The sequence below is a fragment of the Atractosteus spatula genome, chromosome 4 (assembly GCF_055471065.1).
Source record: "Atractosteus spatula isolate fAtrSpa1 chromosome 4, fAtrSpa1.hap1, whole genome shotgun sequence".
NCBI lineage: Eukaryota > Metazoa > Chordata > Actinopteri > Semionotiformes > Lepisosteidae > Atractosteus > Atractosteus spatula.
The window spans coordinates 13,360,786-13,432,874 of record NC_142709.1 but is presented as its reverse complement, the minus strand read 5'-3'; the positions used below and the strand labels follow the sequence as shown (position 1 = coordinate 13,432,874).

At 36.5% G+C, this 72,089-nt stretch overlaps 3 protein-coding genes across 3 annotated transcripts; all 3 read left to right on the top strand.

Moving 5' to 3' along the window:
- The first annotated feature begins 32,038 nt into the window (after positions 1-32,038).
- LOC148835860 (lanC-like protein 3) lies at positions 32,039-39,946 on the top strand. Its single transcript, XM_088914651.1, has 5 exons — positions 32,039-32,793; positions 34,054-34,177; positions 37,351-37,548; positions 37,964-38,171; positions 38,268-39,946. Exons 1-5 carry the CDS (start codon positions 32,251-32,253, stop codon positions 38,425-38,427), a joined length of 1,233 nt encoding a protein of 410 aa, XP_088770777.1. The 5' UTR covers positions 32,039-32,250; the 3' UTR covers positions 38,428-39,946.
- On the top strand, positions 39,590-55,377 carry xk (X-linked Kx blood group antigen, Kell and VPS13A binding protein). The gene is made up of 4 exons (XM_088914650.1): positions 39,590-39,630; positions 43,012-43,456; positions 47,423-47,685; positions 50,867-55,377. Exons 2-4 carry the CDS (start codon positions 43,212-43,214, stop codon positions 51,691-51,693), a joined length of 1,335 nt encoding a protein of 444 aa, XP_088770776.1. The 5' UTR covers positions 39,590-39,630; positions 43,012-43,211; the 3' UTR covers positions 51,694-55,377.
- Positions 55,378-58,748: 3,371 nt separating this feature from the next.
- On the top strand, positions 58,749-71,087 carry cybb (cytochrome b-245 beta chain). The gene is made up of 13 exons (XM_088912632.1): positions 58,749-58,820; positions 58,918-59,010; positions 59,681-59,791; positions 61,415-61,499; positions 61,997-62,142; positions 62,883-63,064; positions 63,512-63,644; positions 64,057-64,149; positions 64,791-65,044; positions 66,145-66,307; positions 66,605-66,751; positions 68,161-68,285; positions 68,703-71,087. Exons 1-13 carry the CDS (start codon positions 58,776-58,778, stop codon positions 68,827-68,829), a joined length of 1,704 nt encoding a protein of 567 aa, XP_088768758.1. The 5' UTR covers positions 58,749-58,775; the 3' UTR covers positions 68,830-71,087.
- Positions 71,088-72,089: the final 1,002 nt, after the last annotated feature.

The following is a 72,089-nucleotide window of genomic DNA, read 5'->3' as shown; positions in this document are numbered from 1 at the left end:
GAATTTACAGTATAATATATATTCTTATGACATTTAATGTAGAGTATGTTTACACTGAGGTGTGAGGGGCTTAGTTTGTTGTACTATTCTGTCGGTTCAGTCCATTCAAGCAACTGATCACAACATTGCTACTGTATTGTTATATATTGAACTGCTGAGCACTAAGAGCACCTCTGGAGACTGGGGAGATTTGGTCCTCACAAACACTCACAAATTTCTACAGATGCACAGTAGAAAGTAGTCTCACTGGATGCATTACAGTTTGGTATGGCAATTGCTCAGCTCATGACCGTAAAAAATTACAGAAGATGGTGGAGACAGCTGAGACCATCACTGGGAGAGAACTCCTTTCTGTTCAGACCATCTTCACCACATGCTGCCTCAGAATGGCGAATAATATAATCAAAGACCAAAATCACCTTGGGGATGCACTTTTTTCTATCCTTTCTTCTGGCAGAACATTTAGTAGTATACAGTAAAAGCCTGGACTTCTAGATTCAAAGAAAGCTTCTACCCCTTAGCCAAAGACTCCTAAACTCCAGGATACACTGGAATGCGTCATGTTGTGTTATCTATTGACTCAAAATGTGTTAATACCAAAGTAAAGATTATAAGATCTGATAGCAGCAAAGGACATTTAAAAATTAATATTACAGTAGTACAATTGATAAAGATAAAGCCAGAAACCTTGTTCCGTCAGCTACAGCAATTAAGTTAGACATACTGTAGATAATTAAGATTATTTAACACATTTTTATTACATGGAAAAATATTATGGATTTCAATTAGATTTCCAGATGTGCAAAGCATTCCATCAATAATTGTTTCTGTGCTGTGGGGAAAATCATATTGCTAATGCTATTAAAATCATTTTGTACAACTCAAATACTTTTGATTTGATTGGACCCAAATTAAGTTTCTTTTTAGAATTCTTAATTAAAACTGCAGTTTGCTAGATTTCATTATCATTTTTTCTGAAAGGACCGTATCACCCACTAATATACTTAATATCAGGAACAAATACAAAAGGTTTAGAGAAACCTAAAACATGCCAAAAATACATGCAGCCATTTTCTAACCGTTTTATTCAATACAGCATCACAGTGGAGGCCAGAGCCTGTCCCAGCAAACGCAAGAAATATTCTTCATGTTCTTTTTAAAATAACCATTAAAAAAGAGAGGAAAAAAATCCATAATTATGTCAATAGCAGAGAATATCGTAAGAGTGGTATTTGTCAACGTTGACTAGATGTTCATATTAGAATCTGCTAGTGGTTAGCCACACAATATTTCAAAATGTAATGTAATATTAACAAAATATGATCTAAAAGTAGTCTGTGAGCATAAACTAGGTAAAGAGGGATTCATGTGTTTTGAAAGCACTTAGTCATCCTTGAAAACTCTTCATAACTCGATCTACTACTTGGGTGGTTAGGCTTGGTGAAATATATTCAGATACCCGGTCTCTGGAATTGGAAAGGCCATGGCTACCCTGAAGATTGTATATGAAGAGCTTGCATATAAATTCCCACATATACTGTGCAACAAAAGAAATTAATTAGACGATTTATAGCTTGTGCAACAGTCAAAGATACTTGAGTGTATCATGGTGACTCGTGAATGATCAATTCATCAAAATGACGTAAAACCCAATTAAACAATATTCAGAATCTACTGCATTTTTCTAAATGTGGGGTTTTTTTCTTATAGCTCAGTAAGTAAAAGACAAATGTGACTTTACAGAATGATTAAAAAAACTGAACTTGCAATCTCTTCTATTTCTTCATGTGCATGTTAGTTCAGTTTTTCCTCATATATCTCACTATCAACACAACAACAGTAATCAAAAATTAGATGTTTTCTGGCTGTGATGACTTACTTTTTGCATAGCAGTGCTTTGTTTGAGAATTATTTAAAAATAATAAAGCAACTTATTTTTGGTTAGAAACAGATTATTCTATACATCTGTTATCAGAGAGTAATTTATTCCTAGAAAGATTCACAGCAATCCCAGATCTTATCCATGCAAGCCTTGGGATTTAGGCACTGTGCACTGTTATCCGCAGGTAGCAAAAAATAAAAATGGTAACTTTAAAACAAAAAGAACACTGAACTCAGTAGCTATTTATGAAAAACAAACAAGTTTTTACTGTATATTGACACATTTTTTTTCTAGTGGGTAGCTGCCTTAGCACAAAGGAACAAGTAAAGGTTTATTCCATGCTGAAAAGAGAAGAAAAGAAACAATGTTTCAGCTGTGGAGCCTTCTTCGGTTTCGGGTGTCCTTCTTGTTCACACCCGAAGAAGGCTCCACAGGCTTTCTTTTCTTCTCTTTTCAGCACGGAATAAACCTTTACTTATTCCTTTGTATTTTTATTTCTAGACAAAGCAGGGGCGCAAATAAAAAAGGCTAGCAGCATGTTAAAATACATTTAAAAAGTTGTAATAATAATGAGGTATTAAATTTGTACGATGCAGTTGTAAGACTTCATTTAGAATATAGTGTTCAATTTTGGTTGCTCCGATACCAAAAAAGATACTGCTGCTCTGAAATGAGTCCAGAGAAGAGCTACCAGATATATTTCCAGATTCAAATGAATATCCAACCCTGATAGGGAAAGCTACCTGAACCTTTGTAGTCTTGAACAGAGAACACTTTTAGAGAAACCAATTCAAATAATTTAAATCCACAAAGACAACTTGACTAATTTAAATCTACGAACTTCTTTAATATCAGCAGTGAAACATGAACCAGAGGCCACAAATAGGAACTAAGGGGAAGTGCCATTGGATCTGAGAAAAGAACACACTTCGTCACACAAAAGGTTAACAAGCTTATCTGCCTTAAGATAGTCTGGCTTCTTTCAAGAAGTGGCTGGATTAAATCCCCGGATCAACACGTTGTTAAAACCAAACAAGCTAGAAGGGCCAAGAGGCCACCTCTCATCTCCAAACTCTTATAGACTTTCTGTGCATCTGAAATATAATCATTAAAAATTGGAATGTCTACTAATAAACATTAAAAGCCCCAGGCTATTCAGAAATGTTCAGAAATAAAACTTCTGATCCACAAATATATTTCTAAACACATTGTTTCTAGTGTTCAAATCCCTTGATTACCTTGCATTCTCTTAAAATCTCCAAATTATTTTAAAGGGAATAAGAAAACCTTATGTGTGAAAGGATCTTCCTTCCACCAAGGGCTACTAAATGAATGATCCAATCTCAGGATTTGAAAAATTGTGCCTGTAAGCCAATCAGTAAAAAAGCAAAGAGCAAAAAAGCTGTTTTTATCTTTTTTTACTTCTAGTAGAGGGAGGTCAAATGCTGTTCTACAGTCAATTTGTTTATAGAAGTTAGCAAAGGCTCTCTGTATTTACTGTAAAGCTATTGCATAACTTGATGTATCACAGATACAGATAAATGTGTGATATTGTGTATATGTTCTTGTTTCCTGGTTAAAAAATGTACTTTACAGTGACACAGTGTTATGAATAAAAAAAAGCTGTTGCTTTCTGTAGCCTTTCACTGCTTATGAGGCATGGAAAGAATGTCATAATTTCTAAATCAAAATGACAGTGCAAGGTCAAACAGAATGACGTGTGGCAGCATTCAAAAGGCTTTCTATGAAAAATATTTAGTTCATTTCTGTAGTTTCATTATTTATTATTTATTATTATTCAAGTTTAAACATTTAATCTACTGTAGAAGTGGAACACCATACATAGTCCTTTTTGTGGTTCTCACTTTATACGCACAAGTTTCATCTTTAAAAAACAAAAAAAGGAAACGTGATCAATTCATCCATCCATTTTCTAACTACGTTATCCAACACGGTCATGGGGCAGCCAGAACGTACTGTATCTCAGCAAGCAACAGGCACTAGCCTGGATAAACCCTGGATGGTTCAGCATATTTTGGACTGTGGGAGGAAACCAGAGAAAACCCACAGGAACACAGGGAGAACATACAAACTCCACGCAGATGGTACCCCCGGGTCTGCCATTGAACCCAGGGCCCCAGAGCAGCAAGGCAACAATGCTAACAACTGCACCACCATGATAGCCTGTGATGAATAAAGTAGTGCAAGTAGTTACTGTAGCTGTGTCAGCATGCGTTGGCTTCATAGGAACAAGTAAAGGTTTATTCCCTGCTGAAAAGAGAAGAAACGAAGCACAACATTTCCACAGCTGGAGAAGGCTTCACTGCTGAAACATTGTGTTTCTTCTTTTTTCAGCATGGAATAAACCTTTACTTGTTCTTGTGATAAATACACACATAAATCCCTTATCACAGCAGAACAGAACCTGAACTTGTCATACTGTATCTTTAGAAATATTCTTTCTAGTGATATTGACCGAATTCAAAGTGAATTCCCTCTGTAAATGATATCAGAATGCAAAAAGTTAATTTGACAAAGGTGTTATCCTCACAGCGCAATTACCTGTTAGGAATTCTGTTTTTAACCATCATAATTAGAATATAATAATATTATATTATATGAGTCATTATGTTTCCTGTCTATGTAAACACTCCTGATTAACATGCCAACTTATACCATTTCCAGTGTTATTCTGGAACTATTAAATCCCATTTAGCTTTTATTGTCTATGCTAGGGGCAGTCAGCCTTAAATTCCATTTTCAAGTCTTTGCTCCAGCTAATGCTTAATTATAAAGTGGCCTTTGGAAGCTGTGTTAATTAAGAAATTATGCATCAGTTCAGTAATGAATTTGTTAATGAATGTGTTCAAAGTCTTGTAATTGCATGGAATGAAAGTGACATGATTGACCATTTCTGTTCTGTGCTGAAACTTGTATATAATGGAAGCTTAAAGAGATCGATCTCTCAATCATATTTTTAACAACTATCTTCACTAAGATTAAATCATAATAAGGCCAATGATTCCCATTTCTGTCATGCAGTCTTTTTCCAGTGTCACTCTGAAATATTAAGGGTGAAATATTTCAGAAACAGATGAACTATCTCTGATTTTCACCTTGTATGTTGTTCATACAGTTTAACTCCTTAGTCCAACACATGGTTTTGAGGCAAAAACAGTTCATTGAACATCAATCCCATGCATCCAACCAATGTCTAATAGTAATTCAAAATAAGAAAAAGTCTTTTAGGCAAGGCAACTGCTCAACTAGGATAACTATAAAAAAAGTGGGAGAAAAAGAGCTGAGAAGCACTCTGTTCCTATTTGTTTATGAATTTCAATAGGAAATGAATACCTTTTAACACCTTGTAGTTAACAAGTATACAGAGGGAGCAACACTGACCACCCCCGGTAAATTCAGAATCTAAAATAGGCTGGGGGGCCACTGGAGAACATGACCCTTTACCTGGAAAAGAGCAGTTCAAAAAGAGTTATTGGGTTTGATTTTAGATTTTTACCTCCACCAGATAGACATGACTGATGATCAATCCAGGGAACAGGATTGTTCCCTAGTCTTACTTCTTACACATACAGTACTTGCTGACAGTAAGCTCTGGTGAGAAATGAGAATGTGGAAAAGAGCTGATTGGCCCTGTATTCCCTCGGGAGAGGTTGTAGAGTTGATGCTTCACACAAACAAATAGCCTGGTGCTGAAGTCAGCATAAGAGCTCAGTCCTTCAACCGTGGGGACAATGATATCTCACTGTTTGGTGGCTATCCTTCTAACCGAGGGAGCCTGAACATTTACTATTACAAACAGAATTCCTTCCCCACCATTAGTGAACTCCATAACAATGCTAAGAAAGAAATCCACAGATTTAAAGTGTAATTAGTTCTTTCCTATTTAATTAGGACCCTCATGTTTAAAACACTGATAAAAACAAATGCATACAGTACCTTGAAAAGGCACTATTTCTCTGAGAAAAGAACATTGAAAGTCCAGGAAAGAAACTAATTAATCTTTCCTGTGGTAATTCATTAAAGCATGTTTTTTTTTGGACCCACCACCTCATCATCTCTTCCGACCCCCTCATGTTTCTTGTCTTGTCCTCAATCCCCAAGTTCCATGTTTGGCTTGGTCTTAGGATATAGACATTAAACTAAGGTAAGCCTTGAACAAATATCAAATCAACACAATTCACTGATTTTTTTTGGAATGTGCTAACATTTACAGCCTAATTAAATTTGTTGTTAAAAAATGGATATAATAATTGCTTGCTAGTATTTAAAATACTCAACTATTTTATTGTCCAGTGGTATCGTGGTTGTCATGGAAAACTCAATGAGTTTGACTTTAATTTGTCCTTCAAGCACTGATTTAAACCACACGCAATTGCATGGCATCAAAGTCATACATCACCAGGATAAAAGGGCTGTTGATTCTTCCGCATCCTTTTGTAAAACAATTAAATAAAGGCTCAATCTTTTGAGTATATTGATTGTACTTCCCAGAAGTGATGGGGTAGGTAACTACTAAGATTTCTCCTTTGTGAGCTACAATACAAGCTTAGTGGGGACTTGAAAGCTGAATAAAAAGTAATTACTTTGAAGCATTTCTGTTCCTGCCGGTAAGGGGTCATAGTGCTGTGTTTAGCTCGATTATAATATTTGTATTAATACAGAGATGTTTGCCTTAGTCTTGTCCAATTCTCATCCAATCGTATGCAGAATTTGTTCTCAAGTTGACAAGTATTTTAAGAAAAACAAATATTATCCTAGCCATCAACCTCTGCACCTAGCAGTACTAATATTAGGGTGGCACAGTCATTGGATTTAATACATTTTCTGTCTGGATTATTCATACAATTTATTTTATATTCATTTTTGCTGAAGAAGAACAGACTGAGCCCGAGGGAAGGTTGGTGAGTAACTTGTGCTGAAACATAGCACACTACATATTCTGCAAAGTGTCCTTTGCAGTATCTACAAACTGCAGATCTACAAATTAGACAGACTATGTGTATTTCAAAGTTGATCAACTGAGTAATTCCCTTGTGGTATGATTTAGCAGATACTGTAGTTGGGCTACTCGTAAAGGCTGGAAAGCCAGAGCATTACAAGTTTAAATGGAAATCGACATAAGTTCAAGAGACATAACCCTGACCTAACCCCTCAGCCTTACCTCACAAAAGAAAAATATAGGTGACAAATATTAACTTCCCAATATTCAGGACATCAAAACAACTACAGAGTAATCGAGAAGGGACCATAAAGCCCATCATGCACTTTAGATTCACTGTCACATAATCAGTATTCCCACCCAATCCCACTTCTATAATCCCAAAGGAACAAGGAACAATTTAGAGCAGCTAATCAAAAGGAATCTGATGCCTTTGAGAGGTCTGGAGAAACAAGGCTGGAGAACAGAGCCTTCAGGGCCCATGGGGGTGTGAGCAACAGTGATAACTGACACAAATGTGCCACCTGTTTCATCGTTCACTCTACATATTCCTGTTGATGCTGCCTCCTATCTTCCAGTTTAGATGCCTTCCTTAATACCATCTTCCATTAAATCCCACTGATCAAATCTTTTCACACATGGAGAACTCACAGACAACATCAAATTGCCTGCCATCTTTGTTTTGGATCATCGCTGTCTGTTTGCAGCTTTCCTTCAGAATGCTGGATTGCCTTCTTTATTCATGCAGTGATGGGTTTTTCTTTTCATTTTCTAAAGTAAGTGAGTCTTGCTAGGGTTCTCATGTCTACTGGCAGCAATAGTTTTTGTTTCAATCTCCAGCATCACAACTTTAACCCACAGCAGTATTCTCTCATCTGTATCACTCTTCACCTCAGTTGTTGCATTCCCTCCACCTTCACCAGTTCACAGCCTAGTCCTTCCCCCTCCACGGCCATTACCTTCTTATCAATGGGCTCCCCCTGAAATGCCATGAAGGTTACTCAACAAATGTGGGAGCTACTTTGTCAATATCGTGTTTTTTGCATGTTTTAATGTATATAATGATGAAGACAGTGCCATGTTGAAGATATCACAATCAAAACTCGGGAGAAGTTATTTTTCTGACAGGTTCTTCAGACCAAAAATAATTTTAATTTCACACTACAGTATCAATATTTTAAATGAATACCTGCTACACTTTTATAATAACTTATATTCTCTTTAGCTCATATACCAAAGCCTTAAGACAATGACAGTGCTTTTACATAGCACTAAACAAACTACTTTTTCTCTTCATGCTAAAGGTTTCTTTCTACTTTTAGTAATAAAGACACAAAACACTATAGCAGAAAACAAACTCTTTCCAATTCACGTTGTATTTCAGGAACAATATTTTTTTTTTACATGAACACTGCTAAATATTACCAATTAACACAAAAACTAAGCATTGTACTTGCTGTTTAGAAATTCTATTTTATCATTTTTGAGTGAGAGGGGTTTGTAAATAAAAAGGGTAGTACACAATTAGTGATCTGTCTTTGCTTGTTTGAACAATATTCATCTGTTTGTTCTGTCTAAATGATGCCTTACTGTATGACACCAGCAGTCATTTTTTTTCTTGAGAAACAGACTTCTCAAGTATGTGATAACCAACTCTTTTGTCCTCAAAAAGCTTAATTAAGCACTACTTTTGTACCTTGTTTTCGGAAAGACCAGCCTAATGCTGTATATAATCCCTATGGGGTTTGCTTCATAGCAACACTGTTTATGAAATTAGTGCAAGACATTTACAAATCTGTGAAGAAGCAATTGTAACCTGTGTATCATCAAGACCAACAAAAAGGTTTTCATGTCTGCAACTCTTTGTCATCATGGCATTGATCAAGGGTGAAACCAGCTTTTTTCTTGCGGCTACAGAATTATTATTATTATTGCCCCAGCCTGCTCTTAAAGGAAATGTAATGAAGGTATTTTTCTCCAAAGAAATTTTAAATGGGTTGTACAGTATTTGCTGTTAAAAAACTGTGAAATATTTTGGCTTTCCTTTCTGGTCTGGAGAGTGCAAACAGGCCATCAGATACAGGGTAACAAAGGGTGCGCAATTATGAAACATAGCTCAATTATACAATTAATCAATTAATTACACCTGAAGAAGGCTTCACAGCCGAAACATTGTTTTCTCTCTTCTCTTTTCAGCATGGAATAAACCTATTACTCTTTCTTTTGCAGACTACGCATGCTGACGCAGCTACCCACCTGAACTAGCTCAATTATAAATATTTAATCTTCCAAATCTGCCAACAGCTGCTCATGTATCCTGAAGCTGTTGAGGTGACACTGAATTATGCAACACACTTCTTGTCAGATCCAGAATGAAGATTGAAAGTAAAAAATACTAGTTTGATAATAAACAGTTAGCATGAGAAACAGAAAGAAAACATGATTTTGATAAAATGTTTTACCAGTAGTATATATCCATACCATTGTTCTTGCTTATATTTGATACTAGCTAACTTTCACTTCTGCTAATTGTGTAATGTGAGATTGTCACAATGATACTGTAGTGTTCTGCCCCTGGTTATGGACTATTCTCTTTTGTTACTTTTAACACATGCTCATTCTGTCCTCACTCCCCAGCCTATATAAGAGGGAGAGGTTTCTTTTCTGTCGGTACCTCATGCACAGCTAGTGGATGTTATGCCCTCTCTCTCTACACTCTCATGTGACTAGCACATCCACCTGTAATCAGCAGGGCAATAAATCCTAGTGAGCCTGCTAGTCTGCTCTCCTGCCTGCTGCACTCTCACACACTGCTAGGGACAAAGGGAGAATCACTGCACTCCCTCTGATCCAGGACTCTCAGGAGTGCTCAGCTGTCTCACAGGCAGGCTGAGGGAATGGCAGTCTAGCCATAAGAGTGCTCAAACACCCCTCCATTCCTATTGTGAGGAATGAGCTAGGAACTTGTTGTAAGGGTGTAGATAGGTGGCGTGATAAGGGGTGTGAGAGAGGTGCACATACATACTGTAAGAGAGAGCAAGAGGGTGGGGTTTGGATCTAACATTTCCCTGAAGTTTTCTTATAAACTCCATAAGGAGGAAATTAATGAGGGCAGACTATGCAAGTCCACTTGACTGAAATTTAGCCAGGACACCAGGGTTAATACACCTACACTTTGGAACAGTTTTTAATGACTAAGTAGGCAAGTCCTTGGTTTAATGTCTCAAAGGATGAAAAGTAACTACATTATGCACAGTTGGTCTCTCTGATCTTCTATAATGCAATGCAGTTCAAAGTAAAAGGGTTTATATTAAGAGTCCAGAGTATGGCAGAAATGTAAAATGAATAAATTAAGGTGTAGGTGGCTTTCACTAAAACAACTGGCTGATGCAATAATTGGATAGATTTGAATGGATGTATGAAAAAAGTAATGTATAAACTGTGAACAGGTCAATACATATGTATATTCCAAGCATATTATGTGAACAATTTTTGCTATGAACTCTTGAGACTGAAAAAAATTAAAAATTAAAGCCGTGCTTTATAGAAACAGATAAATGGATGCATTTTTAAATAGACTGCAAATTGTTGAATTACATAGCACTTGAAAATTTTCTGGCAAAAAAATGGGTTCCAATTTCTAATACCTTTTCTTTTTGCTTTAAAAATCTACAGGGATATTTTTGTGTTTAATAAAAGATGTTTACTTTATTCAGAACCGTATTCTGGCAACCAGGTTATGAGAAGGTAAGCCCCTCCAGTTGCATTTATTTTCAATATATTATGGTTTTATTGTTTTGTACTATTTTCTAAGGTAATGATTTGGTGATCTAATTTAACATAGTACTGTAATGACATATTTCACTCTCGCTTTTCAGAGTTTTATCACAGTCATTTTTGAAGTGATGCTGACAGCATTTATGTATTTATATTTAATATATGGAGATTGCAGTGGGGTGCTGCATTCGTGTGCTTACCTCAAAGGGTAAGTTAATCCCATAAATTAACCGGTTAATTCCATGATGAAAAGTAGATATAAAGAAAAATAAACAATGGTTTGGCTTCAGAGATGTCTGCTTTAGAGAGAAAGGCAATAGGGAAACAAATTACTGGAGAACTGGGTACAGCAGGTGAGAATGATTGGGGGAGAGGATTGAAAATCTGAAATCTGTAAATGAATGGAGAATTTCTGATAGACATTAGTCTGTCATTGAGAGAAGGGGGTAATCTTAATCTTTTAGGGTAATCTTAGTTTCTGTCTCTCTCAAATAAAAGCCCTGAAATCCACGTAAGAGCATGCAGACAAAAAAGTTGATGAAATCATGGTGGCAACAGGCAGAACAGGAACTACTGGCTTGGAGAGATGTTTTGTTCTCACTGCTCTGACATGTTCCCTGAAATACATCTCGCTGTGTCACTGATGTGTGATAAATGGCAGAGCATCATCAAAAGAGATGCAGTAAATGAGATGCAGACAAGTAAATGCAGACAAACACAATCATCTGTGGTTTAATCATTTTTATTCATGTGGAAATTGAACAACTCAGACACAGCACAAAGTAGAACAACAGAGGTTCAGCACAAAGAAATGCACCTACTGTATTCTCGCTAACTCTAGTTATCAAGGTCTCAGTATGGGGAATCATGTGATCCATGATGACATCAGGAGGAAGTCAAGCTTAAAGGTCAAGGGTCATGTCATATCTTCACAGGCCATCTTTTGGACATAAGCTCATCTGACCAGTTTGCTACTGTTGAAGGATTTGGGAATTCCACCGATTCAGAAACACCCAACATAGGCTGTTGAAATTCAAGTAAATATATGCATTGTTATGATTAGGATTTTGATTAAGGAACACTGCTCCCTGAGATATGAAGTGAGATCCATATTTTTAGGGTGCTGCAGAATTTTTTACCTATTGAGGAAAGAACCATTAATTGTTTTTTTCAACATTCAGTTATGATGTCATTTTTTTCAGCAGCACAACAAAAAATATTTGTGATGAGTTAAAAAAGCCTTGCTCTTTAACCTTTTTGACCCAACTTTAATACCACATATCTGCTAGCAGTACTCATTATAAGGCAATTCACATTCACTTTTTGATTGCTGTGGTGAGATAAGACATGCATAACGTCCAACCTTGAATTTATGTATGAAGGAAAATATCAAGCCTCAAAACAGACTAAAGATGAAAATGGATCACATTCTTCCTCTGTGTATTTTTCAACTTTGCTCTGTCCACATCAGTATTCCTGCCCGTTGGCTTTATACTGTATATTGGACATTAACGATCTTGTTTTCGCAGCCAGTCTCCTGTGTGTCAGCCAAGTTGGTTTAGACTACAAACTACTCCAAATAATCTGATAAACAGTTGATTTTATCTGGATTGAGGTGATTCAAATAAAGATTTAGAAAAAAAACCCAACTATGTGCAATCTTCCTCTAACAGGAAAAAAAAAATCAGAAGCTTGACAGTGTTTGTATGTGTGTGTTTACTGCCAGGGGAAATGGATCATATGCATCACAGGTAATATTTTCACAAATATTGGGTTTATAAAAGCTTTATAGTAATGATGTGGCTTGAATAGTTTGCTCAAGGCAGTTAATACTGTTATTGCTATGTTAATAGAATCATTTGGCTGTTGGAAATTTGCATTGCTTTCAATGTCCTTTAATATTTACCATTTCAAAACCCATTAGTCAACTGTTTTTTACAACTTATTCCTGGTAAAGTGGCAGAATTTTAATGATTAACTGGAGTGTATTGATTACTTTATAGAGTGATATTTGTACTGAACAAAGTCAAACACATCTGAAAAAAAAACAGTAAAGCAACAGTCAACCTCCTTTTTGCACCCTTGATAGATCTATTAAAGATTTTCACTAAAGGATAATTACTCTTTTAGGCTTATTTTAGAACAGGAAAAATACTTTAATTACATTGCTTGTTAGTTGTGATTTGCTACAGATATCTAAATGGCTGTGAAAGTTAGTTTTTCCACATAAAAATGAGTTCAAACTGCAACTGGGCTCTGTGACTGCATTGAAAGTAAATAGCTTTGTTTCCACATCTACAGTAATCGGTAGTTCTGTTCATCCATCCTTTTTCTAGCTGCTTTATTCAATACAACGGAGCTGGAACCAGCACAAGCATTTTGCGTAATGCAGGCTACACCCTGGACAGGATGCCAGTCCATCACAGATACACACACTGTACTCACACCAGGGCCAATTTTCCAGAAGCCAATAATTTTGCCACTTTGTTTTTGGACTGTGTGAGAAAACCGGAATGCCCAGAGGAAACCCAGGCCAAGGGGGAGAGAATCCATACAAACTCCATGCAGAAAGCACCGCAAGCCTGGAATTGAACCCATATTTGAATAATGCCGAAACGAGCCTTTGATTTTCCTCTAGTTCATTTCAGTGTTTATTTTGAAGACGTCCACAGGGTTGATTTGGTCAGTGCCTCTGAGGTTTTGCAGAACTAGTTCAAGAGCAAAAATGTTCTGTTTTTTTTTCAGCTTGTCAGATAATTCCTGTTATTACTAATGCATTTGGTTGCTCTTCTGTGCTGGTTCCAGAATAGCAATATATTTTCTATACAACTTGCTGACCAAGACTAGACGCAACCTTCTAAAAAAAAAAGCCTGACTAGTGCTTTACACAGTTTATCACAACACCCATTTATTTAATTTCCATGCTTTTGACTATATTTCTTGATATTTCCTCCATTTGTTTTTCTGTCCCACATACTGTAAGATGCAAATGATCTGTCAACAGCTAGGTCATTTTCATACTGTAAGTAGCCTCTTCTACCATAGCCATTTCCTGTTTTGTATTTACAGTTTGTTTTGCGTTCTACATTTATCTATCAAAGATCCTACACATTTACTCACTCCTGTATCTTGCTTATGAAATTGTTAACTGCAAATATTGTGAAAAACTGGAAATTTTCCTTTTTCATTTTATCAACTGTGGTTTGTTGCAAACTGCACAATTACTGTACTGTAGGTCTTCACAGTGACAATAATGAGGAGATACAGGGTATCCTTGGGGTGGCAAGAATCAAAAATGACTACATGGAAACGGACTCAGTGAAAAGAACTGATCCCATTATTATTCATACATCATCTGCTAATTTCATTCAATATTTGCAGCACATGTTCCACTAAAACAGAAGTCATTGCAAAATCCTGACACCTGTCATTTTTGCTTAAAGCTTCTACTTCGTGTTCTGGTAAAAAAATAATAATGACAGGCATGACATGACTGAGTACCATTTTATGGAAAATTGCAGCTTGAGGCAATTTGATTGGTATTATTTCAAGATTAATTTCAATTATGATGCCATCTTTTATCACAATCCTAGCCCTCCGAAGAGAGAGAATCAAAGCTGAAAAGGTTTAATTAAAGATTAGCATGAAAAGTAAACCCCACAGAGTAGCATAAATGTGTATTTATTAATCCTGTGGGAACAAACTCCGTGATTTGATAGAACAAACTGCAGAGCGTCTTTGAGCTGCACAGAAATGCACAAAGTGTACAGTATTTGAATATTTTTTTTCACATTGTCAGAACACACTATATAATGTTTAGCTGCTTCTCGACACATTTGAGCATTATCTAGACTGGAATATAGCTGTAAAAATATTCACACTTGCACTACAGGTATACATAAAGGATAAAGCTCCTTAAAAAACACCTTACAGATACATAATGGAAATATTTTGATGTTTGGAAACACCCCCAGAAGAAACAAAAAAAACGCTGAAAATTCTTGAAGTAAAAATGAAGTAAATAGCTTATTAAGTTCATTTTCATACAGGTGTATCAGTCTGTATTGAATACCAATCAGTTGTGCATATCTGTGACAGGTGTACAATACCTTCCTGTTACTATTAACTATTAACTCTTTTACAGTACATAAGATTCCAAGCAATATATACCGTATATTTTAAAAAATAATTATTGTACCTGGGGTACTATAATCTTTAAATTCCTGATTTATATTCTTTTGTTTCCTCATGTTGATTGGCTGCTTCTTTCACCACTGTTAATTCAAAATAAATCCTAAAGGTGAAAGTAGTTCAACAAAATAGCGTGAAATGAGAAGCAAAATTTCTTTATAAGGGCAGTGCAAAGAAGTGTGCCCTTTCAGTTGTTATTAAAGTATCTTTTCAAGACCTTCGGAACTTTTCTAAAGCTGAACTGGAGGTCATTTCTGAGGAAATTATTTTAGGTGCCTTCATGACTGCTTTCCTACACTATGTTACAAACAGTATCAGTAATTACAGATTTGGATCTACTAAGCAATGGAAAGGTGTGATCTCTGCTGGGATAATGAATCAGCACTGTGAATCCAATCCTGGCTGGAACCACAACACAGAGCTGCACCTTAATAAGCAGAATTCATGTGGCAAGGCTAAACATGTACTGCCCATGTCAAGAATTCTTCCTTTCAGACAAAGTCATGTTGGTAACCTTTTATAGTGTCGTTGCGATAATGGTTTTCATTCCAATTTGTATTCCTATTCCAATTTCTGTTATTTTCTGCCTTCAGATTGAAAATGTGCATAAAGAGATTGTTAGCAGCAGTGTTTTCCAGTAGGTCACTTGAGAATTTTCATATCTACTTAGCGATAACGAGCTTTGGGAATTCTGAACTTAGCTGATTTATCTTCTTCTTTTGTAATCCATACAAACCTTTCTCAGGTTACTCTATATAGATTTACTGAAGCTTATTAGCACTACAGAGAAAAAAATGTTGCATTTATATAAGATACTGTAGTATTGGATTTTAGCAAGAAAATTATTGCGTTTATACAAGATAGTATTGCGATTATATGAGAAAACTACTGCGTTTAAAAGAGAAAATATTGCATTTAAATGCAATAATTCATTTGTGAATGATGTTGCCTACTATATTACATTACATATGCAATAACATTGTCTCATCCAATGTAGCATTGACTTTAACCACAGTAGAATATTGTCACACTCCTCTTACTCCTCAGTCTTGTAAATCTATTATATATATATTACATTTGAGAAAGCTTACAGTACATGTCGATTTTTGTTTAATGGAAGTGGCTTCAAAAATATTATACATTTTTATGTCAGTGACAGTTCAGAAAACCTCAGCAGAGACTTTATGAAATTTAATATTTTGCCTTGGGAAAGGTATCTATGCTGTTCATTGCATTAAAATTATTCAGCTGTATGGAAAAACACCACTGTTTTAATCAATAGTTCAACACTGCAAAACCTGAAAACAAAAAAAAAACACAGCAAAACAGAACAAAGTAAGAAATAAGTAATTAAATAGTACAATCAATCCCAAACTCTCATATAATTAAGATAACTAGTACCGAATACAATGGTTGCAAATAACATCAGCTACTGTATACTGTATGAGTATTTTTCACAAACTCAACATACAAAGCATACTGTATCAGCTTGACAGAAAAAGGAAGAATCTTTCTTGCTGTAATAAGCAGGGTATTGAGATGGAGGTTTGTCTCTTAGATTGCAAGCATTTAAGACTGTGAATTTGCAAATATTTAACAAAAAAATTGCATTATATTCAGATATAAATTCATGGAAGCACAGGACACAAGGTGAAACTGTTCCCTATACTCAAACCCAGTCCATCACATTACAGTTAGAAGAAATTCAGAGTTTCTGGATAGCTTATAAGAAGGTACTGTAAAGTCTATAACATGCAGTACACCTACACTGGGATTTACTTGAATAAGTGGATGAGTAGGTATTAGAAAAGCATTCATGAACACAGTTTATTCAGAAATGGTGCACTGGATTATAATGTAAATTAATATACTGTATATCTGAACATCTCTGGGCATCAGATATTGACCCAAAAGTTTGAGTGCAAAACGATTAAGACCACTGATTAAAGCTCTTGCACTTGAATGAGATTCAATATGGCTTGATGACAACTTTTGATCCGACTGATACAATTTTGGGATACAATTGCCACATTGTGCACCAGGGAGTTTCAGAACAAAGAAAATTTCAGATAGGAGCAAAAATCCACTCGTCCTAACTTGAATTGGGTCCCAAAATCCAGTGCTGTGCTTAAAAATTATCTAAGTAGTGTGTGTAAGCCAACCCTAACCCTACCTGGGGTGTCAAAATAGTTTTTCTGCGATCTACAGTAATAGAACCATTACCTTTATATGTCATTGATCTACTCTGATGTACAATAAATGTCTTTAAGGCTTACAATTAAAATAGCACCTTTAGAACATCAGATTATCTGCAAAGCAAATGATTTCTATTTAAAATGAATCACATGTGGCACCAATCAATTCTTTAAAAAAGTGCAATTAAAGAAGACAACCAGGTCTGCAATTGGGCTCCATGTACTGTACAGTACAGTATGTACTGTACCTGTGTTAATTTGTTTGCATTTACTGTAAATTTATGTGCATTTGTGACACAAAGGCTAGTCATTATAATGGGAATTAAAACAACTCCATTAAAGCATATATTATAAACCTCTTGGAAGCACAAATCTATGATTTTGGCTTTAATTGATTGTCTTGAATTTGTTATTTGAACAACCAGCTTTACTTATGTAATGGCCAAAATGCCCTTTTGTGAATGATCATTGGCAAATTCACAATGTAATGAGTAGGATACTACGTGTACATACTGTAGCAATGACATTTCATGTGTTGACCGTCATTTCAGATAAATAACATTTTTTTTATACCAGGGCAGTTTGAAATCAGTCCCAGGGTGCCAGTGTGTCAGCAGGTTTTCATTCCAACTAATTTCTTAATGATCTAAAGCTGCTTGTTACTGGCTTAAATAAACCAATTCATCAAATTCTCCCAGCTTTTCAGTTGTGCCTTGGGTTTTCTTGGTCTCTTTAAAGCAGAAACAAATATCCCCAAGGACCATATTTAGACAACCTTGTTTCATAATAATCAATACAACAAATGACATTTCTACCATGGTAAATCTAGCAGGCTGTGCTTTAAAATAATTATGAGTTAAAAGAAAAAGTTAATGTGAAAAACATCAATACTGCACAATAGATTGTTTGTATGACATGTCTTCTGGAAAAAAGCTGTATCAGCTGAGCCAATCTGTATAATTTCTTCACACATTTAAATATGTACGTATTAGTTTATGTAGGACACTGTGAGCTACAGTACAGCTCATGTATTTGTTACCTGGAAAATGACTAACTTGCATTTCACAACCGACAACATACCTGTTTGCTATATTAATTATCCTTCAGCTTCCACGGTATTGAAGAAATGTAGAGCAACCTGATATTAAACTTGGGATTTAAAGGAAAGTTGAAGAAAAATGGAAACGTTGTGTTTCACAAATGTTGTGTGCTCTTCAAAATTACCATATCAGTATTTCTGTCAAATTGTAAAAATTACAAAATGAGCTGACAAATGAAAAGGGATAGCAAACTAAATACTTTGGGGTTAACTCACCAGGCCAAGTTAAATGTCATGGCTGAACAAAGCACTGACACTATCCCAAAAAGGATCCCCAAAATACTGATGCAGATTTTGTAGAGTGTGGATGATGCAGTCTTCAGCTTTGTTTTATCAGCTAGATTCAGTTCAATGTTCAGAATCAAAGTTTCAGAGTAACACTGGTGGAGAATAAAGTGAAAGACAAGCACTATGATGCAGGCAATTTGAACGCAAGTTGGAAAACGGGCTGCAATTCAGCCACCAAATCCTACATATCTTGACATTGGAACTCTGTGGTGGGCAGATGATCACACTGCAGCGACCCAGAAGAGTAGAGATCAACTGTGCCAAATCAGAAGCAGGACAATTACTGGTAGTGACATTTTAGGTTTGCTAGAATTGAACAGATGTGGACAGATTCCTCAAAGAAAACATCAAAAGAAAGAAAAATATCAGCTATGTTGGCAGGTGAAAGCTTAGGGATGGGAAATTGTTGAGGGCCCACACTGCACCAGTTAGACACCAGTGGAGGGGGGGACAATGAAGTGGGGGAGTAAAGGATAGAAAACCTGTCACTATAGCACCATGTAGGGCCATGACTAGGGACACAACAGATGCCAAGGGCTGTAAAAACAAAGAGGGCTGGACCCATTGCAGATCCTCAGGTAGGAGTGGGGTTCAGTGACTGAGATGAGTCCTACAAGGACAGTGAAAAGGAAGATAGGGGAGAAACATATTAATTAATATTGCCTAGAGCAATAGGATCAGTGGGTTGGACATTTGACCAGAAAAAGAGAGAAAAATAGGGAGAGGGCAGAGTGAGCAGGATTAGAAGAGAGAAGAGGGAGGATGGAGACAAAATGGCTATGGTTGATCAGAGTTCAACGAAGGGCTGATGGCACAGGGAGAACTGAAAGAAAAAAAGAAGACAGCATGGCAAGTGCAGTGCCGAGTGCTTTCCATGGGGATTTTGAGGTAAAAGAGGTGATTGAGAACAAAAAGCAAATAAAAAGTGAAAAGAGAATTAGTCCTGGCTTGTAGGAGGCAAACACGAAAAAGGTAAGGTCTTTGTGAGAGCTGTTGGTCTCTGGTGAGGATGAAACTCCACATGTTAGAAAAGATGCATACAATCAGAAGTACAAGATTTTAATTTGAACTTCTGTTAAATAACACCATAAAGATTTTATCAATGGCCTAGCAGTGAAATTTAATCCCTCAGAGAACATGAAGTAAAATTCATTCTGAAAATGTTACAATGTTTGAAAAGCTGCATATACTGTACAAAGGCAGTAAATAGCTCTATGTGCCTCACTTAAAGAACCATGGCCAGCTCTTAACTGGAGATATATATAGTAATATTGTACATAAACAAAATATTTTCACTATGTGTTGAACTAAGTTACTTGACTTTTTCTTTACAGTACATTCTTCTCTCGTCCTTGAAACATATTATTCCTTTTATTGCATTCATAGTGAAAAAGACTTATTTTGAAATTGTCTGACCATAAAATGCGGTTGAAGTTTCAAAGGCTTGTATTTTTGCAGAACCCCAAGGACATTCATTTTGAAATTAATGTATTTTTTGTAAAATTTCAGAAAAATAAACTATACATATTTTGGATATTATATACTTTTTCTGGCATTATTTTGATTAACGTGATTGACTGTTTCATAAGCGGTACTCAACACAGTTAAATATCTGCCTGGCAAAAACCAAGACAGAAAAACACAGAAAGGAACCAATATTCCTCTCTAAATAAGAGAATGACACTTTCATGTCACTGCTTTATTGGAGTCTGAATTCAGCCGGATTCTTCACAGCCAGCAATAATAGGCCATAATAACAGCCCATCAATAATAGGCCACAATTTAGGAGACCACGAGACACGACTCCACACCAAACCTCCAAACCTGCTGAAACAAGGTAAGTACTTTCATTAGCATCAACATTCATTAGCAGTCATGCCTGCAATTATTGCAATTAATTGTTTGCATCACTGGTCAACCTAGTAAATTGAAGAATCTGACCAAGGCAGAAAACCCAGTCTTTTGGTTTAATGGAGCTCACAATTGTTTAGGAATGGTGCTTTGTATACTAAGGAAGAGGAAAGAGCAAAGCCACACTCTTAAGAAAGGCACTGGACCATATAAGCAATTAACCCAAATTGATGTCCAATTTCAAAGAAGATGGTAACCTCAACTGAATATTTGAAAACCTTTTAAAAATATTCTACCTGTGTACCAGTGCACCAGCCGAATTGAAACATATCAGATTTCATCAACAGGAAAGCCTTTGCAAGTTTACATCTGGGAAATTGCTAAAGTAATTTTGGGCTGCAATGGGTCACAAGAGCTTTGCCTAACTGCCAGTCTCTATTTTATTCTCAGAACTCAAAATACCTGCCTCTGTCTTGGGAACTATGCCATTTGAATTGAAGGTTTGCAGTTTTCATGAATAAGCAATGCTGTTTCGGATTTGTGTGTCACAAGTTGACACACTGTAATTTTCCTACACAATTATTTGGCAATATGCAGCCCCTTATGCAAAAAGTTCCTGTCCAAGAATAATAAACTCTAAACATGATACTGTATTGATCATTGCAGTAAAAATGACTTAGCATGTGGTTTACTACAGTTCCTGATTAAAATAAGACAGTTGCCTGATCATCTTTTTTTCTGACTGTTCATACTTGGGTATCACTGAAAAATTGAAAAAAGGTCTGATAAACACTCAAACCTGCCTTAGATTTCCCATTTCAACATTTTATCAATACTTTTTATGCCCACAACAGCTTCTACATGTAAAGATCATTCTAGAAAGGGACTAATCAACCTGCTGTCTTATTTATTTTTCTTTATTCACATCTATGAATAAAACTGTCTTTAGGTAAGTCTACACTCCATGCCACAGTAATATATAGTATTGTAGCATAACTTTCCAATTTATTTTTCCTTTAAGAGGTACCAGAGGCTGAATTAACCAAGGAGAGTCTGCTGCTTTACATACAGTACCTAAAAGGCATGAGTTGTACAGTGTGAGTATTTCATTGGAGTGTGCAGCTGTCACAATAAGTACAATGTTACTGGTCAAATTATTAAATATGTCAGTCTCCACCTGCTCCTTAGAGGAGTGCTGAAATGTACTTAATGTGTGATGCTGGCTGATTGATTATATACTGCTTCAGGCATGCTTTCTATTTAATGTCATCACAGAATTACTGTGAGAGAGAATGCCAGCATTCCTTTTGTCATATTTCAAATCGGCCACAATCAGGTGCGTAGTCAGAGTTAGTCATACTTCCATTTTATGTTCTTCTTGGGTCTTAGTAATGGGAGACAAGGTGACACAGTGGCTGGCACTGTTGTCTTGTAGTGTTGGGGCCCTGAATTTCATTCCGGATGTGGGGTGCCGTCTTCATTGAGTTAAAGGGTTTTAAAAGTGTCCCTGTTGTGTGCGTGTCTGTGTCTGAATGTGTCCTGCAATGGACTGGCATCCCATCCAGGGTATATCACCCATTGCTTGCTGGATAGGCTCCAGTTCCCCTGTGACCCTGCTATTGGATGAAGCAGCTAGAAAATGGATTGGTGGGTCTTATTAAATTAACTTAGTTTACTTTTTTTTAAATTAAAGAATGCTTAGTTGCCAACTGCCTTTTCTCACAACTTTAATTAACCCTCTTCAACCCTAATTTGTCAACAGATATAAAATAATGTTATTGCGTGTTTGGTTGAAAACATGGAGTTTCTAGTAGAAAACATCAACCAAAACACAAACGAATAATGCAGTTTTGGACAGTATCTGTTACACAGGAAAAAGTAAAGGTTTATTCCATGCTGAAAAGAGAAGAAAAGAAACATTGTTTTGGCTGTGGAGCCTTCTTCAGGTGGAGCCTTCTTTGGCTCCACAGCCAAATCGTTGTGTTTCTTTTCTTCTCTTTTCAGCTTGGAATAAACCTTTACTTGTTCCTTTGAAGCCTGTGCATGCTGATAATTGTATCTGTTGTTCTTTAAACTTTATTCAGTCATACGGTGGAGTGATTTAAATATACAAATTATTTCAAAGTAGTGAACAGAACACACACCCAAGGTTAATGGGGTGAGAACCAGAAGAATTACATTTAAAATAGTTAATAAAAATGTAAGCAGCACAGTCCTTGATTCATTTACTTTTCGATTATTAAAGCAACTTGCCTTTATTAGGGTACAGAAACTTGTGCCAAGATAGTCTTTTATCAGAGGGTGACAATTAATTATACATGTACTGATGTGAATTTTCCTGTGAATGTTCCATTTTAATGTGTTGAGCACAAGTACAATTTAATTAGTTGTCTACAGGTGATAAAAGACCTTCATTACCTTCATTACAAATTGTTGAAGTAGTAAACTAATACAGTATTTAACTCAATTATTTAATAAACACATGCACACCAGACTGCCACTAATTTGATTCAAAAAGCTTATGATACAACATAAGTTCTAAAGAAGTGACAGCATATGACTTTTCATCTCAAGATCTGACGTATCATTGCTAAAACTGCTTACAAGAAGTTTATTTTTAATGGAATAAAGAATCAAGAAAATCTATATAAAGAAAGAATACATACAATGTCACCACACTTCTCTTCACAGTGTGGATGAGCTGAATGCCTGTTTACCTTTTTTTCTTGAATTGACTTATTTGATATCCCATCTCACTCAGCTAGACACTTTTTTCTGACATAGCAGGTTTTGTGCCTTGTCAAAGTTTTTTGTTGCAGATCTACGTTCACTTTCAAAACTATTTGTCACAGATGGTGATCTGTCATGAAATCTGGAAAATAAATTACAGCTAGGTTTTGATAAGCAATTTGCAGTACGTTGATTTTGCTTTTGTCAGCAGGAACACGCAATGATGTGCTGAGGTAAAACTAGATGGCAAACTATCTAGAAAGTTATATATAACTAAAGGAAATGAATATGATTAAATACAAAAAATGTTATTTTGATCCTCTGGTTGGTTGACTGACTGACTGATTGATTGATTGATTGATTGACTGATCGACCGGTTGATTGATCAATCAAGTGATTGATTGGTCCACAGAATTAAAATAATTTGTACATAATGTTGCCAAAACAGTAAACACGTAACCCAAATTATTCAGTTTTAACACACAATTAGGAAAGTGAAAGTATAGAATTACCACATGCTGTACAATACTTTGAAGTAAATAGTTTACAGTTTCCACAGATAAATCTGGTTCACCTGTCAGTTAAGTTTGGAAATATTAATATAAACAGCTCTATACCAGAAATATTGTTTCTTTACAATACTTGAAGTATTATTTACAGACCAAATAACCAAAAAAAGTTAAACTCATTTTCACAAAGTTTGGTCTTGTAGCACAGGGGCATTTTACAATGTTGGTAACGGAGATTCTTAATATAACATAGGAATGTAAGAATAAAGACCAGTATCACTCCTTTTCATCCCCTGTCTGGAATTATATGTACTGTATTTCTATCTGACGTGCAATGATATACTGTAGGTATCAGTTGCCTCCACTGTAAGTAAAAAAAACACAATTGTTCTCAAGCTACTTGTTAGACAATGCTTCGATGTAGATTGTAAAGTTCAATTGTCACTTATGAAATTATTCCAGAACATGCATCCTTCATAGGAAAATGAAAAGCTTATTGTTAATTGACACAAAGGATCTGACATTAAAGCTGCCATGTAAAGAATCATTTGATGTGTGAAGCCATGACATTGCTGTACATTTCAAATGTGCTCATCTCTTGCTGCTTGAAGTTATTTCAATGGCATCATGTTCCATTTGTAAAGACAAAAAAGCTTAAGACATTTCTCTTTAGTTTAGCTTGAAATGAAAACTGAGATACTGTACAAGTGGTACAAGGCATAAGGGATTATAAAGAAGTCTAAAATATCTCAAAGTTATTGGAGTCCTTTCAGCTGACTGTGTGATTTTCACAATGAGAAGGAAAAGTCTGTAGTTTTGATTCACAGCTGCTTCCCTGTATTTTCCAGTTTCTCCATGATGAATCACTGGACTTGAATAATAACTTGCATTTCAAACTTTCCTCTTGCTCACATGAAGAAGAAACCCTAGAAACTAATAAATAATTGTTTGACTCATAGATTAGTCCATTACTCCAAAGGATAGAGCCAATTGATTTGAGTGTCCTTAAAGAGATTTGCATCCTTGTCATCCTTGATCTTCTACAGACTTTAATGAGATCTGCCTATATGTAAGCAAAGTTATAGATTTTATTACCATGTTATTTTAGTCCTTAGCAGGTGACACGGACTTATCCAAATTAACATGATATTGCCATTGAGACAGTAATTACCATATCACACAATGATGACTAATATTATTACATTTTTCTGTAGACTTCGTGATTTACATTGCATTGACATTTTTTTCCACACTAATGATCATTTTACTACAGAAATAATTTAAACATGATATGTGGTGAAAAGGGACACCAGGGTGACACCATAGTTAGCTCTGGGGTTCTGGATTCAATTTGTACAGTTTGATCCCCATATCAATATCTCTGTGTTTGTGTGGGTTTCCTACCACAGTCCAAAAACATGCTGGTAGGTTAACTGGCTTCTGGGAAAACTGCCCCTGGGGTGAGTGCATGCATGTTTGTGTCTGTGTGTGCACTGCAATGGACTGGTGCACCCTCTAGAGTGTACCCTGCCTTGCACCTGTTGTTTCCTGGCATAGACGCCAACAACCCTGTGCTTCTGTATTGGATAATGCAGTTACAACATGCATCAGTGGAATCTGTTATTACAGCCATCAGATTGTCTAGTTGTTGTCATTTTTTGAAAAATATATACTATTCTGTTGGAGTACTGTAAGATAAAGTAAGAGTGTGCAGTACTTTGTCTTAACTGAAGTCTCCACAACTTCCCTACCCTCATACTGAGCTCTGTGTAACAATGAGCAAGATAACAATGGCAAATAACATCTTCACCATAGAGTTCTGAGGAAAGTGCTAATTATGAAACTTATTATTATATACTATAATAATTAAGCTAATTGTTCATAATACTAATTATTCATAATGCTAATTATATCAGTGCAAAAGCTGTTTTCTACATTTGTGCAAAACCTCTTCTCAGTTTAGTTTAAATCTGAGCACCAGAGAATGTGGATTCTTCACTGTTTTTTATCAACCAGCCATGGGTATGACATATCAGGAAGGTATTGTACAGTATATCAATTTCCATAAAGGTCTGTGAGAAATTGTGTAAATAAAAAGTGTTAAAGATTATTAGCAGTATTACAGTATGTTAACTGGATTTATTTCTGATCTTTGAGTATTAAAGTTTCTGAAGCATACAGTCATAAATACCCTTGAAATTGCACTGACAAGAAAGCCATCAAGACATTAAGAGACTGGTTAAAACATCCTTCAGATACAACACTAGAGACGCAAGCAATAGTGAAAGAAAATGCCACTGGACTTTAATTGGCTTCAGGCAGTCTCTGTCCTTATTCATCCTTTACAATGAGCTCATGACTGTTAAAAAAACACAAGTAGAGAAAAATATGTTGGGATTAAGGTTACCTGCAGGCAATTGACTGAGATTCTTTTGTGATGGAAAGAAATAAACTGTTGTCAATCCGCCAAATTCATTTGTGAGCAATATTCCGTTTGTCAATGCCTTCTGTCTCTTCAGAACTGAGACAGTTCATGTTGGTTTATCTCTTGTGTCATTTTAAAACAAATACAGTATATTTCCTTTACAAGCTGATACCCATCACCTTTCAGTCTATACAGCAGTATTTTTAAATGACAGCGATGAATAATTATTAGCACAATTGGAAATGTACAACACAGGGTTTCCACCTGTACCTACTGTAGATTAGATTAGTAAATGAAAAATGGCATGGAGGTCAACAGTATGTCAAGTGCACTGTTTTTCCTCCAAGCAGGAAAAGCTGTACTATTTGCACTGGATTGTAAGTCACACATATTGTATGTTCTGAAGATGCAGAGCTATTCTGGCGCTTGTCTTGATTTATTGCATTAACCTTCTATTTAAGTTTCCATTCATTCTTTCTTTTCACTGCCTTACTATTGGTTTGTCATTATTATTTTAGATTAATGCAGTGATGTGCGTCCTCCTGTAGGTCACTGCAGGCTTTGTAACACGTCAAAAGATGAATGGACTAATGTGTGGGCAGCTCTAAAAAATCAGATTCCCTTTTTTACGTAACTGCTTTATTAAACCACAAATGAGTGATGAAATCGTACTTGATATGCATTTATAAAGCGTCATTTGAAACCCTTCAGCTATTGTTTTTTTGAGACACACCAATATCTCTGTGAGTATCTCTAGGCAGAAAGTTAAGGTAATTTTAGAAAACAAAGTAAAGTGATCATTATCAACAGTTTAGCAGGAACCATCTGCACTTCCTTGTTGTTTCTGTGAGGACAGAGATACATAGAGCTGTTAGATAAAGATACTACTGTCAATTCCAAATTAGATGTGTAATTAATAAAACTGATAATTCTATATTAAAAAAATACCATACTAACCAGCACTAGCAAAAAAATATTCTATAATAACCTAATTTTACAGAATACAGTACACCATCTGGATTCTCTGGATTCTCCTCTGGAACTTTGTACTGTGTTTCTTGGCTTTGAACTTTGTCCCTATTTATGGCTCTGAATTGTGTTTGCCTGTGCTCAGCATCACTGTCAGAAGCTGCAGTTGTCTGTCTCCATTACAGGCTGCCTACATACACTGCTGCTTGCCTGTTTGCCAGTGTTGCTTTGCTTGTACTACCTGCAACAGTGGCATAATACAGTGAAGCACCCTGGTTGGGACACCAGTCCATTGCAGGGCACACTCAGACACAGATACACACACTCACACCAGGCCCAATTTTCCCAGAAGCCATTTAAATAACCAGTATGTCTTTGGACTGTGGGGGGAAACTGGAGCACCTGGAGGAAACCCAAACAAAGCTGGGAAGGACATACAAATACCCCAAGTCCAGAATTGGACCCAGGGCCCCAGCGCTGCAAGTTCACAGTGCTAACCACTGCACCACTGTGCTGCCCAATTCTAAATTCAAATTTAAAAAACGAAAGCACGTTTTGTAGTTCACTCACATCTTTTTCATATATCTTGCATACTACCTCAGAGATGTTCTATAAAATAACAATGAAAAGATGGGCTTCAATGTTTTGAAACTTGCTAAGCTTTGTTTTGCAGGGGAGACTTACCTACCATTGATCAATCTAAAGTGATTGAACCATGAGATGTGAAGGGGGATGAAACAGTATCTCATCTTCTTTCCTCAAATTTCTGTATTCTTGTTTTTAATCAATAGCTCATATCCTTTTCACCTTGTTTGTTTTATACTTCTTCTGTTCTGTAATCTCCTGTTTTATCCCACAGGATATCTGTTCTGATAACTGACAAAGAAATACACTCAATTCAAAGGCTAATGCATTTCCCACTTTCAATCTGAAACTGAAGTTTTTGTTTTCTTTTGAAATCCTTCAATAAGCTTATTCCAGTGCTTTCGGTTCCCTGGGTTTCAGCACCATGGACAGAGATCACTGGCACTTACTGTAAGACACATTCAGAGACTGCCAGCCATTTCACTGAGCTTTCTCAAAATAGGATGACACCTTAGTGTCTTTCTTCAAAGCTGGTTCAATTTGCTTTGCTACATTCTGATAGCCAAGTGTTGGAGTCAGCTTCCTCCTCAGGAACAATTTATCATTCTTCGTTGAATGCTTAACAAACTATTTAAAAATATGGTATGTTTAATCAGTCATGCTTTAGAGCAGGAGAGGCAAATCATTTTATTAACCCTTTACAACCTGGATATATGAACAGAACATACAGTACTGTACATATCATGTAAATAACATGGTAGTATCTGACCTCTATTAAATGTCCATTTATGAACAAAATCAGATATCTCCCCTAATTAAAGGCTCAATTAAATAATATATTCACTTATTATTCATTTATGTTATTTACATCCCTTAAACTGAAGTCAGTACAGTGCCCATATACCCCAAATATTTGATCTTTGATAAATGTGGTTTAGTTACAGTATATGTTAAAAGGACCAGAACCATGCACTGTAGAAGAGTCACCTGGTTCTGTTGGCAGGTGTGCGATGGACAAGAAGCTGGAAAGGAGGAGGACGAGAGACTGACCAAACAAGGGGAGAATAGATGAGGTCAGGGAGGAGGTGTGATGTGACTATAGAGCTCACCCATGGCAGGGAGGAGTAGAGAACAAGTACAAGGACAGCAGTAAACAAGCAATGGAAAAAAGGAAATGTTTCAAGTACAGCAGGTGTTTAAAACAGGATCATTCTTTCAGTATTGGGCAAATTGTTCTTGCTTCTGAATAATATGAGTTATAAGAAAATGACATGATTATAAATAAAAACTCTAAGCTAAGATAATACTGACATAGATAAAGATGAAACTAAGTATTCAAAGAAATCACTAAAATAACTTGCACAATCTTGAAAGAGTAAACTCTCTTAGCTGTTTGTCTGTCACTTCATAAAAGTCTTCATTTCTATAACTGACTTCTTTTTCTCCACTAATCGATATTTTAAACGCTAGGCAATTTGCAAAAAGCGGTTATGAACTGTCAGCTGGCACCAGGGGAAAGGTATTATACAAAAAGTAACTTACTGTAGATCATAACCTGTACCCATACGGAAACAAGACAGAAATAATAACTGTGTGTATGTGTGTATGGTTGAGGAAGGGATGAACTTAGATCTAGCTATTTATTAAATTGCTTTATTTAATTTACACTTCATACAACATATTCTTCAAAGATAAGCAATTATGAATACTAAAGAATTTAAAATGAAAAGTATGATATGAAATTCAAAGGGTTTTCCATCACCAAAAAATGAGGTTCTAAGATCCCTAATGGCCAACTTTTCTAAAAACCCTTCCTGACATATTTCTTAAAGTCATCCATGATGACCTATAGAAAATAGTTTTCTAAGCATTCACCACATACTGTAAAACATTGTCACAACTGGCAGAAATGTATATGCCCTAGAATAAATGCACAAGTTACTTACTGTGCCTGAAGTTTCCATTGTACAGTAGGTTCACACTCTCCATGTTAAATCTAAGGCTGTTTTCATCATGGATGGTGTGAATGGCTTTGGGTTGGTGATGGGATTAATGATAATGCTAAAAAATCCGAAACTGTCAGGGAAGGAGGGTCAATAATAACAAACATCAAAAAGAAAAAAATGTATATTTCTGATGGAATATTTTTTTTTATTAAGTAGTTTGTTTATCAAACCATTATTTTTTTAATCCCATGAAAGCCACCATATGCTACTTTCATATTTTCTATGCAACACTCCCACCTTCTGGAAAAGAAAGGGATTTGACAAGAGCATCGGATTGGCCTGTTTCATAATAAATGTTTTGTGTACTATACAGTATACTGTAGGACTTTCATCTGCACAGCACCTGACATACCGGGGGGACCTACTTCATCCATCCCAAAAGCAAAGCACCCATCTGGGTGACAGGTTGCAGCTATTTCACACTAGCAGTTCCGTTACACAACTAATTGGGTACAGAAATGGGAAATTGCTTCACTGAATGAATAAAGGGGAAAAAATGAGCTAGGTCAGATTGCTAAAAACTAAAGTTTAATTTAATCAGGACATTAGGGTTAATATTTCCCTTACAAACAGTGCCATGAAATCTTTAATGACCAAGTTTTCACAAAGTATGTTTATAATCTATTCTGAAGGGAGGCAGCACTATAGTAGTGTCCCCTACCTGCCACTTACATGAACATTTACAATAGATTATCCAGCAGCCATATCACTCTGCAACTCACAACTGGTAACCCACTGAAGCTCAGCAGGTGTGAGCCTGCTCGGTACCTGGATGGGAGACCTCCTGGGAAAAACTAAGGTTGCTGCTGGAAGAGGTGTTACTGGGGCAAGCACGGGGCCCTCACCCTGCGGTCTGTGTGGGTCCTAATACCCCAGTATAGTGACGGGGACACTATACTGTAAACACGCGCCGTCCTTCGGATGAGACGTAAAACCGAGGTCCTGACTCTCTGTAGTTATTAAAAATCCCAGGGTGTTTTTCGAAAAAGAGTTGGGGTGTAACCCCGGTGTCCTGGCCAAAAAATTCCCATTGGCCTTTACCAATCATGGCCTAATAATCCCCCTCTATGAAGTGGCTTCATCACACTGCTCTCCTCCCCACTGATAGCTGATGTGTGGTGAGTGTACTGGCGCACTATGGCTGCCGTCGCATCACCCAGGTGGGGGCTGCACATTGGTGGTGGTGGAGGGGAGTCCCCATTACCTGTAAAGAGCTTTGAGTGGAGTGCCCAGAAAAAGAGCTATATAAGTGTAAGCAATTATTATTATTATTATTATTATTATTAATTTTTTTGGTAATTTTCCCTCAGAGTGAAAAGCTTCACTTAGTGGTTAATCAACATAATTTGCAGCAGCAACCTGATATTGCATGAAGGTCTATCACCCCAGGACCACAGTACTAACCAGACTTGGCATTTCCTTACTGTAGCTTCTAAAATCATATAAGAGCACACCAGAGATGACAATGTTACTGTTGTATGAATGGAGCTGCTGTCTTTCATCTTTGGTCAATTTGGATTTATTCACTTTTACACTAAAAAAAATGAGAATAATTTGCAAACAACATAGTTTTGACATTTAATTTCATTTCTGTTGTTTGTGCTAATTAACAATTAAATGTTAATGTGCTCATTAAATGTACAATATTGTCAGAATTGGTTTATCTGTAAAAAGGGAAGGATTGCATTATGAACTTTGTGGTTGCATTCTAGCCACCCTGTTTTAGTAGACCAACGAGTTGTATGCTTTGGAATATATATCACTGACATCACATTTTAAAATGACAAGAAATTTGTCAATAAATTAAATGCAAATAAAAGTATTTTACGTCTACATATCTATTTGTTCTAGAACCAGACACTAAAAGACAAATACCGTGAATCATTCGCCGAACTGCTGTTCAGACTGTGCAACAAAAAATGAAGTAATTGATTTTTAAACGCCTTTGTATTTCATCACAATCTAAATAGCAGTTGTGAAAAGGCATTTACGTGTTGAAACAAGGGGCCCAAAAAGAAAGTTTAGGGCGGGGGAACTGTTAGGCAATGGGTATGTACTCTTGGTGTCCTTAAGTGTTGGACTTCTGCGACTATCATTCTGCCCGTTTTAATATTTGGCTAACAAAGAAAATCCAAATTAAAATTTGCCCTTGCGAGGACTATAATATCTCACAGTGATGTTTAATCCCAAAGGGGGATACATTTATTGTTATCTTCATCACTGCAGAATCAGGCTTCCTGCTACTGTGCTCTCAACAAATTAATTAAAATCCTCCTGTGTCACAACTCTACAGTAGATGCCATGCCCCGTCTACAGTACAGTACGTGCCTCATAAAGATGTAATAAAAATAATGAAAAATAGTGATAACGTTTAGTACACGGTTTTGTGCCATGGTTTAAAAGAAGATGTTGTGAACTGTACAAAAAGCTCGCGCTGCCTTGGTTAATTAATAAATTGATTCAAATTATTTTGATTGACAACATACTACAAGTCCCACAAATCGCTGGTTTCACAAAAGACCATTTCCGGGTTCCCTACAAACGTCTCTGAGCCCAGCAGCCTTCTGCGCGTTTTTATTTTGTACCTGGTTTGTTATTGCTAGCCTGCCGTTCTTAAACTCAAACCTCCTGATTTGTTAAATACTGAAATTTTTACCACATAAAAAAGGAAACATTTGTTAATCCGAGCACAGCTCTGAACGGCATTTGCTCAAGTTTTGGTTTGTTTTTGTTTGTTTTTTTTTGGTCTGCATTTTGTGTTACATTTGTTCATTAATTCTGTGATGGAAACCCACCGTTGCTTTGCCAACCGGTTCGATGATTACAAAGGTGCTTTACTGACAGGGCAGGGCAAGGAGGCTGTGGTGCCCATAGTGATTAGCACTATCGAGAAGATTATTAAGACGGTTCCCATTGCCACCGATCCAAGTGACTGCCTCGATGGGGGTCTGTATGACGGTCCGGCGGGGGTGGCATACATGTTATACTACGTCTCCGAGTGTCCTTTGTTTGCCCCGCACAGGGACAACTACCTGAAAACAGCGAAGCGAATCATTGATGTATACGTGCGGTCCGTTGATGCCGAGCCAGATAAGAACATGCGAGCTGCCTTTCTCCTGGGGGGAGCGGGTATCTACGCAGTCGCAGCGATGGTCTACAAAGCTCTGGGGCTGGCGGACTTTGTCAAGCCCCTCACCAAATTTCGGAACCTCTGGGAGGTGTGCGCGCCCCTCACCTTCCTCGAATGCGGCTCCGATGAGCTTTTTGTTGGAAGAGCCGGTTATCTGTGCGGCGCTCTAGTTCTTAAACAGAATCTCGGAATAGAGGTAAGGTTCTGAAAAGTGATACAATAAGACTGTTTTTGAAGATGGATCCGAACGGGCCTCCGCTAGGTTTATTCATTTTAAGTTCACAAAGTTGCGCGTCGCAGCTCGCTACCATTGAATGAACGCTATTCGCTGACGCTTCTGTGCAATACTTTTCTTAGCCGCGAGAGGAAGATCATGATTTATGAACTGCGCACTAACAAATGTACGTTTTAAATAATCCAAACGTAAAGCTGTAGTTGCCTTTCTGAAATGGCGTTCCACTAGAATCAAAATGAAATCTAAGATAAAGCGATACCTTATCTTAAAAAGATTAATTATTTAGACGTGGTCAGTACTGTATCTCATGATAACTTGAACTACCTACTGTACTGCCACGCAGGTCCTGTTGTATAATATTAGATAACACTTGTGCTATTAAATGAGGAGTGAAATATAAAAAATAAAATGGCATCGTCATTTAATGTCATATATTTGTTTCAAACGTTTCTCCATAAAAGTGCAGTATGATTGTTTTGCTTTTTGAAAGATGCCGCATCTTAGAAAAACGTAGTACGGAAAAAAACCAATAATCACACTTCACCACGTCAACATTGATCTAACTGAAGTGAAGTGTGTGTTTTGGAGCTGTTAATAGTGTGCAATATGTCTGTTATTTACTTTTGTAATGTTTTGTTATTTCGCCATCTGTTGCGTAAACTATTGTTTTATGCTAGTGTCTCTTTTCCTGTTACTTAGTTGCATACTTAGTTTCCATACTTGGTGACTTAGACAAAGAAAGTGCCCAACTATGGAAGTTACTATGGAAGACTTGGAAAGCCAAAGAATGTTTTTGTTTCTTTAGTCTCTAGACTAATTTTGCTCGTTTAAAACTGTTGGTCGGGGTCACATCCGGATCTGTTTTTAAGGACCCTGTTACTTAAAGGTCTCTGACCTCTCACAACTTTTATATTTTATAGAAGCTCTTGCAAAATAAGTATATACAGAAGGTTAAACTGGAAAATATGATTAAACTGGAAAAAAAAATATTCTGTTTAAAGTAAAATGTCATTTCCCGAAAAAGAACTGACAGATGTACAGTACGAAAACAAATGAATCATTCCAATGAATGGTGTGCAGTGATCAAATGTTGTTTCAAAATACAGTATATATGTATGTGGGCGGATTATGGGGGGGGGGGGAAGGAGGTTCAGACATGGAATAATACAGCATTCGTATCTTATTTAATTTACCGTTTTTCATGTGTCATGTTTCACACAGGTATTAAGTCCAGAGCAGATCAAAGCAATCTGCCAGGCTATAATTGAATCTGGAAAGCAGTATGCAAGGAAGAAAAGAAAGCCTTTTTCTCTCATGTATTCCTATTATGGCACAGAATATTTAGGTAAGTATAGCTCCTTCAGTATAATTTACAACCATTAAAATTAAAAGCAAGTTTTATTTCTGGAGAGTACTTCACCTAATGTGTTAAGTGGACATTTTAAACCAAAACCCCTGTTTATTATTTCTTCCAAACACAGCTTAATTTGCATTTGTGAAAAAAAGCCTTTACTATTACCTTACCTAAAGTTCTTCACTTTAAGATGAATTGGCTCTTTCTCCATCTACTTTTTTTTTATCTGATTAACATTTCCAAATTAAAAAAGAATAATAAGAGAGCTTTAATAATTTGTCTTCGACATCTACAGTATCTTAGAAGGAAAATGTCTACTTCTGAAGTCTTTAAACATTGATCTTGCAGATTAACTCATAAACCTTCAAACTAGACTCCAACATATTAATGTATTGTTTTTGCTTTTAATAAACAACCCCCCTCTAAATATGCGAAAAGTATTTTAGGGATTACAACAAAGCATGCCTTGTACTATAACCTCTGAACAGTGCTCTATTTCAGAAACAGAGTATTTCTCTACATAGAAATATCAAGGAGAATTTCAAGACTCAGAGGTGCCTCAATTTCATTTTGAGTGCTATTTTTGAGTTGGAAAAAATAGTTTAAAATGTTTGTTATAGCTGGTGTAGCTGGTCCAAGTATGTGCATGTTTTCAAATGAAAAGCTTTAAATAACTTTATCCCCCTGTTCCTTCTGGTTGAAAGGATGCCTCACTTACTTAGGCACATTCTTCTGGTTTCTTCATGTGTTTTATTATCTCATGCTCTTTGTTGTATTGTGTAGCCCAGTTTTGAATGATTTACAAATATGTAAATGAATTTCTTGCTAAATAGCTCAAGGGGCATCATACAAAGCAGAGAGGATTAGAACATGTATTTTGACATTGCTGTCTTTCTCCAAAAGCACAGTGCTTGTCAGGCAAAATATTTCTCTTTATAAATGTCATATTCAATCTGCTTGAGACTTTTAAACAGACAGGCATCGCTCAATTTTAATAAACTCAAGTTCTTTCTGGAATAAATTATGGATTTCCTGTGTTATACAGTACGTCTGTAATGCTGCAGATTCCTCTTAGAGCTCTAATTATTTAATTCCCTCAGTGTCTATCTTTGTCAACAGTTATTCACCTCACAGGAGACAACTGATAGATTCAAATTGCAATGTGCCTCATGGTTTTAAGTACTGCAGTACCTATTTACATACGCAGTGTTTTACAAGTATGAATTGTCCATAAATGTCATGCAGGGTTGGTTTTCATGAAGGGCTTAATTGTTCTCAAAAGCTATTTCTTTAAATCTGCATTGATCCTTTATGCTCACATCTTGTAAAATCTGTTGATCATCCAGCAGTCACACTTTGAGTGCTTTCTTTCCCCTCTTATTTAAAGCTAACCTTACTTTTCCTTGACTGTACCAGATGGAGAAGTGATTCAGATGTGAAGATTAAACTTTCACAACAACACAGTGGCCATAGTAAGCAAAGTATGAGACTGTTTGCATGTAATAAAAGACATGAATACTGCACAGTAAATGCACAGATTGCTGTATATCCCCAGACTCCTTTAAATTTCTGGAGAGTGAGTGGATTGGTGACAGCCCCATGTACCATTTCAACTGAAATTGCATGTCATTTTTTTCTTGGACCTGTCTGCTTGTTGTCTTGTGCTCCTGCACCAGACCCATGTCCTTGCATACCATTTTCTAACTTTCTTTTTTCAGGGGCTCATTCTATAGCAAAGTTCAGACTAACAGCTTTATGACTTGTTTGGGATCAGAACATTTCTCAGAGCAACACTGAAATCTGTAACAAGATCCATTCACTTAGTAAATCAAAGCTGCTTTCTTTGTGCACAGCCACAGAATGAACCTATAACACTGGCTTTGAGCAACTGATTCTTTACTGAATTTTTTTCCTCTTTCTCATATTGCATATAATGCCAGGAAACACGCTACTCAGAATTTGTATTTAAAGGTTTTGTCTATATTACTGAATTTACTTTGCAATTTTTTAAAACTTTTTAAAAGATCTTACATAAAGGTGTGATTTTTTACTAACCTCTCCAATAATATGGATATGTAATATGGATCTCTGTGGCACTAGTGTGAGAATCAATTGTGCCAAGTTTTTGCACCAGGAAAAGTATTATTTTCAAATGCATAAATATATAACATTTTTAAATAGTGCCGCTATGGGGATACCAAGCTGACTATCTGGTTATGCCCTAGCCTGGAGATCAAATGTGGGCTAAACTACTATGCAGTTGTGTTTGAGGGCTCCCATAGTGCAATTCTAGGTCTTGATTGATTCACATTAGCTAGGAAATCCTTGACTCCACAGGAACCAGGTCTGGTCAGCACGTGAGAGTTTGTGCTGTCACTCCAGCTGTGTGAGTCCTTTGTCCAACCCATTATTTCTGGTGTTTAAGTCCTGCAAAAATGCTCTGCTCGACAATGCATGTTTCAGGAGGACACACCAGGGTTGTCTTCACCTTCTTTGGGCTGATGTAGGATATGTAAGCAGTGAGCCAAGATAAAATGCCCATTCACTGGAGTACCGATGAAAATAATTTGCAGTTCTAAATGGAAGCTCTTAACTTAAGTTCGGGAAGGAGTAATTATACAAACAGTAAATACGCAATAAACATTCATAAAGCCTTTGATTCTTGGATGTCATTTATATCAATTTCATAAGGAATAATGTTTTTGCATGTTGCTTTTTACTGCATTTGATAGAATGGATTGCCTAAGAATCACATGGTGTGGAGTTTAAACTTAGTATAGCTGATCCTTTGTTACGCAAAATAATCCCTCCTAAAAATGAAGTTTCAATGTTCTTTTTTTTGCTCTGTAACATTGTATCTCTTGGCTGTGCTCACAAAACATTTACTGTACCATCACTATTTTGTGTATCCAACATAATTATTAAAGAAATACTAGTTATTAAGTTAAGCTTTTAAACTGTGTTTAAGAAATGTGAAAATATACTAAAATGAAACCAGTTATGTTTGAAAGGCAATTACAGTTTAAAATGTAGTTGTCTAAATGTTTTGTGAATGCACATTTTAATTGAAGACTCAAGAACACATAGAGGAGGCTGGATTACAGGCCAGGCATCAGGTCCATTTCCACTCACTATCAGTTTGTGGGTGTGTAATCTCCTCGCAGGTGCTGCTCATGGGCTCTCCTCCATCCTCCAGATGTTACTGTCATACAGCGAGTTCCTTCCAACAGGGGACCGGGACCTCGTGTGGCAGAGCGTGGACTTTCTGATGAACCAGGAGCAGAACTGTAACTGGCCGGCTGAACTGGGGGCCATGATTGAGCGTGAGAATGAGTTGGTCCACTGGTGTCATGGGGCTCCAGGTCAGGTTCCTAAGTATATGGGGGGCGCTGTACATTTTATCAGTCTACAGCTGACACATGGAAAAGGCTCAAGCAAGTCGTTCTGTGCTTTAGTCCACATCAATGACAAATTCCCACCCTTTTGGATAGACAAGTTATATATTGTATATCTATTTCAGTGCAAGGTCATCCATCCATTTTTAAATCCGCTTATTCAGTTCAGTGTCATGGTGGGGGGAGTTGGAGCCTATCCCAGCAAGCAACACAGGTGCAAGGCGTGGTACTGTACACCTGGATGGGGTTCCAGTTTATGATCAGCTACAGTACGTGTAGTTAAGATAACCTCACATAACCAAGATTTTTATTTTTCCATTTCATGATTGAAACAATTTTGTCGGTTTTGCACTCTTAACTGAAGAGGCTGTGTGTTTCTCAGGTGTTGCCTACCTGTTTGCCAAAGCCTACCTAATTAACAAGAAACCGCGGTATCTGGACACGTGTATTCGCTGTGGGGAGATGGCCTGGCAGAAGGGGCTGCTGAAGAAAGGCCCAGGGATTTGTCATGGAGTGGCTGGTAGCGCCTATGTCTTTCTACTGTTGTACAGATTGACTGGTAACTCCAAATACATCTACAGGGCACAAAGGCAGGTCTGGTCTCTCTATGCTAATGTTAAATTGCACGTCTTGCCTTTGATCATTTATGACTAATAAGTTGTCTCCTTTTTTTTTCTTCTTGACAGATTTGCAGAATTCCTGTTTTCTGATGAATTCAGAGCAGGGTCCTGTTCTGTTAACAGTATTTACAGCCTCTTCGAAGGTCTTTCTGGAACAGTGTGTTTTTTGGTTGACCTTATTCAGCCCGAGAAGTCTGAATTTCCTCTTTTCAGTGTGTTTGTGTAGATCCTTTACTGCCAGTGGAGCAATGCGCATTACAGTGATCTCAGAGAGTGTAATATATTCCTAGATTTTTCTGTCAGTCAAACAGCATAACCTGTTGTTCTAGTTTTATTTTTTTATGGTTGTTATCCATGTACCAACATTGCACAGCTCTTTTGGATATGTCCTGAATTCACATGGGTGTTCAGTTTTAAAGTGTTTGTACTACCCTTCAGTTATGATTCAGAGGACACCGCTTCACAGAAGATGTTAGTGTGAATCAAGCTAGGATGGAAAGAAATTAAAGTACTGTAAGTAAAATCACTTGCTATGGGGGAAAATGTCAGACTGCCACCTATGTTTGTAAGATGAGTTATCAAGATTATGCACTATGTTTAAGAAACATTAATTGTTGTTGTTTGCTTCTTTTGTATAATAGGGAGCATGTCAGTACACTCGATAATGTGGAAAGGAACAAGTAATAGGTTTATTCCATGCTGAAAAAAAGAAGAAAGAGAACAGAACGTTTTGGCCGTGGAGGCTTCTTCAGGTGTCAAGACACCTTCTTCAGGTGTAGACACCTGAAGAAGGCTCCACGGCCGAAACGTTGTGTTCTCTTTCTTCTTTTTTTCAGCATGGAATAAACCTATTACTTGTTCCTTTGCAGCCTACGCATGCTGACGCAGCTACCCACCTGAATTACTAGATAATGTTACCATTTCAGTGCAATAAGAAAAAGGCTTTTTATTGATCAGTGCGGTTAGCACTCTAGAGTCCCAGGAATTGTAAGGGGAAGTTTCAGTTCATTCCTCAGTGTGTTCTGGTATCAGCCCCTTGCTATTCATTCTAACTTTTCTGTGATGTTTTTAAGTGGTTAGATGACCGTGACAATGGATAGCTGTGATTTTATTGCACACTAAGGCACTTTTTTTGGCTGCCAATTTAAAGAAATGAGTTGACTAAATCATTTTTCAAAAGCTTCTCACTAAAGTTGTGACTGTGATAAAGTAATCATACAGTAGTGTTATTAAATTAATTACATGTAATGTGTGTCTTTGTAAAGGAAAGATGTCTGAACTTGACCAGTTCTGTGAAGAGTGCAAATATTTATTTCTATATGTCAGGAAACCTCTAGAAATCCAGAATCCCGGGGATATTGGAACCTGTCTACTGCCCTTACTTCACAGGGAACTACCGATAGGCTGCTCTTGATGCGTATGGGACAAGGTGGGAGTACAGCATGGATGGTTCAAGTTAAGGAACACTTTAGAGACACAGATTAACTTAACAAGCTGTCCTTGAATAGTGGAGGAAACTGGTGCACCAACACAAATACAAGGAGACCATAGACTGTATTATAGGTCAGATTGCAAATATTGTACTGTATATTGTGCTGGCTTGTCTCTATGAAGAGGGTAGTTCTTAGTATGGAATATAATTCTGAGTCTATTATACCCAGCTTACAGCCACTCAAAGCAGTCGTGTGAAAAAGTACTGGTTTTGGAATTCTGTAATGAAATTAAATCCTACAGTTATCCTAAAAGCAGAGATGTTACATTTTTGTCTCAAGCTCAGCATTCATTTTTTAAATGTCAGGTCACTGTATAAACAAACAGATATTCACACTGTTTGGCTGCTTATTTATTATGCTTCTTTGTGTATTTATGCTTTATAATAAGTTTTATTTACCGTTTATTGAAAGAAACGAAAGATGTACAATTCTGTGTGAATTTGTTTGCAATGATCAATTACAATGCAGTTATTTTTCAGCAGTATTCTGTGTACTGTATTGCTATTTCTTTTTTGTTTTTTGACCTGAGATTATGCAGTAATTTATATTCTTTTTGTTTTTGGATAATTATTTCTTCAAGGTCTATAATATTCAGTGTGGTAATTTTCAGACTATCAAACAGATTACAATACATATATTCCACACCTTGTTCAAACTAAACAAAAACACTTTCTTATAAATTTAAACATCTTGAATTTATGTATTCTGAAAGCTTTCATAGATCTCAGCTACATTTTGGTTGTTTGGTTTAGTTCATGTCAAATTAACATCCTATATTTTTGTCAGCTATATTGAGGTGGGCAAGAACTTTCATAGAACAGAGTCTTGGAACATTTTATTTTATTCCTTCAAAACTTTGCAAAAGTGTTTAATTTTATACTTTCTCTAATAGGGGACCACTGTTGTACTAAAGTGATGCTTCTACTTTAATAATGGATCTCTCAAAAATGAGCTGACATCAGTTAATGGAATATGCTGAGTTCTAACATACACATAGGCATGTGCTCAAGTTTAGCCCCCTCCTTGTTCCATGATTTACACTTTTCCCGATCTTTGGGCTTCACTCAGGGTGGTGCTGTAAGTTATTTCTCCAAACAGTACAGTACAGTGTCTGGCTGGTAATTGACGGGATAGTCCTTAGGAGTACTAATGTTCCATGTTCCAAACATTAGTGCCTGGCCATAATGAAAGGAATCAAATCTTCACCTCAGAAATGGACAGTTTTCATTTATGTCTGTCTCCAGGTGTTATAACCTATTGGATCAAAAGACAAAAAACAAACTAAGGTCCCTGACTCTCATGATATTCATCCAGCCATCAGTGGGCAAGATCTTCATAATCTTTCTGGGATTTGAAAGGAGCCCTGGTGACTGATTAAGTGTCGGATAGAACTATTATTAATGGAGGAGTATTATGCTGATTAGATGGAGAAGGTAGAGCAAGCAGAAGAGGAAGGCATTGTTCAACAAAGGTGAGCTGCAGCTTCAGGACAAAGTAGTTCTCTACTAGTCTGGTGTTTCCTAAGTCACCATCTCTGAATGCAAGTTTGAGCAGCTAAATTAATGAGCTTGTATTCCAGACCTAACCCCCAGTGGTTATTATTTCAAAATTTCATTAGTGGTTTGAGGTTTGCAGAACAGCCTCAACAGTTTGAAAAGTGATGGAGACATTGCTGCTAGAGCAATTTAAAGTACTTTCTTCTATGGCCTTACTGATCCACCCTCATAATTGAGCTTCATGCCTGATAAGGGTTGAATGTCTTTAAATTCATTATACATCCTGAAATTAATAGTGTGTAATATACTATTTAAAAAACATTGTGTTTAACAAAAGAATAAAATACATATTTAATGTTAGATTAAAGTACTTCATATACAGTGTTGTTTACTGTTTCCACGTATCAATTTACAATATGCCAGCACATTTGAGTGCAAAGAGAAAACACAGAACCAAAAAGGAAGATGTGTTTAATGAGTTTCATGGTATAATGCTAGACTTCAAAGCAGATGCAAATGAAATCCACATATCCCAATATCTTAGCTTAGTTTCTGATTGCAATCTTATGAGAAAAGGTTATGTTTTCCACTGCATAGCTTTAATTTATCATTTTATACCGTTACCAATAAAACCTAACTGATGTCATGATAATCATGGTCAGTCTGAAAGCACTGTAGTTTATGGAATTCTACATTTGTAATTTAGTTTAGGGCCTAGTGGAAATCAGTGTTTTTTGTCCTTTCTTTCAAGTCTTGTGTGTACAATGATGCTGTTATTCAATATTATTCTACATATAATTAATTAAATATGATCTATACTATGACATGATATATATTTTGTCAAGTTAGCTCAGCTTTGATTCCCTTGTGTCCTTCACTGTGATGACATTTATACAGTATGTGCACGTCACTAGTGTGTTAATGAATCTCTATGCTTTTTATGTTGTTTTGATGATCTTTCCAACAGTTTTTCACAGTTTTTTTTTAAATAAACCACAGAATTAAAATCTTTACTTGTGGTTTTGTGGAGTACACACTTTAAGTGTAGGTAATCCTTACTCTTCCAACATTTACATTAGAAAGAAGCTTTAAAGCTTGAGGTTCAAAATATGATATTGGTTATTGGTGAAGCAGTTACAAGCACAGGGCAAAAAAACAAGACAAAAAGTAAAATGTCACTTAAAAGTAGAAAATTTACTGTTATAATTTCATTGCATTAAATGGAGTGCTGTAATTTCCAAACACGCTTTTCCAAAATTTCCAAAAAGGCTTGTGTGGGAGATCTGTCTCCCCACAAAAACCAATTGAGTTCCTTCTGGTTTTTGGGTTTGCTACTGTAGGTTGAGCTGCTTACCCTCATGGAAGTTGTAATAGGTCAGAGCCTATGCTGGAGACAAGTTTGAGGAGACCACATTGTGCAAATTTAGGAATACAGTCAGAACATGGCTGTGCTACTGTATGTGATCTTTATTTACCACAGAAACAGGACCTCAGCTTATATCTCCTCTGAAGAATGTTACCTCGTATTATACAGCAGCAACCCTGGTCCCTGGTGTTGTTAATTTTGCTTCAACAGCAAAAGCGCCTCAAAGGGACTCCCACACCATATTCTCAACCTGCTTGTCTTTAGAGGTTTTCCATTCCAGGACAGACCAGAACAAGCCTCTGAGATAGAATAACAAAGGGAATTACAAATGTAAGACCTGTAGTGAGACAGTAAATGAAGAAATAATAATGCAGCTGTATAGAAACGAACTGCTGAAAATGTTTACGTTTTGGCTGTATACTGTTCATAAATCTTAATTCTTCTTCCTTTTGCAGTAGCGGCCCCTACAGCATCACTGTGGTAGAACTGTCATCTGAAAGCAACCTGCTAAATTGCTCTGCAGCAGCAGCAGCAGCCTCGGCACATCTCCATCTCGAAGTCTCCTCGCCTTGTGTGACACGGGCGAGCCTGTGCGGTTTTCCCATGCGAACACGAAGCAACGGAGACCTGTTTTCTTCCCCATGGCCGCGTAACGATGAGACTCCCCAGCTCCATCTTTGTGTCCGTCTCGCTTTTCATTGCCGAGACGACCGCTGCTGTGTACCTGAGCACCACTTACAGATCTGCCGGGGACAAGATCTGGCAGGGGCTGACTCTCCTCTTTGTGCTGGTGCCGTCGGTGCTGGTACAGCTCACCCTAACCTTTATTCACCGAGACCTAAGCAGGGATAGACCCCTCGTGTTGTTTCTTCATATTATTCAGCTTGGGCCAATTGTCAGGTAGGTCAGGCATGCCGAGGCTGCCTAGGAGTTGCATCAATTCACTTAAGACATTCGTTTTTTTTCCTCGCTGCGATATTCGCCTTTGTTTAGTGTTCAGGTTTGAAATATCAATTGCTATTTACTGTACATTAATTTGAAGAGGGACAAGGTAAAAGTTACTGCTGCCGTGAGTTATCACATCGTGCGTTCTGAAACGCGATTGTAATTTTGACACCGTGCGCATATTTAATGTATATGGAGCTAAATGCTTTTTATCAGCACCAAACATCGAGCATCAGTTTCGAACTTGAGCTTTAATCTTTAACCATGATTTTGCAAGCTTTCTATTTTCTAGCTGTGGTGTTTTCTTATCGTTTTGTTTACCACAGGCCCCATGCTGTAAATGCATTATGCTGCATCTGCATTGCATGCAGTCTGCTTAGGCCAGTTATATGCGACGAGGGCATCAGTAGCATCTGCTGTGATAAATGATGATGCGGCGGCTCGCTGCGTCGGTTACATTTTGAATTTAAAAAAATCTCCTTCAACGTTAGAACATGTAAAATAAACACATTACTAGTTTTGTATTTCATCACAAGAAGTTATTTAAAAAGGTGTATGCTTTGACACAAAAGGTGTATGATGCTACACAATCTCCTATATTGTGAAAGCGGTTACAAAATTAACATTTCTTCAGCAGCTTTTCTACCTGTCACGTTCCATTAGTTGCCGTTTCTAAAAAGATTTATGTGGCTGCACATTATAAACTTATGGTCTACACCAAAGAAATGTATGAAATATCCCTTCCGGCTAAAAAATCTGTTGGGCCATGCAACAAAATGAATCTCACTCCCTGATATGCTTACTCAGGGATGGCTACATACAGTACAGTAATCTGTGCAGATATGCTTGGTGTCTCGATCCTACCCACACTGTTATCCTCCAGCAGCGCTGCCCATCTGCCACACACAGCTGGATGCTAAAACCACACACTTACTCAAGAGTTGTCAAGAAAGTGCAAAAGCATGCAGGAAACTAAACAATGCTCTTTATAATTTGATTCTGTGTTGGTGCACAAAAGCTGCCAGGAATTTAAGAACTACATTTGTTGTAAATTCTGTTAGAAACTGCAAAAAAACGAGACCTGTTGACAGATGAAGAAACCTAAAGGAGCATTTTCGTGGAAAGAAACATCCCGCTGTTTGATTGCCTCTTAATTTAAATGTATTTTCATAATATAAAAAGCAGACAGACCTGTCAGCCATATTGAATATGTCTTCAGGGTTCGCATATTATACAAATGAACCGTGTTTGCATGTTCCAGAGTTTTAAATATGATGTACAGTATATCTGTATTTCTATATACATACAGTACAGTATAGAGTACACAAACTGTGCTTCCACTTTGTTAAACAAGCATTTTAACTTCTGGATAATTATACATTTGGGTTCCTGATTTTGTAAAAATATAATTGTCTTTATTTTCTAGGGAATGCTGTAGAGCCCTTCACAATTTAAATCATTGTAGTTTACACTAGAGTAAACAATCATTACACTATAAAGTTTATTTTCCAAGCAAATTTGGAGATTACGAACATACAGTAAGAGGCTCATGAGAGTCCATCCAGCTCAATTAGTAGTAACTACAGTAATTATTCTCATCCAGCCATTTCATGAAAGAACTCAGAGTATTAACTTTGACAACATGTCTGGGTAGCTTGTTCCAGAAAAAAGCTTGTTCCATCTCTGTGTGAAAAAATGCCTAAAAAAATTATCAATTTTAAAGTAACTTTTCTGTAGCTTCCACTTAAACTATGTCCAAAGATCCCCTCATAATGTTAGGGACTTAATTTTATAAAGAACTCTATATTCGATATTTTTTTTGTAAGCTGGGTCCTTGACCTCATAAAAATTGATGACTTACTGTCTACAGTATCTTGTATATAATATTTTTTTATCTTAAAGGCTCCTCAAAAGAAATCTTAAATATAGAACGTAATACTATAGACTGTCCTAACTGCACAGAATGCAACAGGATAAACAGCATATTTAAGTAGTTGAGAGTTCCATATAATGTCATTTTGATAAGAAGAACAAAATTAAATTATAATGCATAGGATTGGCATTTTTCATGCTTTAGTATGTGAATTAGTGGTGTTTTTTTGCTTAAAAAAGCTGATCTGATTTAATCACAAAGGAATATACAGTATCTCTTTTTGTTCCATAAGAAGAGAGCCAAACCTTTATAGTAAAAATACAGAACATGTGACTACACACTAGTAATTCTGCACATTTCCATGCATCTTTTTACTTTTATCTAGCAGTCATTATTATGTCAGATATTATATATATATATTTACTGGGTTTTCAACAAGAAAACCCCTTAATATGTATCTTCAGACAGAGTAAAACAAATGCATGTAGATTTGATTAGCATGTACTAATTTGTGTCAAACCAGTCAGCCACTAAACATGCATTCTAGTTGTATTGGCCCCTTTAGGTTTTGAAAAATATTGATTGAACAAAGAGCCTGTCCTCTGTGTTTGTCAATTAATAATGATCATTCTTCACAAGCATGCAAAAGCAGCATTTGCACATTTTGATAATGTGTTTGGTGTGCACAGACATATGAGCACACTCAGGCGCCATAATGAAGTTAATAAATAGAACCATAGCAATATGAACAGTAGTACTGTTGAAAAGAGTATATTTGCTGCCAGTAGTGTACAGTATATAACTCAGCCCAGTTTCTCTTAGTTTTATTCAAATTCAATAAACATTCTATGTGCAAATACAGTAAGCACATCCCTTTTCCTAGCTCTTTCTTATGAAATCAAAAGAATTTTTGTGGACCCTCATATAGTATGTGAGATAGCAGTGAAGGATGTGTTGCAGTAAACCCAAGAGTTCTGTTTAGGAAACACTTAGTAATTTAAAGTTCAAAAGCAAGAGCAATTGCAAAAAAATAAGCAGGTTCTAAAAATACTTATTATGACCCAAGAGAAATGCTAAAAAGCTGTTTGTTTTTAAAATATTTAATAGCTTCAATAATGAAAAGGTACAGTAGGCATATCAGCGGTTGCTTAAGACTGGGTACTTGATTGCTGTCTGCACTATTCTGCGCTGCATTGCAGTAGTTGAGCCTTTTTTCAGACTGTGCCACTTTTATTGAAATACAAATTTTTCTTGACCATTTTAAATGCAATACATCGCATAGAGAGTCATAGCGGTGTTTTGAATGTTCTTCCATTCTTTTAGTTTTTAAAGCATAAGTTTGGTATTTTGGAAATCTGTGATAAAATGTTTTCTAAATGTTTTACAGTGTCTTGTGTCTTGTGCACACTGACAATTTTGTATAGCAGAAAACACAGTAGGTCACAATGTATTATCGGTATCAAGAAAATAAAACCTCAAGAGGATGATAAAATCCAAAACACCTGAGAAAAGAAATACAAAATGTAGTATTTTATTGTCAAATGAGTACTTTGGTTAATCACCGGTGTAACATATAACATGTACACTATATTTAATATCATTTCACAGTTAAGATCACTTTATTAGCTATATACAATTTCTTACATTAGGAATTTATCTTTGCTTAACTTTAGCTTGCTCTCATTGAGACACACAGACAGGGAGAGTGAAGCTTGGGGTCAGAGCACAAGGTCAGCCATTTATATGGCACCCACAGAGAGGCTAGGGTGAAGGGCCTTGCTCGGGGGCCAAAGGGAGTAGGATTCCTCTGCCAGCCACAGGATTTGAACCAGCAACCTTCCAGCTATAGGCACAGATCCTTAGCCACAAGGCCACCTCTCTGCCCCATGTACAATTACCAGAAGGTGCTCACTTGGAAGTTCCTTTTCAGTGGCTTTTCCCCAACAAAGAGATAGTATTTTGAAAATAAGAGAACTGTACAATTATTGGGGGCAGTGAAGGAGCTTGGAGAATATGCAGAATTAAAACTGAACTGTTCACTACTGCAGGTGCCTGGAAGCTTTCTGGATTTATGGCAGCTCCGGTAAAATCGAGGAGCCATATGTCAGCATTACTAGGAAGAAACAGATGCCAAAGGAAGGCCTGTCAGAAGAGGTTGAGAAGGAAGTGGGGCAGGCTGAGGGCAAAATCTTCACCCATCGGGCTGCTTTTGCCAGGACATCCGTAATCCAGGCCTTCCTGGGCTCCGCTCCACAGCTCACACTCCAGCTCTACATCTGTGTGCTGCAGCAGGGGGTGACCTGGGGAAGAGGTAAGCAATCATGTGTATGGTACAATATTCAAAGCACAATTTTATTTGTATAGATTATACTCAGTTAAGGTGAAATCCAGATTTTTTTACTTGCCTGGTTAAGGAACCTGGTTGATTGTGAGTCATTCAAGCCTCACGTGATCCCAGATGAACATACAGAAGGAGCAAACATAGTAACAAGTTACGCCTTATAAAGTAATTGTAAGATTTGCATTTTGAGACTCTGAGTTTGTCAGAATGTAATTAATGAATGAGCACAGCTTTCCTATTGTCTGTGCAAAAACCATATTGGCATCCAAAGCGGGCTATAGAACCTGCTCCAATCTTCTCTTAGTTTTATTGACATGAGGTCTAAGATACCCCAAATGCGCTGTTCTCACATGATCAGAGAAAACAAAGGAACGCTCACTTAATTAGAAAAAAAATAAAAAAAAAGGCATGTTAAAGGTTTCCTTTTCAGTTCATTAGAGGAGTATGAGATTAAAATATTTTACTTTTATCGGCTCCACTTTCATAACAGTATAACATTAAAATTGATTTACAGTAACTATCAGGCACTCTAAGGTACAGTATGTTGTATTATTCAGTGTGACTTAAATAGCTCAAAAATGCAACAGAAAGGGCAAACTTTTCAAAGATAACATCTCTCTTTCACTTTGTACCGGATGGTCTATATAAAAAAAACAGTCTCTTTTTTTATTTTATGGTTAGCATGGTCCCAGACACTTTGCAACGAGGGATTTTATAATCAGTCAGAAATAGTACATACAGTATGTGTTGAAATAAACAACAGGCTAATTTCAAAATTCATTTTAATGAAACTTGAAACTACAGGTTCAAAAGTCAGTTTTAAGCATTTGTAAAGTTACTTTTTTGAGAAGGTAAAATTTTAATCAGTGCTATACTATAGAAAAAAAACAATAACAGGCTGTATTAATAGTTTAACCTACTTTAAAGCCTTGCTTTGTAAGGTGCTAAAAAAGTATGTCTGGAATTCAGCAGGTCATGAGGTACACTAAGGTACAATGCATAAGCACATACAGTAACTCCCATAATTTCTAGTCTACTGTTAACCTTGAAAAATCTATTTGTTTTTTGAAGCAAAAGCCCAATAAACCCCTACAGTGCAAAATAGAGATGTAACTACATCAAAGATTCCCCTATATAAGCCATCTCATTGTCATATTCTGGATATTATTCCTCATATCATTTTTATTAATTTTGCAGACACTTTTATTAAAGCTTGCAGTATTTAATTACCATTTGTAGAATGAGGTATGACAGTTTTACACATTACACAGCAGAATGATAGTGCTGCTGCTCCCATACAGCTCCTGCATCCAGGCTTTGATTCTTTCTGTGTGGAGTTTGCATGTGCTCCCTGTGTCAGTATGGGTTTTCGTGCTATTTCTGTTCATTGATGCCTTCGAGATCTTTGTGCGTGCCCTGCAAGGGACTAGTATCCCATTCAGGATGAAGTCCTGATTGCTTATCTGTTTCTGGATAAGACTGTAGTTTGTCGTGACACTCACCAGAGCAGGAAGGAGCAGCTTTCTCATAATGGATGGAAGTAACTCATCCTGTGTTCATTTAACATACACTGTAGTCCAAGAATGAGAATGATATAATAAATTGGGGAATATATACTGTATGAAGCTATATTAATAAAGAGTACAGCATGATCAGCACAGTGCACCAGGATAATATGATTAACAAAAGAAACAATAGCCAAGGAGAAAACAGGAAACTACAGAAGTCAGCTTATCTTGTACATGTGTGTGTCTATTAGTATTAAGAATGGTAAACCCCAGAGTAGATGCGGTGTAGAAATGAAAGGAGAAGGCACTGAAAGGTGAGTGCTGGCTGTAGGCTATTTTGTTCCACCACAGAGGGGTTGCAGAAGAGATAGAGTGTGCACCAGAGGCAAAAAAGCAAAGGGATGACTGGAGAAGACGAGAGGATAAAGAGAGAGGAGAGTTTCTGGAGGTCGGATGGTTGCAGAGCAATGAAAAAGGCAGCTGGAAAGACCAAGAATCCTGAGCTGAATGTGTGCAGAGACAGGAGTCGTTGGATAGTCTGAAGTAAAGGAGTTGTACTGTACCAGGAAAAAGACGCAGAGAGAATACAGAGGGAGCAGCAGATTGCAACAGTTGGAAAAGACAGATTACCGAAGCAGGGAATCCAGTAAGAAGTGTATTACAGCTGCTCAATCTAGAATGGACTGTTTAGAAAGAAGCGGCAGGGATGTATCATGGAAATACAATGGAAGATGTATCACTTTGAAACGTTGAGTCCTCTCGTATTATTAAAGCAGTATAACGATGTGTTTAGTGCATAATAATAGTTTAAAAGAATATGGTCAACAGATGGGATTTGAAATGCCTGATGGATTTGAATGACTAATGGCTTTTGTACTTTCAGAATTACTCTGTGCCACCCACAAACTAAAATTAGCTCAGCTTCATCAGTGTGAAATTCAGCATGTAGATACAGTACCTTTTGTTGTTTCAATTTGAATGCTGTGTTCAAATGAAAACAATTCCATTGATATGGTTCTGTGAAGGAAAAGTAATATTTCTAAGATAGTCCAAAGTCAAAGGTTCCTGTCTGCATGCTTTCACCACCAAAAAGTGATCTTTAAATTTTAATGAGTGGTGATACTGTTCTAAGCAGCCACAATGTTTAATGTGTGCCATTTGCACTGCTTTGATGTTGGGCCTATTCCAGCTCCGGCTCTGCCAGCTGCTATAAATTAGTTCACAAGTCATTGTGTTGGATTGGCTCTTAACACCTACAGTTAATTAGCAGTCCACACAACGCCTACATTAGCTGTGATTTCAGCTCATACTTTGTACAGCTGATGAAAAGAAGTAGGTGAAGATCTTTTAAAGATCATTCTTTCAAGCACTAAAGCAGAAATAAAGGTTCTGTAGCAAAACTGCAAGGATTCAGGATACAGGAATAAACAGCAGGGGACCGTTAGTTTTTCAGTAACATTTTTTTATGTTTAATAAGATGGCTTGAAGGTACAGTGAGTATGAGTTTTTTTTTATTGTAGAAGTCCACAAATTATTGAAATATATAAGGAATTAGTCTATCTTTTTAATAGAATATCATATAATTGAGCCTGTTCGCAAACAAGGTGTGGTGTTTTCATCTTAATTCGTTTTCTTTCTTCTAGGGACATTGATGGTGATATCTCTGCTGTCAATAGTGTATGGTGCCCTCCGCTGTAACATTCTTGCCATAAAGATCAAGTATGATGACTATGAGGTAGACGTAAAGCCAGCAGCATACCTGTGTATATTCCTCTGGAGGAGTTTTGAGATTGCCACACGAGTGGTTGTCCTCGTCCTCTTCAGCTCCGTGCTTCAGATATGGATCCTGCCCGTTGTGCTGCTCAACTTCTTTGTCTTCTTCTTCTATCCCTGGATTCTCTTCTGGCAGAGCAAGTCTCCTTTCCCAGAGAACATTGAGAAGACCTTGACTAGAGTCGGCACCACCATTGTTCTGTGCCTTCTTACCTTTCTCTACGCCGGGATCAACATGTTCTGCTGGTCGGCGGTGCAGCTGAAACTCAACGACCCCGACTTGATCAATAAGTCACAGAACTGGTATAGGATGGCGGTGTATTACATGCTGAGGTTTGTGGAGAACGCCACGCTCATTTTGTTGTGGTACGTTTACCAGACAGAGTTCTATAGGTATATATGCGCCCCTCTGTTGGTCTTGCAGCTTCTGATTGGGTACTCCATTGGCATCTTTTTCATGCTGGTGTTCTACCAGTTTTGTCACCCCTGCAAAAAGTTGTTCTCTTCTAGCATTTCTCAAGGACTGTGGGCATGCTCAAACTTTCTGTGCTTGCTTTGTAAACCACGAAAGGAAGAAGAATCTACTGATAGGAAGGCACTGGAGCCACCCAGTATGACTGACAAAGACTTGGCCAATGATACCATGAATGAGGCAACAAATGGGAAAAGCAGCCAAAGTCTGTCCAGCAACCCTTAACAACATAAGAAAACTATGGAGGATATCCTTGCTTGAGGTCTGAAAAGTTCTAACAACAATGAAGATATACTGTAAGTCCATCCACCCATCCATTTTCTAACCTCTTTATCCAATGCAGGATCCCAGGGAAGCCAGAGCCTATCCCAGCAAGCAATGGGTACAAGGCAGTGTATAACCTAGACGGGAAACCAGTTCATCCAAGAGCACAAACAGGCACACACTCGCACCAGGACCACTTTCCCCAGACCCCAATTAATCTACCCGTATATCTTTGGCCTGTGGGAAGAAACCAGAGCACCTGGAGGAAACCCACATGAACACTGGGAGAGCATACAAACTCCACACAGGTAGCACCCCAGGAAGTGATCCTGAAGCCCCAGTATTGCAAGGCAACAATGTTAACCACTACACAATCATGCTGCCATGCAGATATAATGGTGTTATGAATTGCAAATCTCATACTGATCTTAAGCCCATTTCAGCAGTTAAGGGCCAACTCAGTTAACACAATGGTGAAACAGCAGTCTGGGGTTGACTTAAAAGCATGTGGTATAGAATTAAGTCTTTAAAACCTTAATATTTTAAATTTTGCACATTTCCTGTAATTCAGTCACATTTTTACTCTATTAACAATATATAATTTAGTCATTCTTGTGATTAATTGATTAATATCTATTTTGATTGGTACATTGAACACAAAATAAGAAAAGTTAATATGCTTAAGAGTGTATCTCAACCATATTCCTCTCTCTAATCAAAATACCTGAGAGCCAGTGTACACATAACAGAAGTCACAAATTCACAAAGCCTTGTGTTCTGCATTATGATGTTTGGGGGAAATTATGCTGAAATGGGGAACTTTGAAAACAATTTTATAGTTTATATAATAATAACAACATGCTATTAACAACACATGAGTGTGCATTTAATAGTCTGTGAGACCAATTTTCTTTGCAAGCTTTAACATCGTTGATGTGCACTGAGTCGTTGTGGGCTGTCAGCCATAAAACTGGCAAAGTTAAAAAGGCAGAAAAAGAGCCCTGGTAGTCTTGCAAGTACTGTACATAGACTAATCCATGGATGAGTAGTCAAACTCATTTCTCTTGCTTCATTTCATTACAGAATTTCATAATAACTCTTCAGTTTTACACTGATGTTTACAGAATTGCCATTGGTGTTGGTGTGGTGAAGTCCTTGTCCATTTGATGTTTTTTTCCTCACCTTTGTGTAATCTCCATTCTTAGCTTGTTTTCTCTCGTGTGTGTTTCACAATGATGTGAATGCCAGTTGGCATAATTTAGAGCCATTTTTTTTCCACATCTCTCTCTGTGGTAATCTGTTTATGTGAAAGACCAGCAACATTTAGGTGCTTTGTAGGCATTAAGTTAAACCACTAAAATAATTATGAGAAATCATAAGTATTTTTTTTAGACTTTTTGGTCATGAAATCTGCAAGAAATTCAACAGAGGCACGGATTAAATATGTAAATCTATCTGTTGTTTGCCAGTAAAGTTACATATGACAATACCATTTCAGCTTTCGTCTATCTTAATTTACATATGCAATTGAGAAATCTTCTCAGGTCAGCTGGTTTAATACCTGCCATAGTGTTACATACAATGTTTGTAATCTTGTGGTTTTGGCAGCCATAGTTTGATGCCATATTTATTTATCAGTGTTCAAAAACGGATGTTCCTGAAAAGTAATTCAAATTACGCTGTTTTGCAAACTTTTTTTCCAGAAATCAAAATACATTTTCATTTTCTAAAACTACAGAAAATTATGTCTATATACTGTATGGTCAGACCATACAGAGTATGGATGCAATTAATTCCTTTAAGTATAATACTGTATATTATTCTCAAGCCCTGTATTACAGGATGTATAATGTAATACACAGGCTAAATTAGAAACAAAGGCAATTGAAGTATTGATTTGATATTCAGCTGGAGATGTTAATAATTTGAGATGTTTTAAGTAATAAATCATTAGGCAAGTTACTTGTCCTGTGAAAGTCATTCCTTAAGCAACACAATTCTACAACTCATTGTGTGTAATATGTGCACTGAACCTACCTTAGTAAATTTCTGAGCCAATCATTATACATAACGAGTATTTAGAATAATGGTAAAACAGACACATAATGTACATAATGTAATGTAAAGTATCCTGCATTAATTACAAGAAAAATATTCCCAATGCCTACAATAAAAACTGAAACATTTTGGAGCATGAGTTCTATATTTTCCAGGAGATATAATTTGCAAGAACCGTAGAAATGCTTATTTTAGTATTTAATTTATACAATATATATTTATTTATTATTTATATTGTAATGAAGATTGTTGAGCTAAAATTTATTTTCTATCACATAACAAAGATTTAGATTATAATGATTTATGCTGTAAATTATTTAAAGTAGAAAAATGAAAATTATGGAGTATTATTATTTTGATAAAAATTATTTTATGTCCTCATAAGACCAGAAAAAAATAAAAAGATTTTAAATATAAAAACTCTTGAAAAGTGTTATTTATGTATTTAGAAATGGGATAAACTTCTGCTTGTTATTAAAACATATATTTTATCCTTAATGTTTATAATGTCTTTTGAAGCATTCCTGAAAGTATGAGAAATTATTTATAGGGCAACTGCCTCCCTTATGTATTACATTATATACTGTACAACATTGAATGAAAAACAGGTTATTATTAATTGGTTCTCCTAAGAGTGTTGTTTTTTTGTATGTTGTTTTACTTGCTGACTATCCAGTTTTCTATATTCCTGATTTCAGTATGTTTCTCTATTATCATTATACTACAAACATGGCGTGGTGAAGTGATTTAGTGTTCTGCAGGGATGATGCTTCTTCATTTTCTTATAATAATTTTCACCAAGCTGTTTTAATGCTCAGTGAAGGCTGAATTCCCTTAGTCCTTTATTCAAGAGTAAACAATGACCATGGTGAATAAAAATTCAGTCAGAAAGAACAGTGAACGATCACTTGTGTGTAATATCACATGAGAGCAGTGGAGATGAGAAATCAACAGGAAGTAAAGAGGAAGTAACAGGAAGTGATGGCACACAGCTTAAACCACTCAAGTAAACAGCAGTCATGAAATGTCATTTTCAGTGATTTTGTTTCTTGATGTTGCTTTGCTGACCTCTACTGGCAAATGGTACTGGATGACAAAATGTGTACAGGTACTAAAGATAGATAATTCCCACCACATTTCCACTATTTCAAAGTTGTGGCACAATGAGGACAAAAAAAGCCTATGGTCTTTCATTACATTTGTGGTCTAAAGAAACTGAAACCTCATTTACAAAATATCATGACACAGGTTTATACTGTAATGCCATTCCATGACACAGTTTGTTTATTTCAAAGTTGGATTTGAAATAAAATATTACATTGTGGGATTAAAAGATGTTTATTCACTGCTCTGTATGGTGTCACCCTTATACCTAATACTACAACACATTTACTGTATGTAAAACTATTTGTACTACAGTATAATAGTAATGTATTGTGCCAGGCAGTTAATTTGTTCAGTATTTTGTATATACAGCTATATGGTTTCATGGAGTATTTAGAAGATAATTTACATATGTTTCAGCAGTTCTTGCTCAAAGTTTGCCTTAATTATTGTAAAGATGTATAATAAACTGTACATGATGAAGATGTCCTGGTTTTTGATTGTGTTCCATATTCTTTTTCCAGTGCTAAAGCCAAAAATAATGGTCTCAGTATCAGTCGTATCTGATATAAAATTAAATAAAACACAGATAAATTACACAATACACTGTATTATGTTACTGTATATAGAATGCTGCAGTATACAAAAACCTGGCATTAAAAGGAACAAACCCAACAAAAATAAGACATGATAACAATGGATAGACCGTGGTTTTCATAATAAAACTAAGAATTCATATGCAAGCCTTTCTACCTACATTGTGCTAATGAAGATGATAGAAATAACATTATTTGGAGGTAAAACATTCCTGTACTCATGTTTGTATTTTTTTTTCTTTAAAATATCACAAACATTTTAATTATACACTGCCAGCAAAATCTTAGACAGTTTGGATTGTTTGACTTTCCTTATTTACACAGAAACGCAGATCTATGTGTATGGCACCATTCTTATGAACTTCACCCCATTGGTGGAATGACCTACCTCAGGACTCACTCACCGTCTTCTAGAAGAAACTATAAACTCCCCTCTTCAGAACATACTGTACAACACCTAATCCCAGAGGCTGATATGACTAATCCCCATTGAATATGCACCTATCTTACTATTGTCTTCCTGTCTGTAAAGAAGCACTTATACTCCCTAGCACTGTGCAACATGATGGCACTTAATTCTGCTCTTACTGTTGTTGGTGATTTTGTTGCTGTTTGATGGTACATGGTTTCATATATATCCTTTGCATGTTGACTGGGATTTTCTGCACTGTAAGTCGCTCTGGATAAACGTGTCTGCCGAACAATTAATACATGAAACCTGCTCCCCTACATCATACACTTATTTTCACTCGCAGATCGAGTGTTAACCAGAGGACAGGCATAGTTGCAACATTTGGTGCAAACTGATGCCAGAGAAAGAGACTTAAATTGAATAATTTGGTACAAACCTTTCACTCGCAGGAGAAAGAACTGAGTTCTCTAAGACCTAGACAAATAGCAGAAGCAGACATTTCTGGATGTCATTAGTCAGAGAAGGTCAGGTCAGAAAAGATGGATGATTATCAAATATGGACTTCTTCCCCTTGTCCATCTTAAGAAATGTACTATACCTTTAGAAGGAATTCAAGGAATTCAAAGTAATGTTTAGCTGCAGAAAACTTGTACTATCCACCTACCTATCTGCAGTGGCTCCAACGTGCTGTAGTACTTTCAGTTTTGGAGATAGTTTTCTGGGTAGTAACTGTTCCAACTGGCAGGTAAAAGACAGTTCATTTGTCTCTACAAGAGCAGCTGTAAATAGAGATGGAGATTTTCCTCATGGATCTGTTTCCTAACAGATATAACAGATTGATATCTTCCCCACTACATGATATTGAAGGCAGTGGCTCAGTCACAGAGCTCCATGTAACCCCACAGATGTCCCATGTCCAAGTTCTCTCCTCCATCTTTCACGTTTGCATTGTTTTCTTGGGGACCAATGTCACTTATTGTTCTAGAGATTCAGACTGATAATGTCCAGACTGTAGGAGATAGTTCATGCTTCATATAGAAACTTTTAATGTATGACTTAGAAACCCGTTTTGCAGATGTTTTGTTCTTTCTGAGTAGAGGCTCATTTTTCAGAGAAAAAAATTCAGATCAATAGAGAACAGCTTTTCATACTGGGTTGAAAAAAGACTATATCTTAAATAGTGGCACATTGGAAACTGACTGTAAAGCTATGATCCTGGATTGTAAAATTTGTAAATTTAATATACGTTCTCGTGATGTTTTGAGTAGTGTAGGCTCCATGGATATTTTTCTAAACTGCTGCCGCATCTGGAATTTCAGTAGAGAGCAAATAATAATCACTTTTTGAAATATGACATGAAGTATTAAATGTACTCTGGCCTGTCAGAAAATTTAATTGGTGAAAATTTAATTTTGAGAGACTATGTTAAGCAATCTTTTGCACTTGTCTTGACTGTAGGAAGCTGTTTGCAGATAAAGTGGAACAGGGTCATGAATTCATTGTCTTAGATCTCTAATGTTTTATCAGATGCTTCCTTTAGGATCAGAAAGATTTGTACAAGGTGTAAGGCTATATCTGTTAATTAGCAGTGTAGGTTGGAGCTTCACCTTAATTTTCATACTTCTCTATTTTATGCTCTTAATTTAAACCTGCAAATGAATATGAAACCGCTATTGAGAAATGCAGTCTGTGCAATCTTTCCCAGAATTTTCTGGCCATTTTATAACATGAACCCTGATGATTCTGATGTGTTTTCAAATCTCTAATGCTCTTTTCAAGATCAAAGAGCTCTTGAAAGAGCTTGTACAGTACATTCTGTACAAGGACTGGGCTTTAATCCTGAAGTCTCAAATGGCCCTTGCAAACTGAGAAAAGCAGATTCATACTGTATCACAGTTAAGACTTCCATATTTGTCTATGTAATGTTTTCTGCTTTAACTTCTGTATACATTATGTGTGATAAGGACATTTCAAAATTATTGGTTTTATACATATTACAGTATATACTGTAGTGCAGTATATCATTTATAGCATCCAGAGTCTTTTCATAAAGACTAGACATCATAGAGCCTCTTTACATACAGAAAATAAACAATAAATATTAGTTCTCTGCATTCTGTTGAAAGTAAAAGTTCATTCCTATTTTAAAAGAGAATTTCCCCCCAAAGAAACTCTTCTATTAAATATATTGTACTCTTTGACTCTACTAGATCAAATATATCAATTTATCTGTTTTTTTTCATGAATGAACAGAAGTTTAGGTCACTTTTCTAATATGCATTTGTTAATTTATAAAAGTCAGGATGCTATTTGCTTTCCAGCGGTGCTATGGAAGACCGAGGAGGCAGAATAATACTGTAGCTCTAAGAAAAATCACATCTAAAGCTTCACAACATGTATAACAAACTCAGTTTAATCATTTTTTTAATCACCTGGTAATTCATTGACTCATTCTCAGATCTTGTTTCCTGTACAGGACGGAACAAAAATATAAAAATAATAATAGTTTATCACAAGTTCCAACAATATAACTGCAATACTTCATACCTGACAATGGAGATACAATTCAAAAACTGGAGTGACTAACTTTGCAGGCAGTTATGCAAACACCAGCCTTGATAAAGTAGAACCCTAAACATGCATGCATTATGTTTTCTGTGCATTTCGGGCGAGTACTAGGAGAAAGTCTGTTATTTCATTTTCTGAAAATATTCATAAATGAAAGCAGAGGAGGAAGAAAGCACAAAATAAACTCCTGTTGGCTGAATAGAAGCACAGAGGTGTTGCACCAGAGCTGAATTCTCACTTCCTTCTTTGGACTGTTATATCTCCAGCTGCAACCCTTACGGGTCTCATTTTCTTTTCTTTTCAAAATGGGTAACTGGGTTGTGAACGAGGGGCTTTCCATCTTTGTCATTGTAAGTGTTTTCTGATATATACAGCTTACGTTTTGCAACCTTACCTTAAACATAGACAATTCTTTCATTTTAATTCTATACATTTTATTTCTTTCAGCTGGTATGGCTTGGGATCAATGCTTATCTCTTTGTGCATTTCTATATTGTTTACCTGAGTGACAGATTCTTCTACACTAGAGTTCTTCTCGGGGTGAGTAGCCATTAATTTGGTAGTTTTCAAATATTTTATCCTTCTAGTCTTAGACTCAAGATTCAGTCATGCTCGTACCATTAATGTCATTATCAGAATTATTTTTGGACATAGAAGAATATCTGTCAGAATAATAGTAATCCATATATATTTATTTTGATAAGTAAGTAGTTTATTCTTTCGGGTAGAACAGAAATAATGTGAGAGACAGTGATAGTACATTTTATTGATCAGTGATAGTGATAGTACTAGGTTTGAATTCACATTTACGCACTGTTTCAGTGACCCATGAGACATTCAATATTATAGCCTTAATTTAATGACAGGTGTCCTTCATTATATTAAGAAATCTTTTTTTTTCATTTTGTTCTGAAGTAAACAATTAAACATCGCCTTAAAACTAGATCATTTCAACTTAATCTCTTGGCTAAAACTCCAGTCTTCTGAATAAAAGTTCCTATTTGCGAGTATTGAATTTAAGTTCAATTAAGAAAATAATTAAATGTAATCAACAAGTAAAGTATAGAAGATGCTGTTGACTTTATTTTAGATATGAGTTATGTCTGGGTCTGGAGAGGCAACAGACAGGTGTCAGAACAGGTGTCTGCTGTGTGTCTGTTATGAGTATTTACAGGAAATGAAAGTAAGGTCTTGTCTTGTTTGCCTCCAGCATGCCTTGTCCTGGGCCAGAGCCCCAGCTGCCTGCCTTAATTTTAACTGCATGCTCATTCTCCTGCCAGTCTGCCGAAATTTACTGTCCTTTCTCCGAGGATCCTGCCAGGTAAGAAGCATGGTTAGATTTGGGAAAGATTTCAGACATGGTGGAGCAGGGCCATTTCCCCTGCTATAAAAAAATGTATTTATAATTCAAATTTAAAAAAAAAACATAAAAGGAAAATTTTGAAAATGGGAAAGTCCTACTGATGAGAGTCTCACTTCTTTATTTAAAATGTGTGGGGATAAAATGGGAGAAGATTACTTTTGTCTTTGTTAAACCACTTCCTCATTTTGTTTTCTTCCTTCATATCTAGGAGAGAATCCACCCCTTTATTTCAAAATGCTATTGTTTGAAAGAAAAAGGAGGAACAGGACATGCATTTGCTTTAAATCAAATTTGTTGCTTCGTTTCATTTCATTCAAATCATGTTTACTATTGCATTTTCATTTTGGTGCTCACAAAGGTTTACTGTAGTTCTTCAGCTTGCGAGCCCCACTTACAAGCTCTCCTGCCTAGTTCTCCTTCCAGTATTGTCATCAGCTTTAATATTCTACTTACGCTGGGTTCTCACAGGTTTTACTATTAAGAATTATCATTTAGACATTCTACCATGTGATAGTAAGGATGACTTACCATGTTAGTGGCTCCTCATAGACTTCTCACGTTTCAGACTCCTCCTAGAACCTAGAAATAAAGAAAGGTGCCCACTCCCTCGACTTTGAACAATTTCAGACAGTCCTTAGAGATATCAATTTATCAGCATGAAGTTATTTTCCAGGGGGTGAGGGCTAACAACTAAATACACATTAAGGTTACTGTATATATCATTCTTCCCCTTCTCCAGAGCCATCAAAGCAAGTCCCTTGAGGCAAGAAATAAAAGCTGTATTTTTTTAAGTGATAGCTGTGGACATGTTGCAACTGTTTCTGCTCATTTTCCCAAGGGTCTTTGGGGAAGTCATAGGCTTGCAACATGCAGAATCTATAGGAAGCTGTACTGTAAAATTTATAAAGTAAACATGCTGAAGATCTGAGAGCAAAAATGTTTAATGGATTACTGAAATTTCCATGATACACCCTGGGTCCTTTGTTTGTTCTTAAGAATCACAGAGGGCTACACCCAGTGGAACAGCACTTGTACACTTGGACCTTCTTTAAGTTACCATGTTAAGATATTAAACTGTCACTTATTTGAACTAGTTGGGGAAAAATCAGTTTGAGAAGGTCTGTGTGTTGTACAGTGCATGAGTATATTCAAGAAAGTTTCAATGCATGCACAAATACAGTTTGATAACATGTAAGTGCTATACCTGCACAAATTCCAGAAATTACTGTACTATAAATGCATTCACAAATTCCAACTGACTGCAAGACTAATTTGCCACAGCCAAAAAGTTTTCATTAAAGAGTGGATGTATGGAATTGCTTAAATTACTGTGCTCTTATAAAATACTAAAAACATACAGTACTTGTACAATAAAAATGTCACTGTGTCGTCTAGTAAATGGGATTCAGAAGCCCGTTTGCAGAGTTTGAAAAAAGGATGGTTACGCTCTTTCGGGTTTGAGCGTGGGCTCCATACATGAGTGCACACATATCGGTTTGAAAATGACCCGTTTTAGAAAATGCAAATAACTGAATGAAATGGCAAATATCCCGTAATGATTTTTTTTTCTATTTCTTTAAGTGCTTTAGTCGTAATGTCACAAGGCAACTGGACGGAAATATCACCTTTCACAAACTGGTTGCCTACATGATTGCATTTCACACTGGTGAGGATCACTCAATCTTATATTGATGTACTGTATGTGATTTATCTATTGCTCTCAATCTCCATGCTTCAATAAGAGATTCATTTTTTTAAAAAAATAATTTCTTTCTTTCTTTAACCTAATTAATAAGGATGTACATTTTTCATTAAAGTTTGCCGTGCTATCACTGCATTGCTTAATATTTGGTTTCTTAAAAATCACATTGTTAGTTATGCATTTTGCATGTCTAATTGTAGATAATTAAACTTTAAGTTTGGAACTAGGCATCCAGTTTTTAAGTTTAATTTTACTATGATTAAGACATACTTCAGCATATTTCATAAAACAGAAGCATCTGGAATTATTGAGTGTTTCTGCAACATGGTACAATAATATTTTATGTCAGTGGAAATGCATTTAAATTTTACTTAGATTAACAAAGGCAATAAAATGTACAGGTATATAAAAATGTAAAAATCTGAAATTTATGACACATTTCCATTTTATATTTTCTTCAGCTGTCCATATAATAGCTCATTTATTCAACTTTGAGTGGTTCATGGGTGCCCAGTTAGACAACACCACAAGCCTTCCTTATGTGTTGTCACAAATTGGAAATGGAGACAACAGGTCCTATCTGAATCCGATCCGAACCAACCAAACAGTACGTAATCCTCTTTTACTATAGTATACAGTATCACACTTCCGTCAAGAACTTTACAAAGCATGTTTTAATTACAGCATCCTGCTATATCTAATGCACTTTAGGTGAGTCAGACTTTGTACTGTACAGTTCTGTAGCCATTATGCAATAAAAGGTCAACCAAAGGCTGATAGTAATGCACTGTAAAACAATTTCACTTTAAATAAATGAATCATCATACACAAAGAAGAAACAATATAATCTGGTTCCTTGTTCTATTTGATATTTCCTGACTCAGAATGTTTTGAGTGTATTTTTACTTGTAAATTCCTACACATTTATTTTTACAAACATGTGGAATCTTATTTCTGTTTTAATTTGTTAGCTAATTTCCTTGAATCTTTTACACATGGAGCTAGAAAAAATATTTCGTTGAGGTTTGGGCAGACTTTCATGCCAAAACAAGCGGAGGTCCATAAAGTACCTGTCTCATCTCAGTGGCATCGGGGATGAACAAAGTAAATAATCTTTTAAAATACAAACTTCCATCTTAAGAGAAGAAAGTGGGAAGACCTACTGTAACAGACTAATGTGATTGTTAATGTTCATTGACTACAACAATCAATGATGATGAGCCATTCAGGGAACTTTGCTGAAGTTTGAAAGTTATTATTCAATGAAACTGAAGAGGAAAAAAAAGATTCACATTTTTTTCCAGTTATCACAGTTTGGGAGTTCTTTTGTGTGTGTATCTTCTATAGAACCCAACAGAAGTGGCATTCACATACTTAGCTGGTCTCTCAGGGGTGGCCAGTACCTTGGCTCTGATTTTGATGATTACTTCATCCATGGAAGTCATCCGGAGGTCTTACTTTGAAGTCTTCTGGTATACTCATCACCTTTTTGTCGTCTTTTACATTGGGATAGTGATACACGGAATTGGGTATGTATTCAAACACCTCAAGACTAAACAGATATGCACAAATTGGAAATTCCTAAAACTTTTTAATCACAAGGATTGTTGCTCCTGCAGCATATTCTGATTTTGGACAGTACATCATGGAAGGAGAGCTCAAAACCCTACTCTTTAGCCATCAAGTCATGCTGGATATTCTTCCTAAATGTAATTAATGTAATTTACGCTCCCTGGGGGATGCAGAATTTTCCACACAATTCCATCTCTCCCACAAATCAGCTAGATACTTTCTATTACTAATGTGTTACGAAATGTTTATGTTGCACTTTGGCTTTAAAATAAGTGTTCCTCAGACACTGTGTGTAGCTGATTCTGTAATAGATGAGTGATTCTACTGAAAATTCTGCAAAATCACATGGAATTCATCTGGGATGGAATTGAACTGTCAATCCCTATTGTTTTGGAATTCTCTAGACGAATTGTGCGTGGCCAGACTGCAGAAAGTATCAAAGTTCATGATCCTAAACAATGTATCAGCCAGTATCAAACATGGGGAAAGAACAATACAGAGTGTCCTGTGCCAGACTTTGCAGGAAATCCTCCAGTGGTGAGTTTGTCTGTACATGACTTTCTATATACTGTGTGACTTTAGACAGTTCATACTTTATTGGGGGAGCCAGAGAATAACCTGCCAAGCAACAGGCTCAGAGGAGGGATACACACAGGATGGGAAGCCAGAGCAGAGCAGGACTCACACAGACCAAAACACACACACCTGGGCCGATTTTCCCAGAATCTAATTAACCAACCAGTATGTCTTTGGACTATGGGGGAAAACCAGAGCACCCAGAGGAAACATCATACGAACACAAGGAAAACATACTGTACAAACTACACAAAGACCATGCCATGCAACAAACGACTTTGTATAAATTATAACTACAGTAAAGTGAAAAAAAATGTTTATTTCAACGCTTTTTTATTTCAGTATTATACTAAAATTAAACCTTTCATTTCAGACTTGGATGTGGGTGGTTGGACCTATGTTTTTATACCTGTGTGAAAGGCTAGTGCGATTCTGGAGATCACAACAGAAAGTTGTTGTTACAAAGGTTTGTCCTGTTTGTCACTTCTTGTTATGATTTAACCATGTATCAAAGAAAGTACATAGCAACCTTTTGCCCTCCCTGTTTCAAAGAGAAATGGTACTATTTGAAGTACCTGTATTGGAATTCGTCTTTAGGCAAAGATGCCTTAATCCCCATTTCTCTCTCAGGGCTGTGGACAATACTATCAGAACAGTATCAGAACAGATTGAGCAGAACTTTCCTAAAATATTTAGCAAATTTTGCAGATTTTAATATTGCAAATAAGTTTTGAAAATAGGTATCTTTACATGCACAAGCATATTTCAGAACACTAGTGCCTTCTATTAAATTAGGAACAGTACTGTATGCACCTGAAGAAGGCTCCACATCCAAAACGTTGTGTTTTCTTCTCTTTTCAGCATGGAATAAACCTATTACTTGTTCCTTTGCAGTACTGTATGTATGGCAAAGAAACAATCTACATTGTGAACCATGGTTTCATGCTATGTAATATTATTAAAATGTTGCATTGCACCCTTAGAGAAAACAAATATGCACTCAATCCATCACCTTGAATCAGAAAAATACATCGCCAGTAGATTATTTGATCATTCTGCATTCATTGCAAACATTTATTCTCAACTACTTCCATTCACCTCTTGCAGGTGGTAACACACCCTTCCAAAACAATAGAGCTACAGTTGAAGAAGAAGGGTTTCAAGATGGAAGTTGGTCAGTATGTGTTCATGAAGTGCCCATCCATCTCCCGGCTGGAGTGGCATCCCTTTACACTGACATCTGCTCCAGAAGAGGATCATTTCAGTGTCCACATCCGAATCGTGGGTGACTGGACACAGAAATTATTTGAGGCTTGTGGTTGTGACAAGAAAGAGTTTCAGGAAGCCTGGAAGCTGCCAAAGTAAGTACACAACAATAATAAGAATAGAAGACATGTGGCTAAGCTGTACCACTTTTTATCTCAGCAGAATAATTAACGCTTCTTTATGTGGATCCATCCATCCATTTTCTAACAGCTTCAGCCAATTCAGAGAGGGTAGTGGGGGAGCCAGAGCCTATCCCAGCAAGCAACAGGCATAAGGCAGAATACACCCTGGACGGGACGCCAGTCCATCGCAAGGCACACAAACACACTCACAGCTGGGCCAGTTTTCCCAGAAACCTTTTAACCTACTGTACCAGCATGTCTTTGGAACTGTGGGAGGAAACCCACACAAACTCCATGTGGATAACACCCCTAGATTGAACCCAAGGCCCTAGAGCTGCAAGGCAGCTTTTCCTAACAGTGGACTGTGCCACCTTCTTTATGTAGACTTCGAACCACAAATGCCTTCTTGTAACTCCTTGTCCTCAGAAAATGAAAAATGTTCAGGGCACAAAGCATTGAAGCAGGAGACAATGTGAATGAGATACTGACCACAGTAAAAGGTGGGTGGAGGGAGGTATAGCATTCACAGTCAGATTCTGTACTGACACTGAGGGGGGAGAGCATACAGTAGAATGAAGTGGAAGAGCGCAAGAGGATCTAAAGAGGTTTCAATGACTGGAAACATAAAGGAACTGAAATAGTAGACATTGTTCACACTTTCTTCCTCTATCTGTCTATTCCTGTACGTTTTTTTTTAAATGTTGACTTCTTTTAACATTTTAGATCCGAAATCCCCAGATTAAATTTGTATTAAACCAGAATCTGTAGATGATATCTTAGCATGTTGAACAACTTGGCTTGTGCCAGCTGCTAACACTTTCTGAGACACCGCAGTACATTTTGGCAGCCTGAGTCTCTAAAGCCATTTTGAAACAATCTAAAATATAGCACAGGTTGAGGTTTCGGACTGAATAAAAATCTTGATTGTGATTTGCATACTGGTCACGACACATCATCTCAAGGGGATTTATAACAAGTCATGTGGGTGTTAAGGAATGGAAAATGGCATTAAGCAGCTGAGTGGTTCTGCTATGATTATACAGTACATGAGTATTATGTGCTCTGTCCCGCAGGATCGCTATTGATGGGCCTTTTGGCACAGCCAGTGAGGATGTCTTCCGCTATGAAGTGGTCATGCTGGTAGGGGCTGGCATTGGTGTAACACCCTTCGCCTCCATCCTCAAGTCGGTTTGGTACAGATATTCCCACAACAACACCAACTTAGTGACTAAAAAGGTGAGCTGAAAACCCTGTATCCTTAGTCACTCCTCTTGTTAAGAGATAAGATGCAGACAGAGATGTGCCACTCAGTCAATGAACGGATCTTTTAAAAGGTACCTGCTTTAAATATTTCTTTAATGATTTAAAGATTTAAGGTCCATTTATCATTTCTAAAATACAAAAACACTTAATTGCTCTCCATACTCTTGTTTTTCTCACCAGCTGTTGTTCAATAAGTCTGTATTATCAATTTAATTAATTAATTTAATTTACTCTTTTTAAGTTATTCTTTTTTTTTTCTCAACGTTTTAGATCTATTTCTACTGGCTCTGCAGAGAGACCCAGGCCTTCGAGTGGTTTGCTGATTTGCTGCAGTCCCTGGAGAGTCAGATGCTGGAGAGAGGAAATGCTGACTTTCTCAGCTACAACATCTACCTGACTAGTTGGAATGAGGCTGAGGTAAACATTTTCACTCCATAGTGTTCTGTTATATTCCACACTATGAAAGAAACCCAAAGATCTGACCTTTGCATCCTCCTGCTTACACAAAAAGGGTCCTTTATTCACTTAATCTTATTGAAATATGTATTTCCTCATCCATAAAAAATCCCCTTTTCCATTTTCCCCTTGACCAGTGCAGCCTCACACAGATGAAATTAGCTGAACAGAAAGAAATGTCCCACCAGCCATTAAATCAAGTTCTCGTTAACCTTAGTATAAAAAGTGAAAAGTTTAAACAAAAAGTTTGTTTTGAAAAAGTTTGTTTTTAGATAAACTCCTAACCCAAGCACACCCATTCTGGAGAGGTGTCAGGTTGCATTTGTGTGTTATGGCATAGAGAGACAAAACTGCCAATTTTTCCTCAGCTACCCAAGCTATAGGCCCTTCAATCCACTCCATTGGAGACCCTGGGAATATCTGGCTCCTCTTTTCTTGACTTGATAATCGGAAAGTTCATTATGACAGTTAAGGTGAATGTAAAGTAGCTCAGGAACCCCAGTGGTAGTCTTTGTTCCCTATTTGCAAATAGATAAACTTTTTAGTCTGTGCCATTTGTTCAGAGGCAGATATCCAAATGTTTGCACTTCATCAACTCCAATAAGAATCCACTTTTGACATTTATGAGAATGCATAACAATATATTGCATCATTAGGAGCTTAATAGAACAGTGGAGTAACGTTGCATTAAAAAAGGACTATGGAAAGAATGAGTGACAAAACCAAATTCTGTGATGAAAGACTGAAGCACATGACCTAATGTAACAATTAATTTGATCTGATCACCAAATTGTTGAGGTGGGGGTTTGCTGATTTAAACAATTCATGGATGTCTGGAGATTACAGGTTGTAGAGCTAGTGGCAAAAGGCAGAATTTAGGAAAACATCTTGATGCTGGGTAAAACATCTAACTGAAAAAGAAAGGAGGTGTTCTCTGTTGCTGTATTTTGTTCACACTGCTTTCTTCAGATGTTCATGTTTTCCCTCCATTCTACAGTAAAATCTCACTGTGATATTAATTTTAATACAAGAGAAACAAGTAAGGCTGTGTAACTTGCAGAGACTGGATTAAATTATCTAAATAATACTGTTTCACACAAATCTCATATTTCTAGGCTATTTTCTATGATTATTTGTTTTAAATAAAATAAAATGCAGCTAGGAATAATCATGTGAATTGTTATAGACTGACCTTTCCCTTGTTTCAACATCTGTTTTGTGTACTAAAAGAAGATATTATTATGCAGCTTGGTGGATATCACCAGTTAATGCACATATTTGTTTTCCTGTAATAATGTAATACAATTTGGCAATTTTTATTTGGCAATCACCTACTCTGTTGGCTCATCTGATTTTATTCCCTTTTAAAGGCAACCCATTTTACTGTTCATCATGAAGAGGAGAATGATCCTATAACAGGACTGAAGCAAAAAACTCTTTATGGGAGACCGAATTGGGACAATGAATTTAAGACCATCGCAAGCAATCACCCAGGGTACCATTATAAACTTCTAAATCTTCCATGTTTTTCAAAACGTCTCTAAACATTTTAAAAACTGAAAACTACCAAAAACTGTAACTATTAACCATAAAAATACTATAACTATTAAACAGATAATAAATAAAATAACAACTATGTGTAGTAGTGTAATTGTAAGAGTGAACTCTTTTGGCTCTGGCAATCTTAAACTTTGTTTCATAAAACACTAAGGAGATGTAAAACAACATAAATCCATCAGAAGCAAAAAAAAAAAATTAGGAGCTTGTGTATAGAGATCAATGATGAAGTCAATCCTCTCCAGCTCTAAGCAAAACATAAATTGTAGTGGAGAAATAACTATGGACACTCGTAGAAATATTTCATTCAATTTGTTTCACTGTCTGAGCAGCCCCATACTCTGTTTGTTCCTAGTACTAGAGTCGGATTGTTTCTGTGTGGCCCGGAGAGTCTCGCCAAATCTCTGGGAAAGAACTGCAACACCCACTCTGATGCAGACCCACGAGGAGTTCACTTCATATTCAACAAGGAGAACTTCTAGACCGCACCTGAACCGGGAGGAAGTACTCCAGCTGCCTCTGCAGGCGAAATCTGACAGCGTTGTTTGTTGTCAACTGCTGCATGGTAACGCTGAATACTGTATTAAAAGGAGTTTGAGATATGCTAATCTTTAGTTAAACTGGGCATACAAAGACTGAATACTTATACAGCATACACATCCAATTTATTCCGCAGTGAAAGAAACAACAAGTTACTTCTTTCTCAGTATTAGTGTTTGCATCTCATGACGTAAATCAAAGTAAGATGTTAACTATGAAGAGCTAAAAGAAAGACATTTCATGGTTAAAAACAAAATTCATAAACCCTGAATAAACACATTAATTGTCATGAAGATACTAAGTACCTAATAGAGCAAAATACGTTTATTTTGGTTCTGAATACATATACTTATACATAATTCTGTCATTATCAAATTTCATTCATTGTCTATGTGACGTAACATTAAAGATAGATGCTGGTTTAAATATACTGGATTTATAGGGGTTTTGCACTGGGATATAAAATGAACTCCATTCAGAGAACTAACAGAGCATTCATTACCTATATGTAAAGAGTCAGCCTGTATCAGGAAAATAAAAAATCAGTCTAAAACATCAAGCATTCTGATAAGTATACTGATAAAGTAGGGAGTTTAGGATAAGTTGTTTGTATTCCAGAGGTTGAATTTATTTTTGGCTAACTCCCCTTTTAAAGCATTTTAATCATCTGTCATCTAAAATATGCTATAAGATAAAGGATAAGGCTTATTTTTGTTTTCGATATCAGTATTATGTTTTTTTTCATTTGTAATTAACACTGCATCTGTCCATCCCGCAAATAATTATTGATGTGATGGTGCTACTGCTGCATTAGATATAAAGCTGCTTTTATTTTGGTCTAAAGAAAGCTTGTCATACTGCCCGTGACACAGCTGAATTCTGCCAATGATTGCCATTCTTGCTCACCTCTCTATCTACTTCCACCTGACATACTGTATTTCAAATTCTGCACCTTAAGATCAAAGCACAGATCAAAGGTTCATGACCTGCTAATTAAAACTAATGTGCATGATGAAAGATTTAATAAAAACATTTTTCTTTGATCCAAGAGAAAAAAAAATTGGGTTAATTACACCAGGAAGATATTATCTTAAATTATACATCCAAACATGTATACATTAGTATACTGATATTGTTCTGCACTGTTTATCATAGAATTCATTATACATTCAAAACTCATAAGAACATAAGAAGGCATTTCTTGAAAGAAGCCAGGGAATCAGCTTCAATGACATTACTTGGTAGCTGTGTCATATTCGCACACTTCTTTGTATAAAAGGTGCCACCTATTCTGAGTTTGGAAAGAACCTTCCCACAGTTTCCAATAGTATCCACTTGTTTGTTCTTTCATTGATGATTCTACTGCTTACTCCAAATCAGTCCTTTGGGTTGAATTTGTTATTACACTTAAGGATTTAGAATATTTAAATGAGGTTCCCTTGTAGTCTTCTCTGTTTAAGAATAAGTAGGTTATGTTCTTTTAGCCTAACGCTGTAGGATATTTCTTGAAGATGGGGAATGTATTTGGTTGCTTTTCTCCAGAGTAATACAATAGCAGCAATGACTTACTAGCACACTGTACACATTTCATATAAAATTCCTAGATTTGAGTTCTAAACTTTTAACTATACATCCTAAAACGGTCAGTTTTTTTATTAGTATATTGAATTATATTATACATCTGCCAGGTCTTTGCCCACTCTTAAATTCTATTTATGTATTTTTTTACCTTTGCAGTTTCTTCCGTGTTTGCTCCAGCCTGATCTAGATTGTAGTATACTAATCATACTTGAATCTAGACCATTAATAGATATTAAATAGGTCATTTATTAATAGGTCCGGATCCTAATCGCTAATTACCGCAACTCACTTGGAGCTTTACTTTCTTTGCTCTCTGTTTTCAGTCATTTTTATAATTCTCAATCCAATTTCCTGCCTGCAGTCTAATAAATAATTCTATTATGAGGAACCTTGTTTAAAAGCCTTAAAGCATTGTAACTACTCTATATTATATTGCATTCTTTATGTGTGTCCATTATTGCTGTTGCTGTTTCAGGAGTACATCCTCAAGCCCTGGAAATTTATCTTAGGTACTTATTATACTGGTAACACTTCCTGCCTCTCAGCTCAAACACGCATGCAAAGGGTTTTCATTTAATTTATAGATTTTCCTTAAAGTGTTTTAATAAAATACTTCAACTGATTCTTGAAATCTCACTCATTCATTAATACCAATATGATCATCAACTATACTGTATATTAGGCATTGGTTCAACTCTGATCTGATCAATAGGTTTGGCGCTGCCATTCTCTGCTACGATCTGTCTGTGTTAAGATTTCAAAGCTTTTAGGTAAGACTTTTAATGTGCACTTGATTAATGAAGCCTTTAGGTTTTGTTATGAAACCTTGTTGTCATTATAATATATTATATTATAAAAAATTAACTTGCTTTGCAGTTTGTATTAAAGCAGTGAAGGCATAATAGACACACGAGTAGCTGTCCACTACAAAATGGAGGGAACTGATCATGTGTAAAACATATTGCATTCAAGGATATTATTTAAGTGAACTTTATTTTTAGAGGATTTTGCTATGGCAAGAAGCAGGCCTAAGCACCTCTGTGATCTCCACCATACACTCTTCTTCATTGTATTTCATAAGAGGGACCTTGCACAAATGTGTGAAGAAACAGCTTGCCACATTAACCAGCCCCTACTTCTATTTGTTTCTGAAACATGCAGCTCATGAAAGGGACTTAGATTTCAAAATTATTGTTCCGTTTTCTTTTTTCTTCTTTTAAAAACTGCCCAGTCAAAACAGAAATTTCTAAAGTAGGGATGTTAGTGGTTAAATGACTAACAGCGCATATTGATTTTACCATACATGCACTGCACTTCCACTTCCCTCTTTGCCTCATGAGATTGAGAATTTTTAATAAATCAATTCTAGTGTTAAGACTTGTATGCATATTTTCCCTCTACTGACCCTTTCATTTACGCAAGTAATACTAATGCTTCCAAACTCCCCTTCTCTATTGTTATTTAAGCTATAGGATTTATGGCAGGGTTTTGTATTATTTCATAAAAATTCAACCTAAGAATAAGTGAATTGCTGCCATTGCTCTTATTTCTAAATATAAGAATACTTCAGTTATGATTTTTCCCTTGTCTTCAAAACGTTAAAGAGATCTGGCCTCTGTTT

Excerpts from the sequence above, each read along its gene's own strand:
- LOC148835860 (XM_088914651.1), top strand. The coding sequence starts at position 32,251 with ATGGAAACCCACCGTTGCTTTGCCAACCGGTTCGATGATTACAAAGGT. Across the intron at positions 32,794-34,053 it reads AACAGAATCTCGGAATAGAG|GTATTAAGTCCAGAGCAGAT; the intron begins GTAAGGTTCTGA and ends TGTTTCACACAG. Across the intron at positions 38,172-38,267 it reads TACATCTACAGGGCACAAAG|ATTTGCAGAATTCCTGTTTT; the intron begins GCAGGTCTGGTC and ends TCTTCTTGACAG.
- cybb (XM_088912632.1), top strand. The coding sequence starts at position 58,776 with ATGGGTAACTGGGTTGTGAACGAGGGGCTTTCCATCTTTGTCATT. Across the intron at positions 59,792-61,414 it reads TTCTCCGAGGATCCTGCCAG|TGCTTTAGTCGTAATGTCAC; the intron begins GTAAGAAGCATG and ends TATTTCTTTAAG. Across the intron at positions 63,645-64,056 it reads TTGCAGGAAATCCTCCAGTG|ACTTGGATGTGGGTGGTTGG; the intron begins GTGAGTTTGTCT and ends CTTTCATTTCAG.
- xk (XM_088914650.1), top strand. The coding sequence starts at position 43,212 with ATGAGACTCCCCAGCTCCATCTTTGTGTCCGTCTCGCTTTTCATTGCC. Across the intron at positions 43,457-47,422 it reads CAGCTTGGGCCAATTGTCAG|GTGCCTGGAAGCTTTCTGGA; the intron begins GTAGGTCAGGCA and ends TCACTACTGCAG. Across the intron at positions 47,686-50,866 it reads GGGGGTGACCTGGGGAAGAG|GGACATTGATGGTGATATCT; the intron begins GTAAGCAATCAT and ends TCTTTCTTCTAG.